The sequence below is a fragment of the Schistocerca nitens genome, chromosome 4 (assembly GCF_023898315.1).
Source record: "Schistocerca nitens isolate TAMUIC-IGC-003100 chromosome 4, iqSchNite1.1, whole genome shotgun sequence".
Taxonomy (NCBI): Eukaryota; Metazoa; Arthropoda; class Insecta; order Orthoptera; family Acrididae; genus Schistocerca; species Schistocerca nitens.
The window spans coordinates 482,060,042-482,132,130 of record NC_064617.1 but is presented as its reverse complement, the minus strand read 5'-3'; positions in this window follow the sequence as shown (position 1 = coordinate 482,132,130).

The following is a 72,089-nucleotide window of genomic DNA, read 5'->3' as shown; positions in this document are numbered from 1 at the left end:
GTGGGTTCAGGAGGGTAATACCGAAGGCCGTGCTGGATCCCAACGGCCTCGTATCACTAGCAGTCGAGATGACAAGCATCTTATCCGCATGGCTGTAACGGATCGTGCAGCCACGTCTCGATCCCTGAGTCAACAGATGGGGACGTTTGTAAGACAACAACCATCTGCAAGAACAGTTCGAAGTCGTTTGCAGCAGCATGGACGATCAACTCGGAGATCATGGCTGCGGTTACCCTTGACGATGCATCACAGACAGGAGCGTCTGCGATGGTGTGCTCAACGACGAACCTGGGTGCACGAATGGCAAAACGTTATTTTTTCGGATGAATCCAGGTTCTGTTTACAGCATCATGATGGTCGCATCCGTGTTTGGCGACATCGCGGTGAACGCACATTGGAAACGTGTATTCGTCATCGCCATACTGGCGTATCACCCGGCGTGATGGTATGGGGTGCCATTGGTTACACGTCTCGGTCACCTCTTGTTCGCATTGACGGCACTTTGAACAGTGGACGTTACATTTCAGATATGTTACGACCCGTGGCTCTACCCTTCATTCGATCCCTGCGAAACCCTACATTTCAGCAGGATAATGCACGACCGCTTGTTGCAGGACCTTTCTGGATACATAAAATGTTCGACTGCTGCCCTGGCCAGTTCATTCTCCAGATCTCTCACCAATTGAAAACGTCTGGTCAATGGTGGCCGAGCAACTGGCTCGTCACAATACGCCAGTCACTACTCTTGATGAACTGTGGTATCGCGTTGAAGCTGCATGGGCAGCTGTATCTGTACACGACATCCAAGCTCTGTTTGACTCAATACCCAGGCGAATCAAGGCCTTTATTACGGTCGGAGGTGGTTGTTCTGGGTACTGATTTCTCTGTATCTATGCACCCAAATCGCGTGAAAATGTAATCACATGCCAGTTCTAGTATAATATATTTGTCCAATGAATACCCGTTTATCATCTGCATCATCTGCATTTCTTCTTGGTGTAGTAATTTTAATGGCCAGTAGTGTATATACATGGTGAGTCAGTAGAAACGGTACATGATTTGATGGGTTATACTACTGGTGATTCTCAACAAAAACTTCTCATAATCATATGCCCTTTTCTTAACTGTCTCTGGGTAAACCAATGAAAACAGGTAGAAGCGGGAAAAGTGCATGTGACGGTAAGTTACGATTCTGTTATGTTATGGTTTGTGTACGTTTCCTCACATGAGATCTTCAAACAGTCCACCATCAACTTCAATGCATGTTGCTGCTCTTGTAGACAGATGGGTTGTGTTCCCGATCGGAGCTCAGTTTTGCATTCCTTTAACTGGACACAAGCATGTAAAATACGTTCGAGAAGTTCCTCTCTTGTGTCCACTCTGCGCTTGTTAACGTCGCTCTTCAGCCACCCCCACAAACAGTAATCCAGTGGGGTGAGATCGGGTGACCTCGGTGGCCGAGCAATGACTCCACGGCGACCGATCCAACGACCAGGATACGTTGTGTTGAGATACTGTGTCACTGGCCGTACGGAAAGTGTAGGAGCTCCGTCACGCTGAAAGTACATACGAGCTCCTGTTGCCAAAGGGATATCCTCCACGTATTCTGGTAACGCATTTTGAAGAAACTCAAGATACCGTGTCCAAGTAAGACGGTTATCTAACACAACTGGGCCGATGAGTTGGTCATCAATAATAGCGCACCACACGTTGACTGAGGAACGTCGTTGAAAATTCTTTCCACAGTAGCATGCACATTTTCACTTCCCATACAGGAGAGTTGCACGTGTTGTTGATTCCGTTGCGGGTAAATGTTGACTCATCAGTGAATAGAATACGTGGAATTAATCGCTCGTTGGCAGTGATCCATTGCCAGAATTCTTGCCGGGCGTCAGCATCTCCTTCATGCAGATGATGTACACTCTGCTGATGAAAGGGATACAGACCGTGCTCGTGTACTGTGCGTATCACTCGTGTTTGTGGAATAAAAAGTTGGGCAGCAATTCTTTTAGAGCTAGTAGTAGGGTTGCGTTCCAATACTTGAAGAATGTTCTCAACTTCATTAAGAGTTTGTTGTATGGGTCGTTCAGAGACAACATTCACACTAGGAAGCGTACTACGCCCATGCAATCGGTGAAACACCCTGCTGTCTGGCACTCTGCGATTCGGAAAGCGTTGTTGGTATTTTCGCACAGCAGTTCTGGAATTCCCATTGCACAAACCATAGACAAACACCATGCCAGCATACTCTTCATGTGTGATGATCCGTGGCATTTTCACCACACAATACTGCAGTACCGTGCACTGCGACAGGCACTGTCGAACTGAGACTCGAGGTAAACTACTGTACCATGCGCAAGTCTACTGCGTACTGACACGGTTAGTAAGGACGCAGCTACACGTTTCCCGTTCCTAGTTCTTTTCATTGGTTAACGCGGAAACGATTAAGAAAAGGGCATATGTTTATCAGGAGTTTTTTGTTCAGAATCACCACTAGAATCACCCCTCAGAGCATGTGCCTTTCCTCCTGACTCACGCTGTGTCTGTGTGTATGTTTGTGTGTATCACTGTAATGGATTTTTCAGCATTAAGTTAAATTTTTGATCTTAAATAAAATGATAAAATTATTCCTTTGTGTGATCTCTTAGTGGCGCTCAAGCCGAGCGGTGCTAAACGCCGACAACCAGGGCAGGGAACGATCCCGTCCCCCATGGTCATCACTACGGTATGCCATGAGGGCTGCCTTGAGATTTCTAATAAGCCTCTCTGCATAGGAGTAGTTGGAATAATAGGGTGTGGTTACGTGGGGAGTACCCTTGCCAAGGTAGAACTGTCTAAATTGGTGATCAGTGAAGACCGTAGCATTGTCGGTGAGTAGGGCTTGAGGAGACCCAAAGGAAGCAAATGCATCTTGTAACTTCTGTATCACCAACTGCCTAGTCGTTCCTCCACTGGGTAACAACGAGACGGACGTTGTAAAGGCCTACACATATACTAAGATATACATGTTACCTATTCTAGACCTAGGTAGTGAGCCAATGAAATTGATATATATCCTTTAGAAATGTTTATCGACTGGCTTGGGGGACACACAGCCAATTTCCCTATTTTGGTTAGGTTTTCTGATAGCAATGCCTTTCCTATTTCCTTACCCATGCCTGCCCATATGAACTGTTGACGAATTTCTCTCTAGTCATACACTCCCTCCTTCCTTCCAGTCGGTGACTGGTGGAAATATTTAAACAGCAGCAAGGCCAATCCCCTTCACACCGTTCTTTTGGGACTGTTCTGGCCATGGGCCTTGAGCAAAGCACCTTGTCTACCAAGATGTAGGGTGGCTTAAGTGTCTCCCCCTTTTCTCCACCAAATTCCCTGATTAAGCATCCAGGTCACCATGACCTCCCCATCAAAACCTTTTCCCCAGCATTGGCCTCTCCTCTCCCCTTCGTCCTCCCCAAACGTGCGGCTCAGGCCGTCCGCCGCGCCATTTTCGGAACCCAGGATACTATTTATGTCAAATTTGGACGCTAAAATGCACGTCGCCCATTCTGCTATGCAACTGATCTTTCTCGGCCTTTCCGGCACCCAGCTAAATGTGTGGTTGTGTCAGCACCCAGCTAAATGTGTGGTTGTCGGTTTAGAGTGTGAACTTCCTATGCTTCAAGTAGTACCTGAGTTTCTCCTTCCCGAACAGAGCGGCCAAGTCTTCCAAATCATAAACCGAGTACTTTTCTCTAAATCAGTGAAGCTTTTTGAGGCATAGGTGGGCACTCTCTTTCCACCTTCCTGTCCTTGGAGCACAGCAGCCCATGCACCTAACGCCGACGTGTCAATTCGTAGGTTCAATTCAGGTAAGGCCAACACAGACGTCGGTTGAAAGGTCTCCTTTAATGCTCAAAATGATTCTTCTTGGGATGATCCCCAATCAAACGAGCATCCTTTTGTGCCGATTTAGTTACTGGCACTGCCGTTACGGTGCATCCATCAATAAATTATGGAAAAAAATTTCCAATGCGGACAAATCTGGTCACCTCCCTGGCATTTCGTGGGGCCGGAAAGTGGTGAATAGCTTCTATCCTTTCGGAGTCAATGCAGGTCCCTTCTCCCGAGACAACCATGACCCAAAATTTCATGGTTGACTCAGCAAAAACAACCTTACAAGGATTAATAGTAACACCTGCCTTTGGTAATCGTTAGAAAACCTCTCCTAAGCGTTACAGATGTTCGTGTAACTATATACCACCAAATTATCCAGATAATGATAGACATGCTTGAACTTTATATCCAAAAAAACAGTATCCATCAGCTAGGAGAGCACGGCACCGATTGAATTCAAGTCCATTCCGTAGCTAAGGCAGTTAGAGACTTGGAACCTTCTCTAACGGGATAGGATTGTGCGCCCTTCCCAACCCTCCCTAAAACAAATGAAACAAACATGTAAGTCGGGCAGAGGTACCAATCGTAGAAATACACTATTGTTCAGGGTAGTCAACGACTGGGCAACTTCACATTTGGTTCCGGCAACAAAAACCTTGGTGTAGTGTAGGGTTACTTGGATGGCCGTACCAATCCCATTTCTAGCATTCTTGCAACATGTTCTTTCAGCAGCCTAATTCTAGGCGGCGACAATCTGTACGGCGCTTGCTAAATGAACTGGGCGTAGGTACCTTAAGGCAGCTTAATACAGGCAATAAAGCAACGTTCGCAGTTGGAAATATGCATAATCTTTTATTTAAATAGAAGTCGACAACTTATAACGTCAGTAAAATAGCTTTTAAAACAAATAAGGAATTAAACAACTTGTGGAATATTAACGAGGAAATGAGATCAGCGGTTGACGTCAGGAAAAGAGGTTTTAAACAATTAAGAAACTAAGCAATTTGTCAAGTATTATCAGGTACCTGAAGTCAGCCAAAGGGCATATTGATAATCGAAAACCTTAACGTTTACAGAACTTTTCAGCTGACTTTTAAATAATTTTTTAAATGACTGTGATAGATTTGGTAACAATGGTAGTAACATAAGCAATGCGTCATGTCCGTTGGTGACGTAAGTTCAGAACCAGGAGAAGTTATACAGACATAATTCAGCCCTGCGTCATGTGGGATAACCTGACTGACAGAGTGGGTGGTGTGAACTCGCCGCCCATGGGTGTGCTGGTGGATGGGGCAGGTCACGTACAACGTGAACCACGGCAGGGTAAGGACTGACCTTACAAAACCAGTAAAAGTGCGGTGCTATACAAAGGGCAGCACATATTTCATTGTAATACCATGTAATAGCCAAACATAAATAAATAAAAAAATACCTGCTCAATTGGCGAATATGCTGATAAGCAACAAAGTACTTAACAAATGAGTAGCACTCAGCCAGTAAGGCATCTGTGCCCCCAAAATTAATTGCAAACAGTTTCTTGTGCTAATTATGAAGCAGGAACAGTCATTACAATCTGTTTTGAAATGGAAGAAAATTCAAACTCGCTGACTTCTAACGTGTTTTGCAGTAAGACACTAGCCATAAGTAGCGCATCGGGCAGCTCTTACTAACGTAAACCCCACTATTTCAAATAGCTAAACAGCCGAATCTCGTATGTCAGATTTGGCTTACCAGGTTGCCCATAACAACTAAAGTGGAAACGTACGTTCGTATTTTAGCAGAATTCACCATAGAGAACCTCAGGGTGGCTCAACTAACAACCCCTCTGAACTAAAATGATTACAGTGGAAGCGCACTCTGATTAAATTACACTTGCCCCACTAAAATGTTTTACAAACGCTTAACTGAAATGATTACAATGAAAAGGACCTCCGATTAAATTAGATTAACGCCATTAAAATGTCTTGAAAATGCTTAACGAAAGTGATAACAGCGAAAATGCACTCTGATGAAGTTAGACTTCACTGTTTTTAAAAGTAAGAACAATACACAGTTCAGTCTACAACATGGCCCGCTGCAAGCCACTCGAAGTATAACCAGTTTAAACAGGCAGTTCTGGCTAAGGTCACTCCACCAGCTTTGCAACACAGACTACACATCTTCCACACATTTCACAAACAGTTGTGCCTAACGTTTGTAATGAAACAGAGTTGCTTCCAATAAGGTAAACTTCAGTTCTTTTTGAGCGAACCTCCGTAAACCGCAAACACAGCAGACCTTCTGGGAATGAGGAACTAGTCGCAGCACTCTGATTTTAACAAAATAAGGCGCAGAAGCCACAGAAAGAGCATCATCAAAATATTTGATGAATCGGTAGCTAAGTGGAACTCAAAATCTCCACACGCTCGCACAGAGTACTATCGCCACCGCAGCCAATCGAAAACACGGTCTTCGCGGAATGAGGTCTGTGTTCTGCAAAATCCGGTTACTATCGGCTCCAGACAGCGGAGGTAAACCGGCCTCACACTCCTCAATTACTCCTTCCAGTTCGGCCCACAAATTCTGCCAACCTTCGTGCCGGTCAAAGCTCCTAGTTTGGAGAACCAACAAATATTGTGCCCTGCTACCGCGATCTAGTGACCAATTGATCCATGCGAGCCGGTACGGCTCACTTAACCAGTACCTGATTGCTCAGCTCAATGCGATATTCAAATAATCCAGCCTTCCCCTAATTTTTTTGCTTATTGCCTTAACCACGCCTTGAAGAAAATCGTCTAGGGGAGCCAACGAATCGTCTAATGAAGTCAAGTCCCCCTCACCTTCGATTTCAGTAGGAAGTCATAGTGATCTGCCCCCTCAGCCAGTGCCGGCAAAATTCTGACGAAATCCTAGGACTGAACTTGAAATGAAAGCGCTGACCTGCCAAGTCAGGGATGAAGCCTGCAATACCAATAAAATCGGACCCCAGAATACATTCAGTCGCCAAATTTTCAATGATCCTCAGTGTAGCATTCCATGACTAAAATCCATTACTGATCTTAACCTGCAAACTATCATTCTCACCTAGACATGATCTGTCTGCCGTCAAATATTCTCCAATGCCGATTACCAACCTTCCCCATTTACTCACTTACAATCAATGGGTGAGATAGGACTGTCTAAATCAAGTATGGCGCATACAGATTAACTATTCATGGCGACCTTCATTCCTTGAATGCGCTAATTAACTTTCCTTTATCTTGTAGTGTTGCTTGTAGTAATTATAACAAATTCTGCTCACGATTTTCCTTGCTGGTACAATGCTTTTTAACATATCCCTGTTTCACACAGTTCAAACAACTTACCTTCCACAGTCCCAATCCCTTCTGCTGTTGTAATTCATCACTGTCTAGACTTGTTTTTCTAGAAACGCTCCTTGTACCCTCATCTAATTGATTTGTTACACGAGTCCTTACATTAGTGCGTGCCATCTTCTGGGGTCCACCGTCGAACTGGCTTGTACCTGTCTTATAATTTCTTCCAACTGAGCTTAGGTAGTGGGAGACTTACAAATTATTGCCCTCTGTCTAGTATCCACATACAAGTCCCTTAAAATGTGTCTGATCACCTGTTCCTCAGCATGCGTTAGCTCTAAAGCCATCACAATATTCTTAACATGCTTTACATATTCCACTAATTGCTCAAGAGTACCTTGTTCGCAACAGTATTGACGACAAATCGACTCTTGCAAGGCTCTTGGCAGGATCAAACTAGAAATCCTCTCTCTTAGTTATTTCTATGTAGATTTTTCTTCCACAGTCATCACTACTTCTTCCTGCACCTTACCTGTAGCAGTAACGGCTACCAATTTCAGTGCATCCAGACTATTAACTTGCGTAGCTAGTGCTTGACTATGAAATTCCACAGAAAAATTCAAGAACTCAATAATAACATCAAACAAGTTAAGCGTCATACTGTCCTGCAGTTTTATAATTTGGAAAATATGATATCTAGGACTACTCATCCAGCCCTGGCATTAGTATCGATTCGATTACATACACTAGCCACTCCACCGGAATTCTTGGTCTGTTCTTCTACCGTTCCTGAATACTCTTAATATAGGCTCCTAAGAATTTTCTTGCTCCTTGTCCACACCCACCTATCCAGGTAATGGTTAGAGCGAGCTAGCAGCCTCTACACTTGGCTCAGAGTGCAGACATCGGCCCCCTGCACGGCCAACATATCCTCAAACAGACCAGAAACAATAGCAGCGGTCAAACTTATCTCTTTCCGGTCAGGCATGTGATGTACGGGCAGGTGACTCCGTTGGCGAACTTGTTCAAGTAATTTCCACACTGTGCTCTTGGGCTCTGTCTTGCATCTTCAAAATATGTAGACCAGTTCACTTTACCTCCCTGGGTCTGTACAATCATGTAATTAAAAGAGAGAAAGAGAGGGGGAGACAACACATTACATCGAGAAAACTTATAAACTTTTCTTAAAAGCAAATGTGCCAATTGTTATTTTTAACCACAGCAGGACCATGTACACACATCAAAAAAAGTTTTGCATCACACCGATTCCTAGAACTCCTGAAGATAGACGTTGACTGTGGATATTGTAACACACAGAGCCTTTGACTGTTCAGAGATGTCAATACACCCACCCAACGATGTAAACAACCATGCATGAGCATAGCCTTTTAGACGGAGGGGGTCCGACAGCCGATCAGTTCCAGTCATTCCACCAGGAAGGAGGTACACGGCTCCTGTTGTCTGTAGTTCAACCACGCCTACATGGTCAATACCGCGATTCGATCGCGTCTGCATTGTTATTTTGTACCAGGAAGGGCTCTCAACAAGGGAAGTGTCCAAGCGTCTCGGAGTGAACCAAAGCGATGTTGTTCGTGGACATGGAAGAGATACAGAGAGACAGGAACTGTCGAAGACATGCCTCGCTCAGGCCATCTACGGGCTACTACTGGAGTGGATAACCGCTACCTAAAGATTATGGCTTGGAGGAACCCTGACAGCTACGCCACCATGTTGAATAATTCGTGGAACCACAATACGCCGTGTTACGACTGAAACTGTGCGCGATAGGCTGCATGATGCGCCAATTCAGCCCCGACGTCCACGGCGAGGTCAATCTTTGCAGCCACGAAGCGCGGTACAGAAAGGCCCAACAACATGCCGAATGGACCGCCCCGGTTTGGCATCAGGTTCTCTTCACCGATGAGTGTCGCATATGCCTTCAACCAGATTATCTTCGGAGAGGTGTTTGGCGGCAAACTGGTCAGGCTGAACGCCTTAAACACACTGTCCAGCGAGTGCAGCAAGGTGAAGGTTCCCTGATGGTTTGGGGTGGCATTATGTGGGGCCGACGTACGCCGCTGGTGGTCATGGAAGGCCCCGTAACGACTGTACGATACGTGAATGCCATCATCTGACCGATAATGGAACATTATCGGCAACATATTGGCGAGGCATTTGTCTTCATGGACAATTCGCGCCCCCATCATGCACATCTTGTGAATGACTTTCTTCAGGATTACGACACCGCTCGACTAGAGTGGCCAGACATGAACCCTATCGCACATGCCTGGGATAGATTGAAAAGGGCTGTTTATGGACGATGTGACCCATCACCTACTCTGAGGGATCTACGCCGAATCGCCGTTGAGGAGTGGGACAATGTGGACCAACAGTGCCTTGATGAATTTGTGGATAGTATGCCACGACGAATAGAGGCATGCATCAATGCAAGTGAACATGTTACTGGGTATTAGAGGTACCGGTGTGTACAGCAATCTGGACCACCATGTCTGAAAGTCTCGCTGTGTGGTGGTACAACAATCAATGTGTGGTTTTCATGAGCAATAAAAAGGGCTGAAATGAGGTTTATGTTGATCTCTATTCCAGTTTTCTGTACAGGTTCCGGAACTCTAGGAACCGAGGTGAAGCAAAACTTTTTTTATGTGTGTATAATGCAATTAATCGTCATATGCAGTTCTAGACTAACAGCTATTTCGACAATGCTCAAGAGGCAGTATGTAACTGGGAAGACACAATCAATGTCTCAATACATATTATCAAATATCAAAAGCTGTATGAAGCACTTCTTTCCTTCATTTGTCTTACGGTTTAGATGCTTGGCAGTGCGCCTTTACATCGAGACTTTTAGTAATTATCTCAGAGCTCTGTTCAAAATATAGAATATAACAGCATCTGAGATCGCACCTGAAACTAGTCAGTGTTGAGCACGCATTTCCAGCAACAAATAACGAGCTTCGAAACCAAGTCAGTCAGTACAGCACACATCAGTGTCAAAATGCAGCATCATTGTAAGAGAGAGGATACCAAACCTGGGTCATATCAGTCAAACAAGCCCAACTAACACTCGAGCTGAGGCGACAGATCTGGTGTACATCTGCGGTATTTGTATTACATGAAAGCACAAAACAGGTCAATCATCATTCAGCGCCGCACTGTAGGTGAACGAATGACAGAAATCATGGCGATGTAGCCACCCGTAAACATTATATGAATAATAGTGCACAATCTATATGCAATAACGAGGCCGGATTTCCTGTCTGGCGGGTTATTTCACGTGTAATATACACTCCTGGAAATGGAAAAAAGAACACATTGACACCGGTGTGTCAGACCCACCATACTTGCTCCGGACACTGCGAGAGGGCTGTACAAGCAATGATCACACGCACGGCACAGCGGACACACCAGGAGCCGCGGTGTTGGCCGTCGAATGGCGCTAGCTGCGCAGCATTTGTGCACCGCCGCCGTCAGTGTCAGCCACTTTGCCGTGGCATACGGAGCTCCATCGCAGTCTTTAACACTGGTAGCATGCCGCGACAGCGTGGACGTGAACCGTATGTGCAGTTGACGGACTTTGAGCGAGGGCGTATAGTGGGCATGCGGGAGGCCGGGTGGACGTACCGCCGAATTGCTCAACACGTGGGGCGTGAGGTCTCCACAGTACATCGATGTTGTCGCCAGTGGTCGGCGGAAGGTGCACGTGCCCGTCGACCTGGGACCGGACCGCAGCGACGCACGGATGCACGCCAAGACCGTAGGATCCTACGCAGTGCCGTAGGGGACCGCACCGCCACTTCCCAGCAAATTAGGGACATTGTTGCTCCTGGGGTATCGGCGAGGACCATTCGCAACCGTCTCCACGAAGCTGGGCTACGGTCCCGCACACCGTTAGGCCGTCTTCCGCTCACGCCCCAACATCGTGCAGCCCGCCTCCAGTGGTGTCGCGACAGGCGTGAATGGAGGGACGAATGGAGACGTGTCGTCTTCAGCGATGAGAGTCACTTCTGCCTTGGTGCCAATGATGGTCGTATGCGTGTTTGGCGCCGTGCAGGTGAGCGCCACAATCAGGACTGCATACGACCGAGGCACACAGGGCCAACACCCGGCATCATGGTGTGGGGAGCGATCTCCTACACTGGCGTACACCACTGGTGATCGTCGAGGGGACACTGAAATAGTGCACGGTACATCCAAACCGTCATCGAACCCATCGTTCTACCATTCCTAGACCGGCAAGGGAACTTGCTGTTCCAACAGGACAATGCACGTCCGCATGTATCCCGTGCCACCCAACGTGCTCTAGAACGTGTAAGTCAACTACCCTGGCCAGCAAGATCTCCGGATCTGTCCCCCATTGAGCATGTTTGGGACTGGATGAAGCGTCGTCTCACGCGGTTTGCACGTCCAGCACGAACGCTGGTCCAACTGAGGCGCCAGGTGGAAATGGAATGGCAAGCCGTTCCACAGGACTACATCCAGCATCTCTACGATCGTCTCCATGGGAGAATAGCAGCCTGCATTGCTGCGAAAGGTGGATATACACGTACTAGTGCCGACATTGTGCATGCTCTGTTGCCTGTGTCTATGTGCCTGTGGTTCAGTCAGTGTGATCATGTGCTGTATCTGACCCTAGGAATGTGTCAATAAAGTTTCCCCTTCCTGGGACAATGAATTCACGGTGTTCTTATTTCAATTTCCAGGAGTGTATTTTCATCCACAGTCTACTCGTGCTTCAACTATCCACCATGCGGCAGCTAACATTCTCTTCGTACGGGCACTACAGGAAAACTGACTGCCAGTTCGCCACGCCCCTCGTGCTCATTTCACATTCTGAGCCCCATGGATGGCCAGGTAAACTACCGCTAGCCAGAGAGGTCGGAAATACCGTCGGGAGGTAGTATGACCGAGCGGCAGCTAGCTCATAGTGCCTTACGGAGCACGGACCCCTGTCTGCTCAACCTTCAGACCAACACCCACTTCACCTATATTCCATGCTACATTTGGTATCAGAGTGTTGTTGTTTCTTGTGCAGGTGCATTCAAATATAAATAAGAGGTTCTGTCTTGCTTTTGTGTGTGCTGTTTCAGTCATAGCAGTAAGGGACATGCTGGGAATGAATTGACTTAGGAAGAACAAACTTGCATGCAGAGTGATGGTGTGTGGATAGGTTCCAGACAGTACAGCGATGTGCCACTAGATTTGGCAGTTTGTGAGTTAGCCCGTACAGTTCACTACAAGCCAGCCACAACAACGTGAAGAGCGGTATCAGTGGTACTACTTTAGTCCTAGCCTCTCGAAATTTGAAGTAGCGGTGCAGTTCTTGCAGTGTGAATCACCATCGTGGAGCCATGTGCCTAGATTACAGGCTGAAGCTACGCATGATAAGAATAATATTTATCAGGAACTGTTGGAGAGAAGGACAAGAAGGACTGATCGGTGTTGACTGAGACGTACAAGAGCTTGGCCACAGTAGACGCTATAATCATGGATTTATTTTCAGTCAGTTCAAGGCACGGAAGTCGAACTGACTAGAACAGAGAAATGGAAGATAAGGTTACACAAGGTATTGAGGTAGAGCTCTCGGAAGAGAACGCTGTAGCCGGCCGCGGTGGTCTAGCGGTTATAGGCGCTCCAGTCCGGAACCGCGCTGCTGCTACGGTCGTAGGCTCGAATCCTGCCTCGGGCATGGGTGTGTGTGATGTATTTAGATTAGTTAGTTTTAAGTAGTTCTAAGTTCTAGGGGACTGATGACCACAGTGCTCAGAGCCATTTGAACCATTTGATTTTCAGCCAGGGGACTACACAACTCAGGTGCTAATAAATAAACACGAAGGCACAATTACAATGATTTTAAAATGGCGGGGAAAGATGTGGATTGTGAAAGACTAATGTAACAAGGCTGGCTGAATAGTTTAAAAGCGGTAATAAACATATGGTCAGACAGCACGGTGTATAAAACACTTGAAGAACGATTAAAACATTCGAGAAAACACTGGAACGAAACTGAAGAACGCCGACCCGTAAAACACAGCTTTGCACACTTTCACTAAAACTCGTAGGTCTTGCTCTGGGATGATAGGCGAAAGGAAAAGTAGTTACAAAGGGAAAAAGGAGAATGATGAGGATGGGAACTGAGGGCTAGTAAGCAGTGGCTATGGGATAGGGATGGTAGTTGGGGGACAGGGAGGGAGGGGTAACTGGCATTGGGATTTGTGGATTTGAAAGGAAAAGGGAATGGGGAGCGACTGGGAGATAGAGAAGGAGGAGCTATGGAAGGGAGGAGGGGGCCCTTGGAGGGTGGAGAGAGTGGGGTGGATTCAGAGTTGATGGGAGGGGTATATATTGGGACAGAATTTATGATCTTGAAGAGGGAGATGGTTGTAATTTCTTTGGGAAAATGTCGATTTTTCACTTCTGTTATTTCATACGCCTACTACATGTGCACAGGGATGAGCTGGCAGCCACACAGTTTGCTGGCCTTCAGTCAAGAAACTGTATAAAATATCACATGAGAAACGTTAAATACATGAAATACGGGGTAAAATATTAGGTTGACACAAGAGAAGCGGAAACAATAGGGGTTAAAAGAAACAAAAAAGAAGTGGTTTGATGAGCCACATTTACACAAAATCCACATATAGATAAAAAGGCACTCGACGAGGAGTAGCACATAAACACTGGTGGCACGGAGAGCATGATTAAAATGGCGTTCACTGTATGAAAGCCACATGGGATGATGACATTTTTTTAAAAACACACTGCACTTATGTAACAAACATAAATATTTGTGCTTAACGGTATCTTCTACCAGAATAAGAATAAATATTTATTCAAATATATTTTCGTAAATAAAAAAGATGGATCTTTTGAAACTTGTTGCTGAACTCGAGAACATTTTGATCGACATCAGGGAAGCTCAGAGCTTTCAGTGAGGGGACTAGCAACATCTGCGTAAGGAAAAACTGAGTAAATATTTCGTTGTGGTTATTTATGCATTACTATTATCCATAGGACGTTTTAACCGTTGCATGTATCGATATATTTTCAAAAAAATTATGGTCATTTACTCAATTATTTTTATCGATTTTCTGAAAAATTATTGTCATTTTATTTATTACTTTTTTGAGAAAAATTAATGGTTACTTTTAACCATAATTGTGGTTTTTCCCATACCTTCCCATAGATTAATTTTACCTAAAGTGGCAATTCTTAAAAAGTGGGTACGTTAAAATTACTTATTTTTTGACAGCTGAACAATGTAGAACAGAAGGGTGACTATTAATACTGTAGTTATCAAGAATCATTACTGGATCAGTTCTCCAGTCTGTTCATGTGGCTTAATGCGCAGTACTTTAAATTTCAAAACAGGAAAGTAAGCCAGACCCAGATAACATGGGCGTGATCATTGCTCTGATATACCAGCTAGGCTGAGTGTGAATTCAGGCAGGTTTCCACGCTCGTTTAGGCAAATGCTGGGCTGACTCCCACCAGCCGGAGTGGCCGAGCGGTTCCAGGCGCTTCAGTCTGGAACCGCGCGACCGCTACGTTCTCAGGTTCGAATCCTGCCTCCGGCATGGATGTGTGTGACGTCCTCAGGTTAGTTAGGTTTAAGTAGTTCTAAGTTCTAGGGGACTGATGACATCAGATGTTAAGTTCCATAGCGCTCAGAGCCATTTGAACCATTTGGCTGACTCCCTATCTATGCTTCTGACAATATGATACACAAAGTGAGCCTAAAATTACACGATTCACAACTTCCTTCTGCAGACGTCTGTGTGACAGAAAAGGGTTTCTGCCACAAAGTCAAAATATAATTTACAAAACTCGTGGAGACGGCCACCCTCAAATAATGGGATATACAGATTGCTCGCAATTTGCAACATTGCACTCCGTCGATATAGGTCTCGAAACACCCAAAGGTTTCGGTCGTCCGCCCGCCGTGTCATTCACAACGCAAAGGCGTCACCTGTTGCGGATACGGAGGAACGTGAGAGACAGGACATCTCTCTGCCGGATGTTGTCAGTTTTCGTCACAGAGCCGTTACTTCTCATTCAAGTAGCTCCTCAATTGGTCTCACAAAATCTGCATGAACTCCGCTTGCCTACAGCACTTGGCAGACCTGAATGAGCGCCCACCCAAATTATATCCAAACCCAATGGTGCTTAACCCTTTCCATACTGTGTGTCCACACGCCCTCCCATGCCATGTCCCAGGTGTTGTGGACGTATATAGGAGGGAGACTTGGATTTTCCTGCTGTGCTACGGACGTCTGAATGCGAAGTGAGCCGTCGACCTCCACACGCCCTCCCACGCCCTGTCCCAGATATTGTGAACGTGTATACGAGCGCGACTTGGATTTTCCTGCTGTGATACGTGTGCCGCTGACCTCTCACTGCTGCGGACGAGATGTTTCCATATCGCCCGATCTCTAGTCGCACGGTCTAATGCGCTGCTTCCCGAGCATGAAGGCGTGCTGGTCCCCGGCACGAATCCGCCCGGCGGATTAGTGTCGAGGTCCGCTGTGCCGGCTAGCCTGTGGATGGTTTTTAAGGCGGTTTTCCATCTACCTCGGCGAAAGCGGGCTGGTTCCCCTTATTCCGCCTCAGTTACACTATGTCGGCGATTGCTGCGCAAACACTGTCTCCACGTACGCGTACACCATCATTACTCTACCACGCAAACATCTGGGGTCACTAACTCTGGGTTCGGTGCGGGGCGGCGGTGAGGTGAGTGGACTGCTGTGGCCTGTTGTGGGGTTGTGAACACTGAGGGCTACGGTGGGACGAAGCCTCTCCGTCGTTTCTAGGTCCCCAGTTTAATACACAATATACGCAATATTTCTATGTTTCGGGAATAAAAAAGGTTCGGGTATTTATCATACAACAGATGTGCCTAATTGCGTGCTATCAATACAAAAAATGTAATTTCGATATCGTGAATCGTTTACGACATATGAAGCTTTTTATGACTACGTGATTCGCGATGCGCAAGAACGTGAAAGTTCGCATTGCGCACAATCGTCCTTCGGATATAAAACCTCGTAACTCGAGAATGAAATGAGATTTCCTTCTGCTTTCAGTTTTAAATAAAATTTCGGTAGCTTTTGTACATGTCATTCACTGCAATGTATTACCTAAATTCACTGATACGCAAAGTTTACGCAATCGATTTTTATCTCTGCAAAATCTTTAAAATTTCGTCCAATGTTTTACTTAATTTGATGCGGCGCTGTAAGTATGACGGATAACCAAGAGAAATATAGTTATTTTTCGAGTGAAGATGTCAAATTATAAGATGTGTGAAAATCAAATTTGTTTAACCAATAGTTTTCGAAAAATAGGATGAAAAGCATTTCATGTCTCGCCACAGGCACCAGCATTTGGCGAACAATCAGTGATAGCAAAAACCGCCTCAGAACGAATCGAGAAGAGCACGCATGTAGCGCAGATTGCGATAGCTTCGCGGGACATCAACGGGGCAGAACCAATTTTCATCAGAGAACACAACGAACTTTCACCCTGCTCTTCAATGAGCTCTCGCTTGAGACCACTGAACTGGCAGTTTGAGATCAGTGGAATGCACGCCACAGGGTACCTGGCTCCGAATTGTCCTTGAAGTAATTGATTTACAACAGTTCTTGGTGTCAGTACGGTGCCAACTGCTGCTCAAATTGCTGTTGCAGATGCAGTACGATGCGAAACAGCCCCACGCCGAACACGATGGACCTCCCTCTGGGTTGTGCCGAATGGCTATCTGGAGACCGGTCTTTTTGCGACCGTACTTTCTCTTGACCATCGCTGCCAGAAGATCAACATTTCCGGTGTAAACAGCCCAACCTGAGGCATACATAATCCTAAATATGAAGAAGCAGTTGAACGTAAATCGATTACGAAAATGCATAGTGTTTACCATCCTCCATTTGCACCTTCACACGGCCTACAATGACTTTCGTGAGCTAAGTGGAATAAGTGCCGATGTCTTAGCTGAATGAGACTAAAATGAATCACCTTTATAAAGTGTTTGTAATCTCGAGAAAGCACTCCGGAACGAGAGGAAAACCAGTTCCATTTGAGAAGAAACATAGGAATATGCGAGACAATTGGGATCCTTCGACTTACGTTACAAGACAGCTTGAAGAAAGGAAACTCCAATCTAATCGTATACGCAAATTCAGAGAGAGCTATGGAGTGTTGACTGGACTGTACTCTTCGATATTCTGCAGGTTTCAGGCCTAATATACAGTCAATTGGTTGATTTGTGGGAGGGGACCAAACGGCGAAGTAATCGGATTAGGGAAGGACGGGGAAGGAAGTCGGCCGCGCCCTTTCGAAGGAACCATCCCGGGATTTACCTAAAGTCATTTAGGGAAATCATGGAAAACCTTAATCATGGTGGTCGGACGCGGGTTTTAAACCGTCGTCATCCCGAATGCCAGTCCAGTGTGCTAACCAGTGCGCCACCTCGCTCGGTGCTAATATACAGGGCGGGAAAGTTTACTCATACTGAAACCACACTAGAGTTATAAGAATGAAGAATATGAAAGGCAAGCAGTAGTTGAGAAGATTCAAATGTTCAAATGTGTGTGAATTCACAAGGGACCAAACTGCTGAGGTCGTCGGTCCCTAGACTTACACACTACTTAAACTAACTTACACTAAGAACAACACACACAGCCATGCCCGAGGGAGCACTCGAAACTCCGGCGGGAGGGGCCGAGCAATCCGTGACATGGCGCCTCAAACCGCACGGCCACTCTGCGCGGCGTTGAGAATATTTCGAGAAGTGTACTAGCCTGTCACTGATGTTAACCAATCTGTACAGTGCGGAAGCAAATTTGAGAAGGAAATTAACGTTCAGGAAGAAAAAATAAAAAAAAAATAATATTTGACGCAGATATTGTAATCTATATTGCTAACCGACTAACCAGTTTATGGTTTGTTTTTCTTGGCTTGCGATCGCAGTTGAAGGTTGCTCATCTAACAGCATCCAGGGGCAATAAAATTTTTATTTCCATTATTTCATATAATTATTAATTGAATTTAAAAATTTTATATGCTATTGTAATCCATTCATTAAGTGCTATGATTATATGTTAAAGGTTTAACGCAGAAAGACGAGTATTACAAACAGAAAAGGTCTCGTACATACAACGTGAGACAACATAGCTCACGACGCGCAAATTACCACGACTATATTCATCTACATCTACATCATACTCTGCAAACCACCTAATGGTGTGTGGTGGAGGGTACTTTCAGTACCACTATATAATCCCTCCAGACCTGTGCCACTCGCGAATAGCGCGTGGGAAGAATGATTGTCGGTAAGCCTCCGTATTGGCTCTAATTTCTCGAAATTTCTCTTCATGGTCAATACGCGAATTGTATGTGGGGAGAAGTAATATGATGTCCGACTCCTCCTGGAAACTGCTGTCCCGAAGTTTCAATAGTAAATCTCTCCGTGATGCACAACGCCTCTCTTGTAACGGCTGCCAGTGGAGCTGTTTAGCATCTCCTAACGCTCTCTCGCCAGCTAAACGATCCCGTGACGAAACGGGCAGCTCTTCGTTGGATCTTCTCTATCTACTCTATCAGCCCTACCTGACAGGGATCACAGATAGATGAACAATACCCAAGAATCGGGCGAACAAGCGCCTTATAAACCACTTCATTGGTGAATGAGTTATACGAGTACTTCCTTAAGATTCTTCTGATGAATCTGAGTCTGGTGTCTGCTTTTCCCACTATCTGTTTTATGTGGTCATTCCACTTAGGGTCGCTCTGGATAGTTACGCCTAGATATTTTACGGTAGACTCTGTCCCCAGCTGTTTGTCATCAATAGTGTAGCTGCACATTAGTGGATTTCTTTTCCTATCTATGCGCAGCATTTATTCCTCGTTTGAGAATGAGAGCACTTAGCGACTTCCAACAAACTTAAAACATGATTTCAAACCTTTATCAATCTTTTTCTCCCTAAAGTCCCCACAAAGTATTAACAGGAAAGAAGATTGTAGCTTGCCACATTTTCACCGCTCTTGCAGTAGAACGTAAGCACCAGGCACTACTAACTTCATTAGTAACACTTTTTGAAACGGTATCCACATATGCCACTGAATGTACCTGCAAACGTATGACACTGTACGACACGTCGTTCAGGTGATTTAACGTCATAAATGTTGAGATAATTGGAAACCAGAGTTTGCTTAAAATGGAGTGCAAATTACTCAGAATATGCTCATCCAAAGATTTACAACAAATTTTGATCATAATTTCTCCTCTGTTACATGCTTAACGTGAAGTGTTCAACACATTAACTCATTTGTAAAGTAATGTGATATTTAAAGCTGGAAGTGTAAATGAACGAAAAGTATAGTGTCTTAGAGGTAATAAGATGGACATCATCAAAAGTAAAGCTATGGTTATGAAATGTAGTCAACTTAAGTCAGGCGATGCTGAGGCACTTAGATCGAGAAGAGACACTGGAAGTAGTGGACAAGTGTTGCTACTTGCACAGCAAAATAACTGACCACGGCCGAACTAGAGAGAATATAATAGGAAGAAAGTCATTTTTGGAAAAGAGAAATTTGCTAACATCGACAAATATAAGTCTTCGGTAGTGTTTACTGATGATATTTGTCTGTAATGTGGTCATGTACAGTAGTGAAACGTGCATGACTGACAGTTCAGACAAAAAGAGAATAGAAGCTTTCGAAATGTGGTGCTGCAGACGAATGTTGAAGATAAGATGGTTAGATTTTTTAAATAACTGATGAAGAGGTGCTAAATCGAATTGTGTAAAAACTACAATTATGACACAACTTGATTACAAGAAGGAATTGGTTGACAGAAGACATGTTTAGGCATCAAGGAACTGTCAGTTTGATGATGAGGGAAATGTGGGAGTAAAACCAATCTGAAATTACTTGCTATTACATGTGTGCCGTCAGTTCTTTCGGACTTGTCTGAAAGAACAGACACCACACATTCATGATTCCACAATCGTATATATACTTTATAAAAGAGAAGTACAGAAGTCAGGCGCCCGAGACCGTTGAAATAATTCATTGGTGGCAAGTGAGAATTTGTGTCAGATCGGGACTCTAATCCGGATTTCCCGTTTTACGGGAGCATTCGCTTTAACCGCTTCGGCTATCCGAGCACGCTTCCTGTCCAACGCAAATAAGGATGGTGGACAGGGCAACTTGTGAGCAACAAGTTGGCAATTCGCGCTGGACTAGGAGCGTGCGTGGGTAATCGAAGGGGTTAAGGCAATCGCTCGCGTAAAGCGAGAAATTCGGGTTTCATTCTCAGTCAGGCATAAATTTTCATTTGTCGCCACTGAATTATTTCAATACCCTCGTGCCGTTGAAGTCTGCATTTCTCTTTTATAACTTAAAATGTCTTGAATACAGCGATCAGGACAAATGGATGTTGGTCGAGGAAGTTATGCAGAGTGGATGCATAAGATAGAGTAGCGTAGGGAGGTAACCGAAACCAGTCTTCGGCATGAAGAGCACAACAGCGGCAACTCCTCCATGTTTTGCGTCACGAACCTGGCACTGCCTTCAAGGACGTTGACTGTAACTGTTGGGTAGGCCTTTATGCTTCATTTGCACTAGTGCGTGAAGCGCCCAGTCGTCGTGCACCCGTGCTTGCTCCACAAGTAAGTAGATACATGCGTTTAGGTGCGCGCTTCTTTCTCAACTTGTGCGCATGAGTTATCCCATTCACACCAAGAAACAAGCACGCGCACTACTCCAGTGACCAAGCTGCAGCTGCAGCTGTAGCTATAGCAGCTCCAGCTAAGTGCGCTTATGATGTGCACCAGCGAGGCTGTGGTATAGAAGTGACGCTGAAAGGCAAGCTGAAGACAACCTAACGTTATTTGCAAGGCCTACTTTGAGATGCAAAACATTTGCTATACTCTCAATATTTACAATGAACAGTCAAGAAACTGCACGTATATGTATTTTATCTCACAAACGTGTAACCGTTATGTTAAATGTAAATACGAGAAAACTTTATATTAACAAAGAAAAGTAACACTTATCAAATAAATACCGTAGTAAAGCCCTTAGTTTATATTATGAATGCATATTTTTGCTTCACTTGGAGAGCATACAGGTTAGTATTAGAAAGAGTCTGTAAGGTCTGAGCATTTTGTTGTTATTCTGACGAAATCGGCTCGCTGGCCAAGGCGGGTGCGTTGAGAATTGAAAGTTGTGAAGCATAATATGGATTTGCAAGCTACATTAACTGGCTGGCGGCTAATGAAGAAATACAACACTTTAGTTGTCGGATTACCGATTCCAGTTGCACATAAAAAAAGACTTTACGGATGCCCATATCTCCTAGAAACTGGAGACATGTGCTGCTAAAGTTTCTAATTTTTTCAGGAATATATTGTCTAAAGGAAGTAAGATGACCACCCTTCGTAAAACTTTGTTTCCCTGAGCGCAGTTCTAGCATTTTAGATAGCCCCGAGAATTTGCAATGGCGTGTTTCATCGTATCTTTTCCAAGCTTAAAACTAGAACTCTTGGTGAGAGGGAGGGGGGGGGGGTGGTAGGGGGTGCCATTTCCTTGTTCTCTCCCTCTCCCTCTACAACATCGGGCACTGATATTCGAGGAAAATACAAAGTACAGAGACGCTATACCAGTGGCGCAAAGGTTAACTATGACAATTCGAGTTCTTGCTGTTAGAAACAATTCCCCCGGTTTCAAGTTTCAGTTCAAGGTATTTTGTGTAGCAATTTAACATAATCGCAGAAATTCGTCAGAATTTGGTGAAATCCTTAGATGAACAACGTTTATTTGTCTAGAAAACGAAACAGTTTATGCTTAGTGTTTACATTCTGTAGTATCAGACTATGTGTACATGTGTTAATTTCTCAATATGCACATCTGCGTGTGATTGACGGGGGTTTGAGGAGGGCGTTATTTTGTCAAAAACAATAATTAGATTTTATAGTCTATCTTTAGCCTCCAAACTCTTGGAAGGAGTGGTATCGCGAGATTTTGAAGTGAAGTGAAATTTCCGCCACTTTTTGTGGGCTTTGTACGGCAAAAATAAGGCTCTGCAGCGCCCATACAACAGTGGAAGCAGCTATTTCAATTACAAGCACGATTAATTTGCTCTCGTCGAGAAAATTTGTGGCTCAAAGCGGCTCGTAAAGGAACTGGGACGGCATCGTCACATCAAAGGCTTCAGACCAACTCCACTTCTTCAACATGCATTCGTCGGAAGTGCGAACGAAGACTTTTTGTATTGTTCAAGTTTGCCTTTTAGGTTTCCAGACAGCTTTTATCAGTGAGGAGCTATCGACAGTCACTCTTCTTTTACAATCTGCGAAATCAACCTGACAGAAAAAAAGGAAACGCACGATAATAATGTTCAAATTCCATGTCAAGTGCTAACGTGAAGACAAATTTGAATGAGTGTGGAAAGCTGAGTTTTTTTAACAGCGAACATAGTAAAACAGACTACGAAACGGAGAGAAACGCGGGCAGGTGACGACTGTAGCACCTGTCTCTCCGTCTGCGATGAGAAGATCCCTGCGCCTGTGCACGGTCGCCCGTGCGCGCAAATAAGACGGATGGGTGACTTTGCGCCGCTGCATGCGCCTTCTTGCCTCTTAGTGCAACGGCCGCATACGGCCAGTGCGCACGGAAAGTTGCGCAGGTGTAAACGCTCCTTCACGCCACCGAAGCGACAAGTGTTAAGACTTCCACTCCCGGTCGTCTATAGCGTCCCTAGCAGTCCGCGTTCCTCCATCGTCCTACGTCACGGCGTGATATCCTGTCGGTCACGGCTGCCGCTCCGGATGCTGTCAATTCTTCCCGCCAGACGCACTGGCCTGTTCGCGAGAAGGTGAGGGGGGAAGTCGCTTAAGCCGTCCTCACGCGGGACGTCAAAGATGACGTGGACGTGGAGCTGTACGAATTTTGTGACGTCATTTCCGACTTTTTGACGTTAAGGGAGCACTGCCGCACGTGAAACAACTTGCAACGAAACTTTTAAGCAATGAGGGACGAGGATGCTATTCGGCCACAAGAGGAACTCGGGAGACACCATACCGGATTTCGTGTTTTCTGTTGAAACATATATTTGGTGGGTTTTATATTATAACTTACTATAGTGTTTCTTATACGGGTTTAATGGAATTTATATCTTTTGAAAATATTAGTATGAATTTGAACTAAAAAGCGTTCACACATGAATTTAAACTGGTTGAACGTGTAACACCATAATTTAATGTAATGCTTCGCTGGAGGCTCTACTTCTGCAGAATAAAACATGAAACACACAAATTTTCGTAATTGTTTTACTCGCCAAATAATGGGGTTAAATAAAACTGTGATAATTTCTGCACGCCAGCTGTATCATTTCATAAGACCAGCGAGACTGTTACACGGTGACATTGTTAGGCGGCTAATCACCGATCTGAAACATTACACCTGTAAATGTAGCCCGGATCGCGAATAGAAAAGATCGGAAAAATGATCTCAGGGACGTATAGATTTGAAATAATGCTCCAAGCGACGAATAAACACTATCAGTGTTCGTTCGTTGCCATCAACCGACGTTTCCGCAACTTCTCTCCAATGCGTCCTGAAACATTACTCTAGAAAACACATAATAAAAATCAAATGGGTGGACTAGAAAGAGGCATCGAAGTAATTACACGTCTACTTAACGTAAATTCACCACAATTATTCTATAAAAGTACAAAGGCATGAGCAACACTTACGAAACACATCTGCTACAACGGCTGAGAAGAGAGAGAATGTCTAACATTCAATTTTTACTCAACACAAGAGAAGGTAGTGCAATCTCTTGTTCCATAGAGAGCAAAAATTAATTACGAGTACATATAATTGCTTTTCAAAGATGAATCTTACATGTAATTAAATCTTTCTGTTGCATAACGTTTCATATCATTTTACACATTTATTTACCCAGAGAAAAAATTATTTGTCATGCTTAAAGAATATCCACTAAAGTTCGGGCTATTTTTATTAATTGTCCATACATGACTAATACTTCATTACATTCTATCAATATAAGCCATTTCAAAGCATGACGTCACTGAGGATTTCTGTAAAACGCACCAACAACTTGCTGTAGTAAAACGTAGGAAAAGACATATTGGTGTTTAAAGAATTTTCGCATTTCGTTACTTTTGTATTATAACATGTTTTGCAGCGCGGGTTAGCCGCACGGTCTAAGGGGGTCTTATTACGGTCCGCGCAGCTTCTTCTGTCGGAGGTTCGAGTCCTCTCTCGGGCATCGGTGTGTGTGTTGTCCTTAGCGTAAGTTAGTTAAGTTAGTGTGTAAGCTTAGGGACCGATGACCTTAGCAGTTTGGTCCTATAAGACCTTACCACACATTTCCATTTAACATGTTACATTAAGTATGCCGTTTCAAGGTAATGCCACATTGAAGACTCGTCAAAAAGCGTGTTGTTTTCATTTCTCTTTCTTATCCTCAAATTTCAGTGCACAAGATGTTACGATAAAATACGTGGTCGTTTGTTGCAGAAGTCCAGCATGGTGTAGTGGATAGAGGCACAGAGTTCAAAAGTATTGCGTAGCTGGTTTTTAAGCAAAACATTTTTATTCACCTAAAAGGTTCTGAGATTTCTTATTAATTTAATAAAAATATGTTGCGTTATGTTTGATGATATGTAAATATAAATGCGCTCTCTTTCAGAGATGAGTTGGTTCAATTTTGAGAACATGCTAAGGAACATGGACCAACGAATTGGAAGACTGCTTTCTACTCGTAGGTCATTGTCTGATTCGATTTCAAGTGGACTTTTATTCATCCACAAACCGCTCTATATTATGGGACCAACAATTCGTTTACAAATATTCTTTAAGACTGCACGCGCTCTCCCCCCCCCCCCCCCCCTCTCCTTCATACCCTCCCTCTCCACACACACACACTTAAATGAAGTTCAGAAAATGTAACAATATTGCAGTAAGTAAATTATCTTCCCATCTACAAGAGAGCTTGCACTACTTCTAGTGGGATATTTTGCTCTTTCTTATTTCAGGTCTTGCATTTCACATGTTCTAAAAATTCTACTAATGAACAGGAACAGTCATGGAATAAGAATGACGTTAGGGTTTTATGAAAAAGTAAGAAAGATGAAGTAACTTTTATCTTATGTGGAAGACTATTTTAAGTTTGTATTTTTCAAAAATTTACGGTGAACTGTTGTTGTATGATCATTTAATAGCCCTAGTGGTGTCACAACGTTAGAGTTGCTTCTTCAGGCACATTTAAATCAAGAAGTATAGCGCACGAGGCATTTATAAATAATTTTAAAAAATTTAGGCATTCCAAGAATCTAGGAAGAAGAAACTATAACGTGATATTCGATACATGTCACTCAGTATGGCGTCAGCTGATATAATTCGCATGGGTATTTATTTTGTAGTGCAGAGACAAAGTTTAATTCAAGGAAAAGAAAACCCAAATGTTGCATCCAAAAATGGATTTCGAATAGGAATAGAATGGGCGTATTCAGCACTCATAAAAACAAAATAACACTTGAAGAAGAAATTGTTGTCCACTTTTAACAAGCCAAACAATAGTAGACTTCTAAATATCAACAGCAGACTCGTCACTCTTTCGAGCTACCAGAATTATGTTGTATTCGTTAATGTAAGTGTTTTAAATGTAGTAACTGAATGCTACTATTAATTCCACCCAAGCACCCATGGTAGCAACAAGCTGTTCCCCTGCTGTGGTTCCTTGATGGTAGCTGATCTGCACACTTGGAAATAAAATCTTGTTCGGTAGGGCAGCACTATAACAAAGACGTGGTGTAAGGTGGGCATATCATTTTGATTTTTGTAAGTTATCGATGTGTACGTCAGAAAGACAGCAAGTTGTTGGACATTCTTTGCCTCTGTGCAGTATGATACATTCTTATTTGAAGTGTGGTAGATGATGGACGTATTCAGTACTGCTTTGTTGACTTCTGATTATATCTGTTAGATGAAGAAACATTTATTGTAAAGGACAGCAAGGATGAATATGATGTATATATTGAAAGGTGGATAAGAATACAAATTTTGAATAATTTTTTTAAGAAATGAATTTGAAATAAGACTCAAGCAGTGCACACTTAGTTTGTCGGTATGATTATTGTCAGCTAGTTAACTGAGGAAGACCAAGCACTTCCCAGAGCTCTGCATTAACATATCAACTGATTAAGCTATTTGGTTTTTATAGAAAATCTTTGCTAACATCGTATCCGTTTTTAAATCATTGTTCACTTTGTTAAGCCTAATACTGTTTAGACCAATGTTATGTGTGAAGGTCACGCAAAGCTTTACTCTGTCATTCTGAATATACACTTCATTTTAAAATCGTTGCCTTAGAATATCATTTCATAGGAATAGTTACTCTTCCCACCCTACTGTTTATAGAAGATTTATCACTACGCATTACCACACTGCACCATGTGGTACCCAAAAGTTTGAATATTGTTTGGAAATTTTATTTAAAAATAGAAATGTAGCTTAGCTGCTCCCTACTTGCTGTCTGCTATTGTGCTTTCGAGAAATCTGCAACAATGTTGTCAAGACTCGAGGTAAGTGGACATTTTGAGTAGTGCCAGATAATGGTTTTACTTTAGTTGTGCATTTAATATACAGACAAGTTGTATTAGGACAAGTTACAGTTCAGTTCAGATTACGTTGCGTTTAGTCAAAGGTTAGCACACGAGTTTGTGCTGGTTAACAGTTTGTGGCTACATAGTTTTGGTACTATGTAGACTTTTTATGAAGTGGGAGGTAAATTTTGGCTAAATTTCACACGGAAACACATTGTAGGAACTTACAATGGCAACAATGAAAGGTGTGTGTATATAATTTCACAGGTAATTTTCTTGTTTTTCGATGCCCTAGGACGCGTATGTAACATTTGTATAGTTTAGATATGCGCGCACAGCCTAGTCAGAGACACTGCACTGCCCTGAGACTAGTTAGGTCATCTTCGCACAGGCGTTAAGTGTTGAGCTGGAGGGGAGGAGATTGGGAATTGTAGTGCGGTGCCGTGGCAGTCAGCTTTTACAGGAATGATGCTGAACACGGTGCTCTTGGGATTTATTTTACTGATCTGATTAAAGATATTATTACCACGAAAGGAATATTATCACAATGCACAGAATGCCATTGATTTAATAAGAGAGATACTAGTTTGAAAAGACTGGGATTTGAGGTAATGAATGAACGTATTTTATAGTGCCAGCATTTAGTTAGCATTCTTGGTTCAAAACATACATCTAAATCAGAAATTTCTTGTTGTTTTTATACAGTTTTGTCAGAGTCAATATTAATGTATTTGAAAAGACAAAAATAATTTAATCATCAGTATGAGGACTTTTGTGTTAAAAGAAATATTTATGTATATACATTTTTGTATTTCTTCAGTATTGATTTTGTATAATTGTAATTTAAAATACGAGGGCACTTCGAAAAGTAAATACACAATGGCTCGCAGTCGTTAAATAGAAAATTTATTTAGAAAACGTCAGTTACATCTTATTAACTGGATTATTTGTTATTTTTCGACATAATCACCCCTGTTATCCAAACATTTGTTATGTCGGTGCACAAGCTTTTGTGTCCCACAGTCATAGAAGGTTGCCACCTGTTGTCGGAACCACATTTCAACTTCATCTTTGATCTCTTCATCGTGGTGGAATGATTGTCCACCAACACGTGACTTCAGATAACGGAAGACATGGAAGTCGGTGGGCGCAAAGTCCGGGCTGTATGGCGGATGGTCCAATACGTCCCATTTGAATTGTTTGAGTAGTGCTTTGGTTTCGAGCGCTGTGTGAGGCCGAGCATTATCATGAAGCAAGCGGACTCCACTTGTCAGCATTCCCCTGCGTTTGTTTTGAATTGCCCTTCGAAGACGGCATTAATTGTCGTTCCAGGAGGCATAAATTCCAAAAGAATGCCTTGTCTGTCCCAAAAAACAGAAACCATGATTTTCTTCGCTGAAATCGACGTTCTGCATTTCTTGGCTTTTAGTGAATTCGAATGGCGCCATTGCATTGATTGTTGCTTGGATCCAGGTGTATGGTGATAAACCCACGTCTCGTCACCTGTCACAATGTGATCAAGGAGCTCATCGCTTGCTTCAGCATAGCGTGTGAGGAAGTCGAGTGCAAAGCCCATCCTTTTCTTTTTGTGTTCTTCCGTTAACAGTTTTGGAACCCAGCGGGCACACAATTTCCTGTACCCTAACATGACAGTCACAACGTCATAAAGAGTTGTCATTGACACGTCTGGTATGATCTGATGCAATTCTTTCAATGTGAGACGTATATTCCCACGAATTGCTTCCTCCGTTCTCCGAAGAAGGGCATCAAAGATCACAGATGGCCGACCAGTTCTTTGTTCATCATGAACATCGGTCCTACCTTCAGAGAAATTACGACACCATTTCGTTACATTTTGTCGATTCATAATCTTCCCACAAGCAGAAATAATTTCTTTGTGAATATCTACTGGTCGCTGACCTTTTGCATGAAGAAACCGTATGACGGAGAGCACTTCACATTTGGCGGGATTCTGAATCGGCGCAGCCATTTTAAACGCGACCTACTCCAACCAGAAGCAACGTTCAACTGTCGAACGACAGCGAGGAGAAAGCCAACGGTTCAAGGTTAACACCAGTGTTGCCAACTTGCTCGCCAAAACTCTTCTGTTCCTCTGGTGTACGGTGTATCTTTACTTTCCGAAATACCCTTGTATATTCTAATTGTTTGCTAAGCCTTCAGTGGTGAAATTTTGTAAATGGAATGGAGTTAACAAATTTTTGTGATTTTTTTTACAGTTTCTAGAGAAGAATTTTTGTCTGTTTCGTCGATTTATACTACGTTATTATCCAGCTCCCATTACGTGATGAATATTCTTTGTTATGAGAGATAAATTTTATGAGAACCAAGTTTGCATTGCGTGTAGTTAAGACATCGCATTGCACTACGCAAGTACTAGTAGCAGATCAGAAATTGAGACACTACTAGAGCAATTGTACTGTGTTTTCCTTTGTGAAACAGGTAACCTAAATACAAGAGACACCAGTTTTCAGTTTCAAAAGATCAGTTTAGAGTTATGATAGGAAAGGGAGTTAGTTGTTGAGAAAATAGTAAGATATGATTTTAGCCTATCCCTCACGTTATTCAACCAGTAAGTTGAGCAATCAGTTAAGAAAAGCAAGTAGAAATTTGGAAAAAAAAACTGAAGGTTGCCAAAGACTCTGCGATTCTGATTAAGGTAGGTAAAGGACTTAGAAAATCTGTTGAACACAATGAATAGTGTCTTGAAAAGAGGTTATAAGGGGAACGTAAAAAATGTAAAATAAGGGTATGGAGTGTAGTAGAATTGTATTTGGCGATGCTGAAGGAATTATGTGAGGAAGCGAGACACTAAAATTACCGTAGTAGACAAATTTTTGTACTCGAAAAGAAAACAACAACGGTCATGAAAATAAAGAAGATATAAAAAGACCTCTGGCAGCAGCAAGAAAACGGTTGCTGAAGAAGAGAAATATTTTAACATATTATATAAATCGAAGTGTCAGGAAGTCATTTTTCAAAGTATATGTCTTGATTGTGTGTAGACGTGCTGAAAAGTAAAGCATCGGAATTTTCTTTATGCGAAAACTCTTAAAGCTTATTAAATAAAACAAATGTTATTAACATTCTACATCTTTATTCTTCATCTCTACATACCTGCAGCATTCTGCCGCTAGATGTCGCCACATTGTAGCGTTTAACATGGCTTAGTGTTAAGCCAGTGCGTAAGAAACAGCGTGCTGTATACGAGTTTCGAAATCGAAGAGTTCGTCCTCACAAGGAGCTACTCTCCTTCAGCATAACAATGCCAGACTTAACAAGAGTGCTAAGACATCTTCAACAATCCGACGCCTTGGGTTCACTGTCTTCGATCGTCCTCCATACAATTCCGACTTGGCCGCAACAGATTTTCATCTATTTCCAAATTTTAAAGAACGCTTTCGAGGACATCACTTTGATAGTTACGATGCGGTGCAAGCAGAGGTGAGGTTGTGGATACGTCAACAGCGTCAAACATTCTATAGTGACGGTAACTACAAACTAGTCTCTCGTTGGGAGAAATGCGTTCGTCGTCAGAGTGATTACGTTGAGAAACTAACACGTTGACATGAAGAATAAAGATGTAGAATTTTAGATTTCATCTTAAATGAGTCAATAATTTTCACATAAAAAATTCGGGGGCATTACTTTTCAACACGCTCTCGTAATGGAAAAGTGGTTGACAAACGGTACAGAGAAGAAGAAAATAGAAACTTTGGAAATGTGATGTCACAGCAGAACTCCATAGATGGGTAGATCTGATAATTAATGAAGAGATACGGAATGGAATTATGTAGAAAAGAAATGTTTGGTACAAAATGACTAAATGGACTGATCGGTTGATAGGATACTGAAATCTGGTAATTAAGGAAGGCAGAATGGGTTACGATTGTGTACGGGGCCCCAATCAATTACTATTGGTTTGCTTTGCAATTTCACTCATTTATTTTAATAAATAAGTTTTGAAAACAAGCCAATGAGGTCGCAATCAGAATTTTAAAGCAAGTAACCACAATCACGGTTGAAGGCCTTGAACGCCAAAATGGCAATTATAAATTTTTTATCAATATACTGTCAAACGGCGAATGGTATGGTAAAAGTTAATTAAAAAACAAACAATAGATCACCAAACAGGTGAGACAAATGATGGTAACTTAATAATACAATAATAAAATAAAACACAAGGGTCAGTGACAGGTGGTGCTCCAGGAATCGCCTCTGACTAGGTCACACCAAAAACTTTTTCGCAAGCGAAGAGAAAGGCCGCCAAGAGTTGGACACGTCCATCCGGCAGTCCATACACGCCGCCAGCGGTCGTGTCGTGTTGTCGCTCTGCGCGGACCTCGCTGCTCCTGCGTCCCCACCGAACTCCGCACTCACACTACACGGAAGAAGCACGAGCTCCCCCAAAAATAGGCCAGTAGACGCTGCCACTAGAGGACAGGCAACGCTTACGAAAGCGAGTGGTGCCAGTGAACCCGAGAAGAAGACAAACAACGCAACCATGCCAACTAAACGATACGGTCTGGCAGAAACCTACACACGGCACCAACACGAGCCGCAGCAAGGCTCAGATATGTCCTGAAGCATCAGATAATATTTAGTTTTGGAAAGAAGAGAGTGTGCGTGGAGGACTAAAACTTCCAGATGGAGACCAGCGCTTTGGCTTGACTGTAGTAAGAAGCTAAAGATGATGTGGGTTCAAATGGCTCTTAGCACTAAGGTACTTAACTTCTGAGGTCACCAGCCTCCTAGAACTTAGAACTACTTAAACCTAACTAACCTAAGGACATCACACACATCCATGCCCGAGGCAGGATTCGAACCTGCGACCGTAGCGGTCGCGCGGTTCCAGACTGTAGCGCCTAGAATCGATCGGCCACAAAGATGATGTGGGTTACAACAGTCAGGCAAAGATGAAATGCATCAAACCAGTTGTCAAGACATTTCCTAATGGTTAGCTTTCAACGTTTGTGATTCCCAATTTGCACAAAACGTTTTCATACTTACTGCGGATATTTTAATTCCTTGTAGTTCGTTCCTGCCATTCTAGTATACCTTTGGCGTCAAATATTTCATAACCATTCCATCATTTACCGTCCAACAAGATGTTTTCAGCTGTCTCTATGTTTTCCTCTGTGTCTGCATTCTGGGGAATTCTTCACGGGGATCTTCTTTGGGAGACGTCAGTAGTGGAAATGAACAGGCTAGGCTATTAAACTTGTAACTTTTAATATATTTCAAACCCCAATCGGTGCAGTGTGACAGCAGCTAGGTACTTGCTTTTTTGCAAATATGATTTGAATACTATAAAGGTTAAAAAAATCTCAATGATGAGGAAAGTACGGTTCTAACAGATCATCCTGATGTCACGATGGCTATGGGGTAAGTATTGTAATTCTGCTGAAGTTGTCGATATCGGAGTTACTGTAGTCCTACTAAAGGTGTTCTTCTGTAGCTCAGTGACCAGTTCCGGATAACACGTTTCATCTGATGGCCTTATTTGGAGGTGATAATTCCTATGGGACGAAACTACTGAGGTCATCAGTTCCTAGGCTTGCACGCTTCTTAATCTGTCTTGAGGGCAGCACACACCCTTGCTCGAGGGAGGACTCGAACGTCCGACGGGGGGAGCCGCGCGAACCGTGGCAAGGCGCCCAAGACCACGCGGCTAATGGGATTATGAGACGAAAATTGGTGAGGTGAGGTGTTGGTGGAGACCTCATTTTGAGATGTCGATTAATGGAGAGAAATTTCAAGGGAAGAATGAGAGGTGGTTTAGAGGGTGCGATTAGATGTGAATTACACAGTATGATCAGAAGCACTCTGCAAAGCTTGCAACGGTATTGCAAGGTAGGCTGTGTTGAGAAATAATTGTTAAGCAAAAATACGATACGTAGCACCGTTTTCGAGTTAACTAGCATTGAAGTCAGCCAATCTGGCCGTCGCACTCGTAGATTCAAGCGACCCGTCAGAGACGGAGTCGCCAAGCTTGTTCTTCGTGTGGTTTCCTAGAATCAAACAAGAGAGCGATACCGAAATTGGACATGGGACGGTAGTAAGGACCGAACCCGAGCCAAAGGCCAAACAGTCTCCTGCGATATCGTCTACGCTATGAAAACAACTCTTATTATATCTGGCGAACCGCAAGAACTTACGCACGCATCAGCCTGATGGGCTAACTTCAATGCTAATTAAAGCGGGAATGGCGCAACGTATCGATTTTTTTTCTTGAGGATTATCTCTCGACACAACCTACCGTGCAACAACCTTAAAAGCTTTTCAGGCTGTATAAGAGAAAGACAGATGCGAGTAATTCTGGGAAAATGGGGTGGTGGCGCTAAGATGAAACAGGAACGAAAAGCGTATGAAATTTGATGAAGGAGATGGGGATCACGCGAAAGGAAAGTTTTGAGGGTAGGTTACAGAAAAACCAGTTATGATTATGTCGGTGGGAATAGGGCGTAGGAAGTTGTTTGGATGGGGCGCTGCAACAGTAGGGTCGTATCGGTTAATTCAGGTCCGGTGGGAGGAGGTTTGCTTTACTCTCATAGGAGTATGTGGCAGAGTGTGGTATGGAATGATAGCAGTTGTTAGTGTGGGAGTAAAAATGTAAGGTTGGCGCACTGTTTCAGATCGTGAATGGCTGTGCATGAACACAAGTGGGAGGATTTCTATAATAATGAGGTGGTCGTTGCATATTATTCTTTTCTCACAAAGATACGTGTGGGTTCTCTGTGGTGTCTTTGGCGGTAGATGGAGGCACCATTGGTAAAGAGCAGATCTGCAGTTAGAGGCAATTCTGAAAATGTTTAGGCTAGGAACATGGATCATGATGTAGAAGGCGTAGCAAATATGAATACTGACCTATTCACGACACCACTCCAAACGTAGCCATTTGTGTTGTGATGTTAACGGCAGCATAAGCATAGCATGGTAATTCCTTAGTTCAGCTGCAGCTAGTCTCTGACCAGTGGTGCGGGATGCCGCAGAATGTAGCAAGGATTTCATTACTTGCTCTCGGATGGCAAGCGGAGATCTGGAGGACTTACCTGTGCTTGGTGCACAATACGACGATGCTCCCTTGTAATGGTCAGACCCGGCCTACAGGATCATTAACGATGAGTATGCCTGCCCTCACGATCCCATGCAGTCCCACATCGGGCCTCTGTCACATTTGGATGCCCCACAAACCTGCATTCTTGGCGATTCGAAGAGCTGGTTAAATGGAGACCCACAATGAGCCTCCCTTCAAACTCTGAGGTACTGATAACGCTGTCTCATACGAGTACGCAGCATTCCGTGTCCTTCACTGCGACTGCTCAGTATCTGACGCCGTCCTCGCCTGTTAGATACCCTATCAGACTTGGTAACACCCCCCCCCCCCCCCCCGCACTCTGGTAGCCGTCCTGCCTGTCACAGAGAATTGCAGCTGTAATGAGTTGCATACCCGTCGATGGTGTGTACGTGTATGAAGTTACATTGATATCTATTTATTATGTGTGTTTCACATATTTTATCAAGCTGTGTATATCACTAGATAGAAATTCTGCGATATTGTAAACAACACAGGGAAATACCAACTTTGTGACTGATTCGCAGCTTTTGTTTCAAAGAACTCAAATGCAAGGCTAGCAAAGGAGCTATGAGAAAAAATGTTCTGTCGGTAAGATTTGTTTTTAGAGATACAAGGTAAGCAAGCCATCATGCGTGAACGAGAAGACAATTTTATTTTAACAAAATATGAAGCTTTATTATTAAAACAGTCAGGGACGTGTTTAGACTAAACGTGGATTCATACACGTTAGAGTGTGAATAAATCTAGAAAAAGAGGTAGTTTGCAAGCAGTAATATTTATAAAAGTGTCGGTGTAACTTGCGCTCCTCCTTAAGGTGTTGATTTATTTTTAAATATAAGGTAAAATGTTGGTAAAGAAAGGACGCATCAAGTTACTAGCAAGAAAAAGAATGCATGTAATTATAAAATTTAGACACGATGCATCGAACTTCAAACAGTTTTCTTATAAAATTAATTCTTTACTCGTATGAGTCAAATTAAAGGCCCAGAAGCTGTCGTCAGTAAGCGGCGAATTTGGTTACACAAGACCATGTTGTTGTTAACTGTCAATGCAAGGAAATAGTTTGCATAGTAATAGTAATTACAATCGGACTTTATTTAAAAGAACATAGACTGCTTATTCACCTTACAAATGTTGAAACTTCGAACACGAGAGTGCGTTTATGTTTTCAGAATGCTAACTGTTGTGTACCAGACAAGAGATACGCAACAAATCCTGCGAGAGGGGGCACCACACAGGCGCAACCTTTCGTTTGGCATCTCTCAAGTGCACGCAACATACTCCAGATAGTGCTTACAAACACGGACCTCTTCCTGCTTCACCACCACTTCCTCCGGCGTTTCGTGTGTGTCCACGGATAGCACAGGCACCCAATAGAGAAATGGTTCAAATGGCTCTGAGCACTATGGGACTTAACATCTATGGTCATCAGTCGCCTAGAACTTAGAACTACTTAAACCTAACTAACCTAAGGACAGCACACAACACCCAGCCATCACGAGGCAGAGAAAATCCCTGACCCCGCCGGGAATCGAACCCGGGAACCCGGGCGTGGGAAGCGAGAACGCTACCGCACGACGACGAGATGCGGGCGCACCCAATAGAGAATGCTGTCAACTGTGGACTACTTTACTTCTATCTTGAACTGGTGGACACGCATATCATGCTGCCGACCGGCTCAAAACATGACGCGCCGCACCAGCTATAAGAGAGTTACGAACCAGCAATTAGACATTAGCGTTCAGTGTCTACAGTCAACTCAATACTGTACTCTGAAAACTGCATTCCGACTTATAAATCACTACTTAGGAATTAATTTTACTATCAAGAGTGTCTGCATAATTACAGTCCATTACAGGGACGATATCATAGACTCCCAAGAGCCAGAAAAGTTATCTAGATATCTTTGTATTAGGCTTAGGACATCAAGTGACACTGATTATATTGTACCAATGTCGAATCCCATTTTGTAACATAATCTTAATAAATGTTACTTTTTTATTTGTTATTGTGTTGAAAGATATCTTAATTAATAAGAATGATAAAGAAGATTACGTGAATGTGTGGATTGTCTCATCCTGAATATATAATCTGTTTATGAATATAAGCTGTTGCTTACCAAAAAATCCATTCATAGAAAAGAAATATGTGCGTAAGCTAACCACATATTTACTGTTAAGAACTAAAGCTGTCTGCGAGAATGTGAAGCAAATCCAATTGGGAGACTGTAAGTGAAATATACCCTGTCTGATCCAACAATTTCTGATAAAATAAAAAAAAATAACTCTGAACTTTAATAGACTACATGTAAATGCAGGAAGACAAGTGTAGCTGAAGCACGATCTATTGGTACATGCAACATTCGATTGTGTTCTATGGCAAAAGTTGTGGCAGGTTCTTGCAGAGCTTGGTGTCCCACCACACTTGACAGCACTGATCAGAAGTCTATAATCACCTCGCAGCTATGAAGACAAGTTCTGTCAAGTCTGATCTCTTCAGTGCTTCAAAAGGTGTCGGATAGCGTTGCATTCTTCCCCCAGACTGCAGAACATTGCATTAGGACCGCTCTTGGTGGTTGGATTAAAGACATCTGAACTGGTGTTAGAACTTTTAACAACGTCCGGTGTACTGACAACACTGTGCTTTTAGCTAGTAGCAAAGATGAACGTCGTGAACTTCTAACAAAAGTTAAGAACATTAGTCTATCATGTGGATGGGACTTCAGTCTCAGCAATTCCAGACTCACGGTAATTGGTCGAGGAGCACAGATTCAACTTACAGGTCAACTGAAAGTGATGTATTCTTTCGTCTGTCTTGGGCCAACCATATTCGACACGGGAAGCTGTGAAGATGAGAAAAGAAACGGATAACGCTAGGGCGAGTGGCTATGAAGAAGTCCACCTGAACCCGGCAGAACAGAGCAGTAAGGAACATCACAACTATTTTGTGATTTTAAACATGGACACTTAAGGTCAGCGACAAGCAGCTTTGATGCTGGTGCAGGATTCTGCACGTAAAATGGACTGAAAGAAGAACAAATGTGTCAATTTTTGAGCAACTCAGTATCTCCAGCACCTTTCTTCTTCTGTGAACCAAACAATTTTCCAGTTATTTGGCCATATTCTACGAAGAGATGAGGAAAACATGTAAAAATAATCGTGGAAGGGAAAATCGAGGACAAGAGCAGCGAGCACGTGAACAGATCAGCAGGCTCTAACAGAAGCTGGTCCGGGATGGAGGACTGGTTCATGGAGTCACAGCGCTCAGCAAAGAGCACGACGACTAGTGATTATCTCAATCTCCTGTTGCTTTTTTTTCTTTGAGTCAGCAGTCATGTAAATGGTTTGAAGCGGCCCGCCACGAATTCCTCTCCCGTGCCAACCTCTTGATTTTAGAGTACCACTTGCAACCTACGTCCTCAATTATTTTCTGGATGTATTCCAATCTCTGTCTTCCTGTATAGTTTTTGCCCTCTACAGCTCCCTTTCGTACCATGGAAGTTATTCCCTAATGTCTTAAGAGATGCCTTATTATTCTGTCCCTTCTTCTTGTCAGCGTTTTCCCCATATTCCCTTCCTCTCCGATTCTGCACAGAACCTCCTCATTTCCAGAATGAAATTTTCACTCTGCAGCGGAGTGTGCGCTGATATGAAACTTCCTGGCAGTTTTAATCAGCGCACACTCCGTTGCAGAGTGAAAATTTCCTACTGGAAATATCCTCCAGGCTGTGACAAGCCATGTCTCCGTAATATCCTTTCTTCCAGGAGTGCTAGTTCTGCAGCATCGCAAAAGAGTTTCTGTGAAGTTTGGAAGTTAAGAGACGAGGTATCGACGGAGGTAAAACTGTGAGCATGGGACGAGAGTCGTGGTTGGGTAGCTCAGATGGTAGAGCACATTTCTGTGAAAGGCAAAGGTCCCGAGTTCGAGTCTCGATCCGGCACACAGTTTTAATCTGCCAGAAAGTTTAACCTCCTCTTTCCTTACCTTATCAGTTCACCTAATTTTCGACATTCGTCTCTATTATCACATCCCAAATGCTTCGGCCTACATTTGATACTAGTAGACTTCTCTTACCAGGAATGTCCTTCTTACCTGTGCTAGTCTGCTTTTCATATCCTCATAGCTCCATCCATCAGTAGATCGATAAAGATAAATTCTGCCGAAATTTTTACAAAGGTACAGACGGTGTTTAGAAAGGATAGATTGCATGCAACCGGTGGTGGAGTGTTCGTCGCTGTTAGTAGTAGTTTGTCCTGTAGTGAAGTAGAAGTGGATAGTTCCTGGGAATTATTATGGGTGGAGGTTACACTCAACAACCGAGCTAGGTTAATAATTGGCTCCTTTTACCGACCTTCCGACTCAGCAGCATTAGTGGCAGAACAACTGAGAGAAAATTTGGAATACATTTCACATAAATTTTCTCAGCATGTTATAGCCTTAGGTGGAGATTTCAATTTACCAGATATAGACTGGGACACTCAGATGTTTAGGACGTGTGGTAGGGACAGAGCATCGAGTGACATTATACTGAGTGCACTATCCGAAAATTACCTCGAGCAATTAAACAGAGAACCGACTCGTGGAGATAACATCTTGGACCTACTGATAACAAACAGACACGAACTTTTCGACTCTGTAACCACAGAACAGGGAATCAGTGATCATAAGGCCATTGCAGCATCCCTGAATATGGAAGTCAATAGGAATATAAAAAAAGGGAGGAAGGTTTATCTGTTTAGCAAGAGTAATAGAAGGCAGATTTCAGACTACCTAACAGATCAAAACGAAAATTTCTGTCCCGACACTGACAATGTTGAGTGTTTATGGAAAAAGTTCAAGGCAATCATAAAATGCGTTTTAGACAGGTACGTGCCGAGTAAAACTGTGAGGGACGGGAAAAACCCACCGTGGTTCAACAACAAAGATAGGAAGCTACTGTGAAAGCAAAGAGAGCTTCACTGCAAGTTTAAACGCAGCCAAAACCTCTCAGACAAACAGAAGCTAAACGATGTCAAAGTTAGCGTAAGGAGGGCTGTGCGTGAAGCGTTCAGTGAATTCGAAAGTAAAATTCTATGTACCGACTTGACAGAAAATCCTAGGAAGTTCTGGTCTTACGTTAAATCAGTAAGTCGCTTGAAACAGCATATCCAGACACTCCGGGATGATGATGGCATTGAAACAGAGGATGACACGCGTAAAGCTGAAATACTAAACACCTTTTTCCAAAGCTGTTTCACAGAGGAAGACCGCACTGCAGTTCCTTCTCTAAATCCTCGCACAAACGAAAAAATGGCTGAAATCGAAATAAGTGTGCAAGGAATAGAAAAGCAACTGGAATCACTCAACAGAGGAAAGTCCACTGGACCTGACGGGATACCAATTCGATTCTACACAGAGTACGCGAAAGAACTTGCCCCCCTTCTAACAGCCGTGTACCGCAAGTCTCTAGAGGAACGGAAGGTTCAAAATGATTGGAAAAGAGCACAGGTAGTCCCAGTCTTCAAGAAGGGTCGTCCAGCACATGCCCAAAACTATAGACCTATATCTCTGACGTCGATCTGTTGTAGAATTTTAGAATATGTTTTTTGCTCGAGTATCATGTCGTTTTTGGAAACCCAGAATCTACTATGTAGGAATCAACATGGATTCCGGAAACAGCGATCGTGTGAGACCCAACTCGCTTTATTTGTTCATGAGACCCAGAAAATATTAGATACAGGCTTCCAGGTAGGTGCTATTTTTCTTGACTTCCGGAAGGCGTTCGATACAGTTCCGCACTGTCACCTGATAAACAAAGTAAGAGCCTACGGAATATCAGACCAGCTGTGTGGCTGGATTGAAGAGATTTTAGCAAACAGAACACAGCATGTTGTTATCAATGGAGAGACGCCTACAGACTTTAAAGTAACCTCTGGCGTGCCACAGGGGAGTGTTATTGGACCATTGCTTTTCACAATATATATAAATGACCTAGTAGATAGTGTCGGAAGTGCCATGCGGCTTTTCGCGGATGATGCTGTAGTATACAGAGAAGTTGCAGCATTAGAAAATTGTAGCGAAATGCAGGAAGATCTGCAGCGGATAGGCACTTGGTGCAGGGAGTGGCAACTGTCCCTTAACATAGACAAATGTAATGTATTGCGAATACATAGAAAGAAGGATCCTTTATTGTATGATTATATGATAGCGGAACAAACATTGGTAGCAGTTACTTCTGTAAAATATCTGGGAGTATGCGTGCGGAACGATTTGAAGTGAAATGATCATATAAAATTAATTGTTGGTAAGGCGGGTACCAGGTTGAGATTCATTGGGAGAGTGCTTAGAAAATGTAGTCCATCAACAAAGGAGGTGGCTTACAAAACACTCGTTCGACCTATACTTGAGTATTGCTCATCAGTGTGGCATCCGTACCAGATCGGGTTGACGGAGGAGATAGAGAATATCCAAAGAAGAGCGGCGCGTTTCGTCACAGGGTTATTTGGTAACCGCGATAGCGTTACGGAGATGTTTATAAACTCAAGTGGCAGACTCTGCAAGAGAGGCGCTCTGCATCGCGGTGTAGCTTGCTCGCCAGGTTTCGAGAGGGTGCGTTTCTGGATGAGGTATCGAATATATTGCTTCCCCCTACTTATACCTCCCGAGGAGATCACGAATGTAAAATTAGATTAGAGCGCGCACGGAGGCTTTCAGACAGTCGTTCTTCCCGCGAACCATACGCGACTGGAACAGGAAAGGGAGGTAATGACAGTGGCACGTAAAGTGCCCTCCGCCACACACCGTTGGGTGGCTTGCGGAGTATAAATGTAGATGTAGATGTAGATGTAGTTATTTTCCTGCCTAAGCAGCTGAATTCCTTAACTTCTATTTCTTCGTGACCTTTTTAACCTTGATGTTAAGTTTCTCTCTGTTCTCATTTCTGTTACTTCTCATTACTTCCGTCTTTCTTCGATTTACTCTCAATCCATATTCTGTACTCTTTAGATTGTTCATTCCATTTAGTAGACCCTGTAATTCCTCTTCACTTTCACTGAGGATAGCAATCTGATCAACGAATCGTATTACTGACATCCTTTCAGCTTGAATTTTAATTCCACTCTTGAACCTTTATTTTATCACCATCATTGCTTCTTCGAAGTGTGGATTGAACAGTGGGAGCGAAATAAAAAACTTGCCTTCTACATGTCCATTATCTGGGTTTTTCATCCTGTACCGGATGCTGTGGTTTAATGTGCTTGATAATATTCCGTGTGAGTACGACCCTGATTTTTAATTATCGATAAAACACTAGTTCACGCAACGGATAGCAGGACACGCACACAAAACCAACGCACTCAGTAACGGGGGGCGGTAACCGCTAGCATTTTTTTCAGGCCTACTCCCATATTCCTACTGCATTATCAAAAGGGTAGAATGCTGTTTGATTTAGTATTATTTACTAAGTTAATGAGGGGTTTCTTGACCGAGCGAGGTGGCGCAGTGGTTAGACACTGGACTCGCATTCGGGAGGACGACGGTTCAATCCCGCGTCCGGCCATCCTGATTTAGGTTTTCCGTGATTTCCCTCAATCACTCCAGGCAAATGCCGGGATGGTTCCTCTGAAAGGGCACGGCCGACATTCTTCCCATCCTTCCCTAATCCGATGAGACCGATGACCACGCTGTCTGGTCTCCTTCCCCAAAAACCAACCAAGTAACCAACCCAAAAAAAAAAAAAAAAAAAAAAAAAAAAAAACAGGGGGTTCTTGCTCTTACAGTTATGGATTTGAGCTTTGGGAGACGAGAGGCAATTATCTGAAAAGTCCAACTCGGTCTTTTTTTTAATAGACTGAAATTTTATTACAAATTAAGATGTTAAAATTGAGCATAATCTGGAGTACTCGTCCATACTACTATCGATGTTGGCAAGTGTTGAAATACCTAATTGGTCTGGTATTATCAGCCGATCAATGGTCACACTACAGGGAGGCTGAAGGGAATTCACCATCACACACCAGGGCACAACCCTTCCATACGTCGCAACGCTGAAGCACACCGCGAAGCACTACGCGAAATGCCGGTACTACATAAACTAATGCACAAGCGCTACTGCACGGAGCTGGGAAGCTACCCACAGAGATGCTTGAGTACATAATTTTCAAGTACGCTCGTGAGACGGGGCAAAGAGGGGAATTTGGTTCGTGTACTGCGTCTACTAAGATACGCTGCATTTCAAATCTTACCACATTCCAGACGGAGCGTCTCCACACTGCGTCCTCTCCTTAGCACGTCCCGGCTTCCCGTCTCTCCGCCACGCTACCGACCGGCCACCCCTGCAGTTGTTCCTACTGCCACGTTCCTATTGGCTAAAGGCCAACATCCGACCTCGACACTCCTCAGAACCGGAGTGCATCAAGCTGTCCCTGTGTTAAGCTTTCATAGTTTCTCCTTTGAGAAGCCTGCCGCATCTACTGACACTCTTTTAAACAGCCTTCGTGTTTCTAAGCCCAACACATTCACACAACATGCCCTCACACATACTGGAAAAGTACAGGGAGGACGGAAAAGTGTGACACATTGAAAAAGTAATCGAAATAAAAAACTTGCCGTCTACATGCCCATTAGCTGGGTTTTTCATGAAGCGTACTCACAGTACCGCTTCAGCTTCTTAAACTACTTCTGTTTCTTCTTCTAGCACATCAGACAAACCTTCCTCCTCTTAGAGGTCTTCGATGTACTGTTTCCACCTATCCCCTCTCTCTTCTGTATTTAATAGTGGAATTCCCGTTGCACTCTTAATGTTACCACCGTTGCTTTTAATTTCACTGCATTTTGTTTTGACTTTCTCATATGCTGAGTCAGTCCTTCCGACAAGCATTTCTTTTTCAATTTCTTCACATTTTTCATGCAGCTATTTCGTCTTAACTTCGCTGCATTTCCCATTTCTTTCTTTCTTCAGCGGCTTGTATTTCTGTATTCCTGATTATCCCTGAACATTTTTGCACTTCCTTCTTTCATCGCTCAAATAAGTATTTCTTCCCAGTTACCTTGTTTACCTTGTTTGTACTTATGTTTTTCTTTCCAACTACTGTGATTGCTCTTTTTAGAGATGTCCATTTCTCTTCAACTCTACCACCTACTGAGCTATTCCTTATTGTAGAGTTTATAGCCTTAGAGAACTTCAAGCGTATCTCTTCATTCCGTAGTATCTCACTTCTTCGCGTATAGATTCTTCGTAACTAATATTTCAAAATGCAGCCTATTCTTCATCACTACTACATTGTGATCTGAGTCTAGATCTGCTACTGGGTACGCCTTACTATCCAGCATCTGATTTCGTAATCTCTGACCATGATGCAATCCAAGTAGAATCTTCCCGTACCGCCCGGCCTTTTCCAAGTATACCTCCTCTTCTTGTGATTTTTGAACAAATTATTCGATATTACTACCTGAAATTTGTTAACGAAATCAGTTAGGTTTTCTCCTCTCTCATTCCTGGTAACAAGCCCATATTTTCTGTAACCATTTCTTCTACTCCTTCCCCTACAACCTCATTCCAGTCCCTCATGACTATTAGATCTTCGTTTTGCTTTACATACTGCATTACCCATTCAATACCCTCACATATTTTCTCTATCTCTTCGTCTTCAGCTTGGACGCAGGCATGTATACCTGAAATATCGTTGTCGGTGTTGTTTGGTGTCGATTCTGATGAGAACAACTCTGTCACTGAAATGTTCACAGTAACACATTCTCTGCGCAACTTTCCTATCCATACGAATCAAACTCCCATTGTACCATACCGTGTACTCCGGTTATATCATACCTTATTCTCATCTGACCAGAAATCCTTGTCTTCTTTGCATTTCGCTTCCCTGACCTCCACTATATCGAGATTGAGCGTTTGCATTGACCTTTTCAGATTTTCCAGTTTCCCAACCAAGTTCAAGCTTCCGTCATTCCGCGCCCTTACTTGTAGAACATTATCCCAGTGGTTTCCATTGCCTTCTGCATCCTCATGCCGTTGATCATAACTGATCCTTCCGCCTAAAGGGGCAGTTTCTCATTCGAAGGGCAAGAGGGTGCCCAGAACCTATGTCCGCCACCCCGAGCTCTTTGACAAGGCCGTTGGCAAAATGAGGGTGACCTCTTATGCCGAAAGTCTTCGGTTGACAATGCTGCTTAATATTCAAAAATTAAGTGGTGGGAGATTCGAAACCGGGACCGAGGACGTTTTGATTACTGATCTAAGACGCTACCCCATTTTTATTTATTGATTTACTTTTGTTAATTTTATGATTATTATTAGTAAATACGCACAAATGAAAACGCTGTAAAATATAATGTTACAACAGAAATACACACATCAAAAAAGATTTGCATCGCTCCGGCTCCCAGAACTCCTGAAGATAGACGTTGATTGTGGATATTGTATCACAGAAACAGTCCATCGACTGTTCAGAGATGTCACTAAACCCGTCCAGAGATGTAAACAACCATTCATGAGCAGCGCCTATTAGACCGAAGTAGTCCGACAACCGATCAGTTCCAGTCATTCCACCAGGAAGAAGGTACACGGCTCGTGTTGCGTAGGTCAACACCGCAGTTCGATCGCGTTCGCATTGTTACTTTGTGCCAGGAAGGGTTCTCGACGAGGAAAGTGTACAGGCGTCTCGGAGTGAAACAAAGCCAAGTTGTTCGGACATGGAGGACATACAGAGAGAAAGGATCTGTCGATGACATGCCTCACTCAGGCCGCCCAAGGTCTACTACTGGAGTGGATGATCGCTACCTACGGATTATGGCTCGGAGGAACCCTGATTGCAAAGCCACGATGTTGAATAATGCTTTTCGTGCAGCCACACGACGTCGCGTTATGACTCAAACTGTGCGCATTAGGCTGCATGATTCGCAACTTAACTCCCGACGTCCATGGCGAGGTCCATCTTTGCAACCACGACACTATGGACCGCGGTACAGAAGGGCCCAAAAACATGACGAATGGACCGCTCAAGATTGACATTCTCTTCATAGATGAGTGTCACTTTTTTTTTTTTTTTTTGTCATCAGTCTACTGACTGGTTTGATGCAGCCCGCCACAAATTCCTTTCCTGTGCTAATCTCTTCATCTCAGAGTAGCACTTGCAACCTAAGTCCTCAATTATTTGCTTGACGTATTCCAATCTCTGTCTTCCTCTACAGTTTTTGCCCTCTACAGCTCCCTCTAGTACCATGGAAGTCATTCCCTCATGTCGTAGCAGATGTCCTATCATCCTGTCCCTTCTCCTTATCAGTGTTTTCCACATATTCCTTTCCTCTCCGATTCTGCGTAGAACCTCCTCATTCCTTACCTTATCAGTCCACCTAATTTTCAACATTCGTCTATAGCACCACATCTCAAATGCTTCGATTCTCTTCTGTTCCGGTTTTCCCACAGTCCATGTTTCACTACCATACAATGCTGTACTCCAGACGTACATCCTCAGAAATTTCTTCCTCAAATTAAGGTCGGTATTTGATATTAGTAGACTTATCTTGGCCAGAAATGCCTTTTTTGCCATAGCGAGTCTGCTTTTGATGTCCTCCTTGCTCCGTCCGTCATTAGTTATTTTACTGCCTAGGTAGCAGAATTCCTTAACTTCATTGACTTCGTGACCATCAATCCTGATGTTAAGTTTCTCGCTGTTCTCATTTCTACTACTTCTCATTACCTTCGTCTTTCTCCGATTTACTCTCAAACCATACTGTGTACCCATTAGACTGTTCATTCCGTTCAGCAGATCATTTAATTCTTCTTCACTTTCACTCAGGATAGCAATGTCATCAGCGAATCGTATCATTGATATCCTTTCACCTTGTATTTTAATTCCACTCCTGAACCTTTCTTTTATTTCCTTCATTGCTTCCTCGATGTACAGATTGAAGAGTAGGGGCGAAAGGCTACAGCCTTGTCTTACACCCTTCTTAATACGAGCACTTCGTTCTTGATCGTCCACTCTTATTATTCCCTCTTGGTTGTTGTACATATTGTATATGACCCGTCTCTCCCTATAGCTTACCCCTACTTTTTTCATAATCTCGAACAGCTTACACCATTTTATATTGTCGAACGCTTTTTCCAGGTCGACAAATCCTATGAAAGTGTCTTGATTTTTCTTTAGCCTTGCTTCCATTATTAGCCGTAACGTCAGAATGGCCTCTCTCGTCCCTTTACTTTTCCTAAAGCCAAACTGATCGTCACCTAGCGCATTCTCAATTTTCTTTTCCATTCTTCTGTATATTATTCTTGTTAGCAGCTTCGATGCATGAGCTGTTAAGCTGATTGTGTGGTGTCACCGCTAGACACCACACTTGCTAGGTGGTAACTTAAATCGGCCGCGGTCCTGTAGTACATGTCGGACCCGCGTGTCGCCACTGTGTATTCGCAAACCTAGCGCCACCACATGGCAGGTCACAAGACACGGACTTGACCTCGCCCCAGTTGTACGGACGACATAGCTTGCGACAAGACGTATCACGTCTTCCTCTCATTTGCCGAGAGACAGATTAAATAGCCTTCAGCTAGTCCATCGCTACTACCTAGCAAGGCGCCATGTGTATCATTGCTAATTGCTTACTACTATGCAAGAGATGTATTTCAACAAGAACAAGACTACATTAAAGTTAAGTATATTAAAATCTCTCTTCTTTTCTTTATAGTTTTCATCCAGTCTCCTGTTTCAGAATTTACGCCCGTCTGCGTTAGTTTCGCGTGCACCTAGCCACTCATTGTGTCGAGACCTTAGGGAATCGACACAACAGATTGTGCGATAATTCTCGCACTTGTCAGCTCTTGCCGTCTTCGGAATTGTGTGGATAATGCTTTTCCGAAAGTCAGATGGTATATCGCCAGACTCATATATTCTACACACCAACGTGAATAGTCGTTTTGTTGCCACTTCCCCCAATGATTTTAGAAATTCTGATGGAATGTTATCTATCCCTTCTGCCTTATTTGACCGTAAGTCCTCCAAAGCTCTTTTTAATTCCGATTCTAATACTGGATCCCCTATCTCTTCTAAATCGACTCCTTTTTCTTCTTCTATCACATCAGACAACTCTTCACCCTCGTAGAGGCTTTCAATGTATTCTTTCCACCTATCTGCTCTCTCCTCTGCATTTAGCAGTGGAATTCCCGTTGCACTCTTAATGTTACCACCGTTCCTTTTAATGTCACCAAAGGTTGTTTTGACTTTCCTGTATGCTGAGTCTGTCCTTCCGACAATCATATCTTTTTCGATGTCTTCACATTTTTCCTGCAGCCATTTCGTCTTAGCTTCCCTGCACTTCCTATTTATTTCATTCCTCAGCGACCTGTATTTCTGTATTCCTGATTTTCCCGGAACATGTTTGTACTTCCTCCTTTCATCAATCAACTGAAGTATTTCTTCTGTTACCCATGATTTCTTCGCAGCTACCTTCTTTGCACCTATGTTTTCCTTCCCAACTTCTGTGATGGTCCTTTTTAGAGATGTCCATTCCTCTTCAACTGTACTGCCTACTGCGCTATTCCTTATTGCTGTATCTATAGCGTTAGAGAACTTCAAACGTATCTCGTCATTCCTTAGTACTTCCGTATCCCACTTCTTTGCGTATTGATTCTTCCTGACTAATGTCTTGAACTTCAGCCTACTCTTCATCACTACTATATTGTGATCTGAGTCTATATCTGCTCCTGGGTACGCCTTACAATCCAGTATCTGATTTCGGAATCTCTGTCTGACCATGATGTAATCTAATTGAAATCTTCCCGTATCTCCCGGCCTTTTCCAAGTATACCTCCTCCTCTTGTGATTCTTGAACAGGGTATTCGCTATTACTAGCCGAAACTTGTTACAGAACTCAATTAGTCTTTCTCCTCTTTCATTCCTTGTCCCAAGCCCATATTCTCCTGTAACCTTTTCTTCTACTCCTTCCCCTACAACTGCATTCCAGTCGCCCATGACTATTAGATTTTCGTCCCCCTTTACATACTGCATTACCCTTTCAATATCCTCATACACTTTCTCTATCTGTTCATCTTCAGCTTGCGACGTCGGCATGTATACCTGAACTATCGTTGTCGGTGTTGGTCTGCTGTCGATTCTGATTAGAACAACCCGGTCACTGAACTGTTCACAGTAACACACCCTCTGCCCTACCTTCCTATTCATAACGAATCCTACACCTGTTATACCATTTTCTGCTGCTGTTGATATTACCCGATACTCATCTGACCAGAAATCCTTGTCTTCCTTCCACTTCACTTCACTGACCCCTACTATATCTAGGTTGAGCCTTTGCATTTCCCTTTTCAGATTTTCTAGTTTCCCTACCACGTTCAAGCTTCTGACATTCCACGCCCCGACTCGTAGAACGTTATCCTTTCGTTGATTATTCAATCTTTTTCTCATGGTAACCTCCCCCTTGGCAGTCCCCTCCCGGAGATCCGAATGGGGGACTATTCCGGAATCTTTTGCCAATGGAGAGATCATCATGACACTTACTTCAATTACAGGCCACATGTCCTGTGGATACACGTTACGTGTCTTTAATGCAGTGGTTTCCATTGCCTTCTGCATCCTCATGTCGTTGATCATTGCTGATTCTTCCGCCTTTAGGGGCAATTTCCCACCCCTAGGACAAGAGAGTGTCCTGAACCTCTATCCGCTCGTCCGCCCTCTTTGACAAGGCCGTTGGCAGAATGAGGCTGACTTCTTATGCCGGAAGTCTTCGGCCGCCAATGCTGATTATTTATCAAAATTTAGGCAGTGGCGGGGATCGAACCCGGGACCGGAGACGTTTTGATTATGAATCAAAGACGCTACCCCTACACCACGGTGTCACATTTGCATTCAACCAGACAATCGTCGGAGACGTGTTTCGAGGCAACCCGGTCAGGCTGCACGCCTTAGACACACTGTCCAGCGAGTGCAGCAAGGTGAAGGCTCCCTGCTGTTTTGGGGTGTCACTATGTGGGACCGACGAACGCCCCTGGTGGTCATGGAAAGCGTCGAACGGCTGTACGATAAGCGAATGCCACTCTCCGACCGATAGTGCAACCATATCGGCAGCATATTGACGAGCCATAAGTCTTCATGGACGACAATTCGCGCCCCCATTGTGCACATCTTGTGAATGACTTCCTTCAGCATAACCACATCGCTCGACTAGAGTGAGCAGCATTTTCTCCAGACATGAATCATATCTAACATGCCTCGGATGGATTGAAAAGAGCTGTTTATGGACAACGTGACCCACCAACCACTCTGAGGGATCTACGCCGAATCGCCGTTGAGAAGTGGGACAATCTGGACCAACAGTGCCTTAACGAACTTGTGGATAGTATGCCACGACGAATACAGACATGCCTCAATGCAAGAGGACGTGCTACTGGGTATTAGAAGTACCGGTGTTTACAGCAACCTGGACCACCACCTCTAAAGGTCTCGCTGTATGGTGGTACAACATGCAATGTGTGGCTTTCATGATCAATAAAAAGGGCGGAAATGATGTTTATGTTGATCTCTATTCCATTGTTCTGTAGAGGTTCCGGAACTCTCGGAACCGAAATGATGCAAAACTTTTTTTAATGCGTGTATAATTCAAGGCATAAACGAAAATGTCTTTGTATATAGCTTGCGCTACTTCAGCTAAAAAATCTGTCTTCAAGAAATGCTGTCACTGGCGTTTTGTCTTTCCAATAATGCCGTCTGAGTTATCGACAACAGACTCATGCTGCGTCGTTAATGCCTCAGTGAATGCAGCATTCCTTCAATCAGCGAACTGCTTACCTTTCGCACTGCTTGCAATCTGGGTAATTCTGCCTACGATGTGATGCAGCACGGTACGTTACTCTGAACTCCCCAGCTAGCATCGGAGTGTTTTGCAAGTAGTACCAGTGATGAAGATCCACTTCCTGCCCTTCGCCGAAGATGTAGTCGGTTGTCATTCCCTTCAATTATGTAAGCGCATGGTATTTGACAAGGAGAAAGTAATAGTCAACCGGACACCGAAGGGGCAAAGGGGCAATCACGTCAGGTGAGACACTGATGTAACAAGCTTAGATCTTCTATGTCAGTCACCAAACACCGGACGACGACACGCACGGTGTTAGGAGGCAATAGTCGGGGCAAAGTGGGGAGCATGTTAATTTGATAGCGTGGAGCCGGTGACTCATGGCATATTTTTTGTTGGTGATCTGACATGACGCCGCGTGCACAGTGGTCGGCGAAAGTGGTGGTGTATCGTTTTCCACACTCGTGACCAATTGCCAGTTTTGTACTGGGTTTCTACCACATTACGCAGATCTGTCCGTAGAATGGTAGTGTAAAAGCCATTCGTCTTCAGCGGGCATGCTTCGGGGAGATCCGAGGCAACATAGTTATATTCCAGAATGAATGTCGATACACGGGAGAGTTTTGTCGTGACTGCGCCACCGACACCGGCAGGACGTGAGAAACTGGCAATAGACCTCCAATTATACGACCCGTGAGGTAGGCACGTTTACTGAACCATCGTTTCCACATATTTCTCACATAAAGGGCAGCTGCCTGTGCTTTGACGTTAATCAGTCCCTGTCCTACATCGCGTAGGGATGGATGCGATGGGAGTGGAGGTGGTGGTGGTGGTGGTGGTGGTGGAGTGACACAATATGCTTTAAAAATCATAACGTTCATGAAAAACGTGCCTGTGGCTACGAAATAACCGAAGGCCGCCTGAAATCCGCGACCCATCACAGCTGTAAAGGGAAGAACCTACATGAGGTGCTGGAGTTTTAATGCCACCTACAGGTTCAGGTACTCGACACGCTGCAGCTGGTCAAATCTCGGAGAGCAGTTTCTGGCGCACCAACAAGCGTATAATCTCCATCGCGGCCATTCCGCGCACATCCTTCGTAAACGTGACGCCCAAACCTTTTGAGTTCAGTAACTGGCGGAGCGGCGGTGGGGGGGGGGGGGGGGGCAGATATCCAGCGCCGCCGCCATGTTGACGTTAAGAAGAGAGTCCACAGCCTGTCCGTATCGCTCGGTCCAGTGTAGTACGCTGCGGATTTCATTGGTGGAAGGAACCGGTAGCAGTAGGTCGTCGCTGTATAGAGGAAGGTGAAGTCCCCCAGGGTGATGCCAAATAACCTGTGGTTGAAACCCCCGACAAATGGCTCGAGTGCGATTGCCTACACGTATGTGAAAAAGGTGGAAACGTTGTCGTAGGGACCTCTTGATGGGCATTGGATCTGCAGTCCGTCCGTTGACCTGGACCTGAGAGTTGGCTGCTGCTCGAAGACGTCGCAGGGTGTCGATGATCCTGGGAGGAAATCCCATATGGTGGGAGGAAATTATGGTGCACTCTGTCAAAGGCCCGATTGAAATCGACGGAAACGATCGCCCCTCGCAGGTGGCACACCGAGGAGATTGCCATTAAGTCCCTGATAATCGCCAGTGTCCATGTATAAGGTGGCGTCTTCTCCTTGTTATCCTTGCAACGTCTGTTCTGGCGCGATAATCATTCGCGAGATCTCGTTAACGTGGGATGCCAAAAGCCTGGTGGAAATCTTGTACTTGGCGTTTAACACTATAGTAGTTGACCGATTGATCTTATGCTGGCTTGCGTACTGATAATGAGAATCCCTTTGACGAAGGAAGGCGATATTCCGCAGTTTACGGAATGTCCAGTAAAACTCGACTGGTAATCCATCGGTCGCTGGAAACTTATGAACTGAATCTTTGTCCAAGGTATCTCCCACCTCCTCGAAAGAGATTTCCTCCATTAATGCCGTCGTCGTTAATAAGTTTCACTTAAATTGTGTTACTTATGATCGACAAATGGATGCCGACGATGTCGGCAGCCAAGATCTTGGCCTCTTCCAAAAGCGCTCGCCATGGAGTACTTTTAGTTTAGCACAGTCGTTTCTAAAAGCGAATCTTAGTGTTGATTTTCGGTACTTATTCGCCAATATCTTTTCGCGTCCGGCGTCATGTTAGTGTCGGCCGAAGGCAATAAATAAGGCGAGCGTGCCCGCGCTGCTTGCTAGCTGAAACACAGCACGTTAACTCTGCTCGACCGCCAAAGTAGTGCTTCGTCACAATAAGATCGGTTCACTTGCATTCGCCTCCACGTCCGAAAATATTGCGCTGAAAAACTCTTTGAGCCCAGTGTAGATGTTATGGGTGTAGGAGTCGAGTGTTTTGCAGACTTTCCGGAATCGAATTTCACAGAGGAAGTGTGTTTCCGGAAGAAACATAGGATGAAATGTATTGACCAACAGAGCAGTAGATTGAAAAATAAGTGTATCTTTTGTCTCGTAGAAAAGGGCCTCAAATTCCAATTCTGAAATCGGTACTAGCGCTACAGCGAAAGCTGCGGTCAAACTAGCACCGATGCCGGGGGATTCCGCCGACGACCGACACTGGCCGAAGACGGCCGATGTTTTCATATCAGTACGCCATTACGTGAACAGTCTCACTGTAGTCGATCCCATCTCCCGAACATACGGAATTATGGACTGAAAGCGCAATTAAATTGGAAACGACAAATAGGCAACATCCTTATCGGCAATTTTGAGCGTAAATTATAACTTAAAAGAATAATTTGTCCAAGGAAGAAGGGTAGCGTATTTTATTCTCATAATTGCTGTAGTGGATCTTTTTTGGGTTGTGGTAAGTTGGCATCAGCTGTCTACTAATTATTATTTACTCCTTACTGGCGTTTTAACGCCGGTAGGCTGGTGATACTCTTATATGAAGTGGTTTGAAATGTGTGCGGTATGTATTTCCACTTTTGAGTGCTTTAGGTGTTCAGAGTATCTTATGCCAAACCTTCTGCTCGTGTTTCAAACGTATGATGAATGACATTCATTGAAGGTTAACTGACGCACGTCCGCACTTAAATAAACACAGCGAAACTATTTGTAACTTTCTTTCGAGGCCACCACGAGTCATGTAGAGTATGTAAAAAAACGTTTCTCTCCTAATCTCATATATTCATAAAACTTGTCTGGTTATTCCGATAACTAAGGACAGAGTGTAAAATAATCGCCTGCTACACTACTGGCCATTAAAATTGCTACACGACCAAGATGACGTGCTACAGACTCGAAATTTAACCGACAGGAAGAATATGCTGTGATATGCAAATGATTAGCTTTTCAGAGCATTCACACAAGGTTGGCGCCGGTTGCGACACCTACAACGTGCTGACATGAGGAAAGTTTCCAACCAATTTCTCATACACAAACAGCAGTTGACCGGCGTTGCCTGGTGAAACGTTGTTGTGATGCCTCGTGTAAGGAGGAGAAATGCGTAACATCACGTTTCCGACTTTGATATAGGTCGGATTGTAGCCTACCGCGATTGCGGTTTATCGTATCGCTACATTTCTGCTCGTGTTGGTCGAGATCCAATGACTGTTCGCTGAATATGGAATCAGTGGGTTCAGGAGTGTAATACGGAACGCCGTGCTGGATCCCAACGGCCTCCTATCACGAGCAGTTGAGATGACAGGCATCTTATCCGCATTGCTGTAACGGATCGTGCAGCCACGTCTCGATCCCTGAATCAACAGATGGGAACGTTTGCAAGACAACAACCATCTGCACTAACAGTTCGACGACGTTTCCAGCAGCGTGGACTGTCATCTCGGAGACCATGGCTGCGGTTACCCTTGACGCTGCATCACAGACAGGAGCGCCTGCGATGGTGTACTCAACGACGAACCTGGGTGCACGAATGGCAAAACGTTATTTTTTCGGATGAATCCAGGTTCTGTTTACAGCATCATGATGGTCGCATCCGTGTTTGGCGACATCGCAGTGAACGCACATTGGAAACGTGTATTCGTCATTGCCATACTGGCGTATCAACTGGCGTGATGGTATGGGGTGCCATTGGTTGCACGTCTCGGTCACCTCTTGTTCGCATTGACGGCACTTTGAACAGTGGACGTTACATTTCAGATGTGTTACGACTCGTGGCTCTCCCCTTCATTCGATCCCTGCGAAACCCTACATATCAGCAGGATAATGCACGACCGCATGTTGCAGGTCCTGTATGGGTCTTTCTGGATACAGAAAATGTTCGACTGTTGCCCTGGCCAGCGCATTCTCCAGATCTCTCACCAATTGAAAACGTCTGGTCCATGGTGGGCGAGCAACTGGCTCGTCCCAATACGCCAGTCACTACTCTTGATGAACTGTGGTATCGTGTTAAAGCTGTACCTGTACACGCCATCCAAGCTCTGTTTGACTCAATGCTCAGGCGTATCAAGGCCGTTATTACGGCCAGAGGTGGTTGTTCTGGGTACTGATTACTCAGGATCTATGCACCCAAATTGCGTGAAAATGTAATCACATGTCACTTGTAGTATAATACATTTGTCCAATGAATACCCGTTTATTTTCTGCATTTCTTCTTGGTGTAGCAATTTTAATGGCCAGTAGTGTATTTACAAGACAGATACAGCTTATTGACATGCATTCGACCCCTTTTTAACAGCAAAAGCTGTCTCCAGGGACAGAGGCGTCTTGGTATGCATCTCACCCTAAGAGGTGAGATGCATACCAAAGACTGCCGAAGGAGATCGTTGTGTGCCCATGTTATCGGGCGACCTGTGGCGACTGCGTCTGACGGCCGCTGTCGGTGCGACTGTGAACGCGGTCTAAGGCGACGTGGCGTACGTCAGGAAACGAAGCGGCCCCGGCAATAGCCAAGAACGTTGTGCAACAACGTCTTCGCAACAGAGGCTTGTCATCCCGGAAACGGGAGCGCATTTAAGCAGACTAAGAGGTGCTGCCGCCGACAGTCGCGCCAGCCGACTTTAGGGTGTTGCCCACATGCCCGAGACAGGAGTGAGACGGTTCCCTGTCCGGCGGCTGCTGCGGCGACTCCCGACGCCCAGACTCACTCCCGCCGCGCTGGTGGCCGTCGCTGCGTGGTTGGCGCTGGCGCCGGCGTTCGCCGCACCCGCAGCAGAGCCGGGCCTGCGACAGCGGCTGTCCGCCGCCCCCGACGTGAGTGGGCTGGAAGACTGGAAGAGCATCCGCACCTCCAGCCTGTGCCCCACGGAGGTCGTCTTCAGCCCCGCGCTGCGAGTGCACCAGGTCTGGTGCGCGGCCGGAGTAGAGGGCGAGATGCTGGAGGTCCGCTGCTCTCAGTACGTGTGCTCCACGCTGCGCTACTCCGTGCCCGTAAGCGACTCCGACGTGGACATCGCCGGCGGCTGCGTCGCTCTCATACCACAGGTCACTAAAGTCGACGCCAGAAACCTACCAGAAGACTGACGTAGCGTGAGGGCACATAGACACTGAAGTGTGACAATTAGTTTCAGTGGTCAATATAACCAGCCTCAGATCAAGCTGGTATTGTCTGAAGATGGCTGATCGACAACAAACTAGTCATCATATTTTAATTTCTATATTTGTCCGCGACCTAGGCAGTTATAATATTTTCGAAAAAAGATTCAAATGTTAAGAAATTACGGAAGATCTCTTTCTCCTTCCTTGAAAATGTAAGGCATTGCTAATTACTGTGATTATTTATTTATTTATTTGTTCAGCTACTAATTAATATGGCCGCGCGGGATTAGCCGAGCGGTCTTAGGCGCTGCAGTCATAGACTGTGCGGCTGGTCACGGCGGAGGTTCAAGTCCTCCCTCGGGCATGTTCAAAAAATGTTCAAATGTGTGTGAAATCTTATGGGACTTAACTGCTAAGGTCATCAGTCCCTAAGATTACACACTACTTAACCTAAACTATCCTAAGGACAAACACACACACCCATGCCCGAGGGAGGACTCGAACCTCCGCCGGGATCAGCCGCACAGTCCATGACTCGGCTCCCTAGACCACTCGGCTAATCCCGCGCGGCTACCTCGGGCAAGGGTGTGTGTGTTTGTCCTTAGGATAATTTAGGTTAAGTAGTGTGTAAGCTTAGGGACTGATGACCTTAGCAGTTAAGCCCCATAATATTTCACACACATTTGATTTTACCAATTTATATGCTTACGACCTTGGCAAAATGTTTTCGAGTACCCCATCAATTTATTGGCCGTTGTTACCGTCACTTAAATCAGGGAACTTGAGGATGCTTTTTAATGAGACGTTCGATAGGGAGGCTATGCTGTGATACTATTTAAAGTGATGTTTGATTCATTCCGCTTTAGGCTATATGAAATCATAGTTTCTTAGCTTTTACAACTCCCTTGCACCTGTGGTCTAGGTTATTTTTCTTGTGTACTACTCTGTACACAATGTTAAGGAGACGAGGGCTATCTTCGTAGGGAAGCTGGACACGAGCAGAAATGATTAGCTTAATAGGAAAATAAACAGAAGTTTTCCTTCTAGCTTTCTCCAAGCGTTGCGAAGAAACTTTACGAAAGAACGAACAGCAATAAAGTCCAGCTATTACAATAAACAGAAATAGAGTCGTGGAATGTGAGGCTCCCGCTACTAATGCATGAGCGAGCTGTCGAAGGCTGACTACGACTAAAGACGCCCGCCCGGTTAGCCGTGCGGTCTAACGCACGGCTTTCCGTGCGCGAAAGAGCGCCTGGTCCCCGACACGAATCCGCCCGGCGGACTTGTGTCGAGGTACGGTGAGCCGGTCAGTCTGTGGATGGTTTTTAGGCGGTTTTCTATCTACCACGGCGAATGCGGGCTGGTTCCCCTTATTCCGCCTCAGCTACACTACGTCGGCGATTGCTGCGCAAACAAGTTCTCCACATACGCGGCTGGCCGGTGTGGCCGTGCGGTTCTAGGCGCTTCAGTCTGGAACCACGTGACCGCTATTATCGCAGGTTCGAATCCTGCCTCGGGCATGGATGTGTGTGATGTCCTTAGGTTATTTAGGTTTAAGTAGTTCTAAGTTCTAGGGGACTGATGACCACAGATGTTAAGTCCCATAGTGCTCAGAGCCATTTGAACCATGTACGCGTACACCACCATTACTCTACCACGGAAACATAGGGGTTACACTCGTCTGACGTGAGACGTTGTCTGGGGGGGGTCCACCAGGGGCCGAACCGCAGAATAACCCTGGGTTCGGTGTTGGGCGGCGGAGGGGTGAAGTGGACTGCGGTAGTCGTCGTGGGGTTGTGGACCACTGCGGCTGCGGCGGGGCTGGAGCCTCTCAGTCGTTTCTAGGCCCCCGCTTAACATACAATACAATACAATACAATACAATACAAGACTAAAGACTACGATTGAGACTGGCCGTGTAGCTGCCGCCAGCCATCCTATATCGCGGCGGCAGAGTGCTCTCGCAGTCGGAGCCGCTGAAGGCGCAACGTTGACTCCTTTCGGCGTCTGTCGGATACGTGTCAATTGTAATATGCCGGTAAGGATGATATCCATCTATGATATTACAATTTTCGTACGCTGTGGCCATAGATCGTTGACCGAAGTAGCTGATCCTAAGTGGTACTGGGATATTACTTTAGGTAAGCCCATGGTGCTGTTCACTTCTGTATTATTTCACTTTCTTGTTGGTAAAACCCTGTTATTACTCGATAAAGTTCGCTGTAGACCCAACCGCAGTGAGATCTATTATGGTGACGTGACGATGATGATGTTATGTTTGTGAGGCGCTCAACTGCATGGGCATCAGCGCCCGTACAAATCCCCATTTTTTAAACAGTCCAATGCAGCCACTGTCACGAATGATGATGTTGATGATGAAATGATGACGACAACCCCAAGTCCCCGGGCAGAGGAAATCCCCGACCCGGCCGGGAATCGAACCCGGGACACCGTGATCCAGAGGCAGCAACGCTAGCCAGTAGATCTCGAGCTGCGGACATTATGGTGACGTGATTAGGTGCAGCCGAGCTCCAGTTCATAGCAGGGGGCGTTGTTACCTCACAGTGCGAGTTCGAAGAGCGCTACCGGAAATGCCTCGGTGGCAATCACGGCGACTCACAGTCAGAGTTATTATGTTTAACGACTGTGAGAGAAAAAAAAGTGACAGTGCTTACCGGAAAGTGTTACAGTTGAAAAAGTAGGTTGTGTGCAAACCACGTTGCTGAGTGAAGCAAAAACTCTCACCTGAAGGAAGAAGAAGATAAATTAACACTTGACTATATAGTTAAATGTCTTAATTTGACAGCAAATTCTGCCATATTATGAACAATAAAAACAAATACCAAGTTTGCAAACGGTTCACAGAGTTTGCTACAAAGAATTCTACTTCAAAGCCAGCAAACAAACACAAAGAAAAATTGTTCTCCTTATTATGATTTTAGAAGGCGTCAAAATAAACGAGTGATGTGCGAACCAGACGAGACAATTTCAGAAACAGCTTAATGCATTAGAATGATACTAAAAAGTGAAGCATCTGATTTAGCGTAGCTATTAGTTTATTCTGAACACGAGTTGGTGCATGCTCAGCTCACGGCAAATACATCTTGTCGAAGTGATAGGCCAAACAAAAGTTGCTGTCAATTTTTAATTCTTAGTATATGCGGGGCATTGGCTGCACAGACGTGTATGTTTCACAGCGTTGCACTCGTGGAGATACAGAAGTGTACGCTCTTACTGTTAGCCCTCCCTGCTTCTCCGTGTAAACCACGACAGTGCTGTCATCCTGCCCAGTGTTTCAGTCCACTTTACGGGTAATAGGTAACTCTAGAAGTTTAATAAGCAGTTCATTCAGCACACATCCATAAATCATAACTTCATAAACCGTGAAGTAAACAGACTCACATCACATCAGTTGATGTGCTGTTACTTCCTCAGGCTTCGAACCACGTAAGCTCGCCGCAAAGGCAGAGAGTTTGGATGAGTGCCATCCTCGTCTTCAGATACACGATATGAATTTGGACGTCTCTGATTCTATTTAATGTGACTGTCGCACTTACAATTTATTAACGAAGAAAAGAAACTCCTTACTTGGCTACGTCTAAATAACAAAATATATGTATTATTCCTCATACCCATTACGCATCATACCGTCTTTTGATATATGCTTTGAAGTAAACCATATGGAGCTCACAGTGCCTAAGTACTCTTTTGACTTTGAACTCTACTTGAGTTGCAGCAGAATATGGCGTGACCAGAATTATGTAGTATTAGTTTATTATGTATACAGAAAATACTTTTAAAGGCACTTAACATCACTTGAAAGCACAGTTCTTTAGCGTTCACAGTTTATTTTACTTGATGTCTCAGTGCGACCTTCCTAAACTGAAGCGCCACGCGTGTGATAGTGTTAGAGATATCTATTGTGTAAATGTAGTTTTAAATGCGATCCAAATTTCGAAATATAAATGAATTACTTCTCTTGTAACATTTAAGGTAATTTGTACGTTGTTGCAGAAGTTCCATCGAGCTGTTAATCAAAATGCTAGGAAACTTTTAAAATTTTTACTCATTTCTTTCAATGCTAATATTTGCTGCACTATTAATTCTTTTATGGTTAGAAGCCGAGGACTTGATTGGCACTCTCATTATTATCATTTGCTTCAACGCCCCTAAGATTACTCTAGTAAGCAGCATAAACGGAACATGAAGGATAACACTTGTACTGCCAGCATTTGCAGGGCGCCTTGTCTCAGTGTTTCTTTATTCACTTGTGTTTCTAATGATTATCTTAATGCCTAAAAAGTTGGGTTATAAATTTAAGGGTAATATGTATCAGTGATATGGGACTTTTGACAATATTTGTATGTTTTATAATGCAAAGATATGTTATAGAGTATACAACAGAAAGTTCCTATATTACAGTTCCATGAAGTTAATATTGTAGCTTAATTTTACTTGCTACTGAAGAAAACGTTTGTACATAAATTGTAATGTTATTTAAAAATAAACGCCTTAATAATCTCATTATTTATATCTATTATTATTTGTATAATATTTATCTATTTTGTTTGGCACAATGAGACGTAAAATTAAAACAATTGTAGCCGTCGGTCGCTAAAACGAAGTCTTTTTGATCTAGGTTTCGACCACTTCTAAGAACACCTTCATCAGAAATAAAACATTTAATCCAGTTGTATGGTGGTGTAGTGCATTTCTAATTTTGTGCATAATTGGTAGGTCAATCTCGTTGCTAACTTATTCCAAAAAATCAAAAGTTGGTCATAGGAAACACCATGGAGCTATATGTTAATTTTTCATCCTAAGCATACAAAAAGGACTCATCTGGCACATGAGGTAACAACATACCTCATATGACACATGTTTTAATATTTCTACTGAAACGTAGGAGAGAGTAAGAGACCTTGAATTAAATAACTGAAATACGTATGGAGCTACATTCATATCTGTTTACTGAACAAGAACAGGCTTATAAAATACAAAAATTTGTTAGGAAATATACATGAAGGGGCAAGGGGTTACAGCGCCATCTCTGACAAAGACGATAGTTTTCCAGTGAGTGTAAATGGTCATTATACGTAAGTAGTTCCAAGTTTCAGAAGACGGCTGCGGAAAGATCTGTGAGGCATACAGAAAAACGACACATCAGTGGGTAGGGCAAGTTTAGATTCGCATTACACGCCGTGGCTTAGTTCCAGAACGCACCAATAAGGGGTAGACGTGTCAAAACAAGTTTACATATCATCCACTCGTATTGTCCCATAGACTTAGTTCGTACCTGCAGACAGGCAACATAATGAACAGTATTCCAAAGCAGGCAAAGCAGGCGTCGTCCACCAGCCAGTTAGGATTAAGGAGGTACTGCGATACAACAGGAGGCAGATCGTTGATAGGTCCCCAATTAAATTCAAAAAAGTCCAATGCAGTCATTTATTTCTGAAATTAATGTACACAAGCACCATAAGGATCACGTCCAGAAAATGTATAATAATATCTTACATCAATTAGAAAATTTACATATTTACTCATATATACATCATATTGTGTAGATTCAGGTTCAAGGTCATCCATCAACACACCAAGGTAATAATTAGCACCGTTATTACTATACAATTGATTTTCAGGAGCAACACCACACTTCTCCACTATCTGACCAGGTGTCCATTTACCAGCAACAGCGAAGAATATGCATGCACATCGGATGCACATGTTGAAATTCTGCAGTAGCACAAGCGATGCCTATGGTGAGCGCCTGCGATGTAGGTTAAAAACTTGGAGATGCTGTATGCACTAGTATGTATATTTTCCGTATGTCCTACAGAGTTCGCACAGTTGTCTTCGAAAACCCCAGAGACACTTACAAATAACTCTATACTTCAGAGGTATTTAGCTTTAACCTCTGTCCACAACATGTCTGAATGTATACGCCAAAAATCAACTGCCGGAGTGTATGTGCCCTCCTCATAGTTACATTCATTAATCCTGCAAAAGATAAAAAGTATCTTAAGCATCCTTTGTGATTTTTGTTACTTTCATGCCCATTACTATGTGATTTAGGCCACGTATCTGTGGCTGAAGCCTCGGCCTCCAGTGCTGAAAATGTCAGGGACTGTAACGACCCAGACAGTAGTTTCAAACTTAAACAGGTACACGTAACAAACATCACAGAAGATGCAAATACTTGTAGTGAATGTGTGCAATGCATTGGGATTATCATTGTTATTCTATCCTGCTGTGCGTTCAGGGTAGAAAAAGAGTAACACACGAATATTCTGCAGAAAAATAAGACAGTAATTGAAAAAAATACTGACCCACCTCACGGGAGTCAATGTTTCCAAAAACGAGAATGTACAATACAACAGACTTTACAAATCCGTCAGAAAGACATTATCATTGATAAAAAATTTGAATTTCATCAAAGATTATTGAACGATCAAAACTAAATTCACAATAGCAGAAAACAAATTACTATTAGTAAAAATGAATTTTTTTCACTGAGGGTGTTTAGTGATCTAGCTACGGCTATGGTTTAATTAACGATGATAACCACATTCAAAAGTGTCTCAGTACTTATATGCATAGCTGAAAGCAGTAAAAATTTCGTTCTGTGTTTTTAAAAAATAAGAGGCAGTCTGATTTTGAAGCAATAAAACGTGGTATTTCTCAGGGTTGTGTCTTAGATTCTTTATTATTAGTAAAAGAAGGAAACATCGTGGGGCTAGGGCGTTCCATTGGGTAGACCAGTTGCCTGGTGCAAGCTCTTTCAGTTGACGCCACTTCGACGACTTGCGTGTCGATGGGGATGGTATGATGATAAAGACAACACAACACAGTCCGTGGAGAATATTTCCTACCCAGCCGGGAGTCGAACCCGGGCCCCTTGTAGGCCTATAGTATTCTGCGGCGCTGACCACTCAGCTATGGAGGCGGACTATTGTTACTAATATACACTAAAATGTTCAATCGCAGTGTCACAATATTCATTTTTGCCCACTTCACAAATGATAAAAATGTTCAAATAAAAGTAGCATCAACCCTCCGAACGAAATTAAAGATAATATTACATTTTTACAGTTGAAGTCACCCACATTTTGGACTTACCGAATAAACGTCATCAAAAATAATACTCATCAAAGAAATATAAAAGTTCTGAAGTAGATACCAAACCAAACGAGTAACGACACAAAAAAGCAAACACTCATGACTGACATCATTACATTAACATAGGCCAGGCCAGATAGGATGGAATGGGTAACAGCACAAGATTACAAACCATGTCAACGGTGTTGCTGCAGTGCTCACACCGGTTCCCGTCAGATCACCGACGTTAAGCGCTGTCGGGTCACCGTCCAGGTCTGCCGAGTGCTGCTGGTAAGTGGTGTGCACTCAGCCCTTGTGAGGCCAGTTGAGGAGCTACTCGATTGAGATGCAGTGGCTCTGGCTGACATCGGCTTGGAGAGCTGACCATATGCCCCTTTGTATCCGCATGTGGTGACGGCCACGGGCTACGGGCGACACAGTGGCCGGTCGCTACCATTGAATCTTCATGACCTATTCGGACAGTTTTTTTATAGTGTTCAAAGTTCCACCTAGCTGGGTATGATTTCCACAAAATAAAAGTGCCGGAGCTCTCAATTACACCACATCCCCTGCGATTATATGACGCGAGGCGCGCATTATTCATATATTGAGGCCTCCAGTGACTTCACTGTTGTTACGTCAGCAGTGTGATCTGCGCGAATGGGCTTAAACGCACAAAAAAGAAAAAAAGAATAAGGTAATGCATGTACTTAACTCTATGTGCTTAAGTTCTTGTAACAAACCCTGACTTTATAACATGCAAGCTAACTTTAGCATACTAAATCTCCTTTCATGCGCTACCTTACAAAACAATTGACCGGGTTCTGCTCCTGTTACAGCCTTGTAAACTTCAGCGTGAAGCTTACTAGACCATTATGAATGGGTGGCTCTGACCATCTGCTAGCATCATACAACTTTACACGTCAGCTGACAATATAGCAAAAGGTTGGTACGTTACATTACAATAAAGCGTAAACAAATTAATAACATGAGGTAAATGCCATTAATGGACTCATATGAGCTGCATTGTAACACTGCACAAAGGAGGTCTGAGGCCCACTACAATCTGTCGGTAAACTTACGTGAGAGTGGCGAGGCCCCACTCTGACTACCCAGCTACGTCGTAAAAAAAAAAAAAAAAAATGGTTCAAATGGCTCTGAGCACTATGGGAGTTAACATCTGTGGTCATCAGTCCCCTAGAACTTAGAACTACTTAAACCTAACTAACCTAAGGACATCACACACACCCATGCCCGAGGCAGGATTCGAACCTGCGACCGTAGCAGTCGCGCGGTTCCGGACTGAGCGCCTAGAACCGCTAGACCACCGCGGCCGGCGCTACGTCGTAAGGTGCTTCTACAAGTTGTTTAACAACGTTGTATCGGGGCGTCACGCAATTAAATTCAGTGGCGATGCAGTGTGCAGATACGTCCAGGCAGCTTGTTTTTATCTGAACTCCTTAATACCACACGGAATACAGGAAACGTTCGCCTTCTTCCGAAACGCATTACTAAGCAAATTGCGTTAACGGAGAAATGGAATTCGTAAGTCAGGATTCATATAACTACTGCAAATGCCCGCATCTCGTGGTCGTGCGGTAGCGTTCTCGCTCCCCACGCCCGGGTTCCCGGGTTCGATTCCCGGCGGGGTCAGGAATTTTCTCTGCCTCGTGATGACTGGGTGTTGTGTGATGTACTTAGGTTAGTTAGGTTTAAGTAGTTCTAAGTTCTAGGGGACTGATGACCATAGATGTTAAGTCCCATAGTGCTCAGAGCCATTTGAACCATTTTGAACCAACTACTGCAAATATAGAACAGAATGGCTGTTCGTCTGTTTGCATGTTCGTCTACTATCTCCCTCTAAACTGATGGATACATACCGATAGCATTTTCAACACAATACAGTTTAGTTATTCTGTAAAATGCAAAGCTTAATTTTACGTTGTGTCTCCGCTGATTACAAGGCAACAACGTAAATTTGATACTCGCACGTGAGTGTAATACAAACAATCAGTCTCTGTACAAAAATTTTATGAATCGCTGCCACTCCAAAATTTTATAGTTGCTCAGACCACACGTTCTCAGCCAATGCAAACAGGGATACACCCGGCAGAGTAACAATATATCCGCAGTGGTGAAGCTGGTGCCAATTATGACAGCCACAGTCCATCACGGCTGCTTAACGTTCTAAACAGCACATCTACATACTCCGCAAGCCACCATACGGTGCGTGGCGGAGGGTACTTCTACTACAACTAGTAACTTTTCCTGTTCCACTTGCAAATAGAGCTACGGACTGTCTATATGTCTCCGTGCGAGGCCTGATTTATCTGGCGCGGAATGTACGTTGGCTGCAGTAGAATTGTTCTCCAAATGCCGGTTCTCTAATTTTTCTCAATTGCACTCCACGAAAACAATGTTGTCTTCCCTCCAGTGATTCCTGTTTGAGTTCACGAATCATCTCGGTAACACTCGCGTAATGATAGACCTTACCGCTAACAAATCTAGCAGCCAGTCTCCGAATTGTCTTTGTGTCTCCCTTTAATCCGACATGGAACAGGAGCCAAACACTGGTGCAGTACTTAAGGATGGGTCGCACTAGCGTTGTATACGCCGTCCCCTTTATACACCGAAGTGCCAAAGAACCTCGTACAGGCATGCGTATTCACATATAGAGATATGTGAACAGGCAGAATACGTCGCTGCGGTCGGCAACGCTTATATAAAACAAGTGTCTGGCGCAGTGCATCCTTGATGACTGCACGACACTAAGCTTTATGCCTCGCCTTGGACTGTTGATGACTGGAGGGAATCATGTTGCCTGGTGGGACGAGTCTGATTTCAAATTGTATCGAGCGGATGGAAGTGTACAGGTACGGAGACAACCTCATGAATCCATGGACCCTGCATCTCAGCAGAAGACTGTTCAAGATGGTGGAGGCTCTGTAATGGTGTGAGGCGTTTGCAGCTCGAGTCATATTGGACGCCCGATACGTCTAGATACGACTCTGACAGGTGAAAGGTAAGTAAGCATCCTGCCTGATCACCTGCATCCTTTCGTGTCCATTGTGCATTCTGACGCACTTAGGCAATTCCGGAAGGACAATGCGGCACCCCAGATGTCAACAATTGCTACAGAGTGGCAAGAACACTCGTTTGACGTTAAACACTTCCGCTGGCCACCAAGCTCCCTAGACATGAACATTATCGAGCATATCTGGGATGCCTTGCAACGTGCTGTTCAGAAGAGATCTCGACTCCTCTTAGTCTTACGGATTTATGGACAGCCCTGCAGGGTTCATGCTGTAATCCCTCCAGCACTACTTCAGACATTAGTCGAGTCCATACCACGTGGCCCTTCAGCGTGCTCGAGGGGACGATAAACGATATTAGGCAGGTGTACAAGTTTCTTTGGGTCTTCAGTGTTTATTGATGATGATTATGATGATGAGAGAAGGGAGAGGATGAAACCCGGTGCCGGCACATAGCCGCGAATAGAAACAAGGAGGGCACCAAGCTTAACTTCTCCATCCGACGGGCGGATCATTTCAACAGTGTCAGATGTCCCCCCTTCATTCCACACTGCGGAGAGGTTTGGTATTTAAACCAGGGCGTTGGCGCAAAGTCTAGTGATCAAGAACTTTACGCCACCATCTCCACTCCCCTTGCCGACCAAATACCGGCAGCGAAAATTTTTTCCACGATCAGGATTCGAACTGTTTTACCCCCGGGTTCACCACCACACAAGCATGCGTTAGCGACATTTCTTCGTTTTGTTCCTTATCGTTCGGAGTCAGGTTGTAAGTAGGCTGTTCACGGTTTTATGTTGGTAAGGCCACGTAGTGCTCTGTATGCAAATCACTGACTGTGCTATGTGCAGTCTGTGGCTTGTTGGACTCATTCTTGGAATATTCGCTTGTGTAGTGTTGGGCAGTTGGCTGTGAACAGCGCGTAGCGTTGGGCAGTTGGAGGTGAGCCGCCAGCAGTGGTGGATGTGGAGAGAGAGATGCCAGAGTTTTGAGAGGTTACTATAAGTGAACAATCTGAACGTGAGTCCGCCAGAAAAAGGAAATTTGTAAAGGCGGATGTCATGAATTGATATATATATATATATATATATATATATATATATATATATATATATATATATATATATATGATGACTTTTGAACATTATTAAGGTAAATACATTGTTTGTTCTCCATCAAAATCTTTCATTTGCTAACTATGCCTATCCGTAGTTAGTGCCTTCAGTAGTTAAAATCTTTTACTTAGCTGGCTTGTATTGGCGCTCGCTGTATTGCAGTAGTTCGAGTAACGAAGATTTTTGTGAGGTAAGTGATTCATGAAAGGTATAGGTTATTGTTAGTCAGGGCCATTCTTTTGTAGGGATTGTTGAAAGCCAGATTGCGTTGCGTTAAAAATATTGTGTGTCACTTAAGTGGTGATCAGAATAAATAAAGATAAAACTATCTGAGTACGTTGAGTTTTGCTCAGCTGTTTGAAAATCGAATAATGTAAGAGTTTTTCCAGCACAGTCATTCATAATTTTTCAAAGGGGACGTTACAAGGTTTGACAAAGTCTATGTCACCTGCTGGAGGGTGCTGCTGATACGATGTTTTTAACTCCTCTCAAGATGTGTACTCTGATTGACAGCCGGTAACCTTAGTCGTCCATGTCACACGACTCCGAGGGGCGACCTGGCTTAGCTCTTTTTCCTTTCACTGGGTGCCAGCCGGCCAAATTATCTCCCTAGCCGGCACGATGTTATTGTCTATGTGCTCAGTATCTGTTGTCTGCAGGGATTAGCACGCAGGTGCAGTCAGCGGCAGAAGTCAGGCAAGGGATACACAGTGAGATTCTTAAGGATTCCAGCACTGAACGATGAGCAAGTTCCTATCACAGGGAGCTGAAAATGAAGACGTCACAGTGTGACGATATACATAGTAATGAATGCAGAGATCCGTCTCTGTGAAAGCTGAGCTGACAATAGGTTGACAGTACTTCAGAAGGCCAATTCAGAACACTTTGTGTGAAGCAGCGTGCAAATCACATTTTCGCAGGCACCTATGGGAACCCCTCTCACTGATCGATCATTGTCCACACTCATTGACGGTCGCATCACCTGTCTGCTCCTTCTCGGCAGTGTTGTTCATCCCCCCCCCCCCTCCCACTCTGTTCTTCAGGCCGATGAATTTCCCATGGTATTGTCGATACCATTGGTGGGGAGTCAATTTTCAATCTCAATCAATGAACTATTGACAGGGCGTAATCACAACTACCAGTCTACGGGCGGAGTACCAAAATTTCCGATCTTTGCGCGGAAAAGGTCGTAGGAAGCGTCTGGTGTGCGACATGGAAGCTCCTCCACTGCTCCCAAGTGTCTTTCGTTGTGGCACTTCCCGGCACTCACTCTTATCCAGATATTCTCATGTACACCTATAATAATTCCTTTGTTTATCCGCAATCCTGAATTATCAAGAAGGCTGCAATCCCAAAACAAACCCGCTTGTTTCTAATGTGTATGCCTGTAACCCCTCGCTCAAATACCCCCAAGGCATATGTACGAAGGTAAGTTAAATATTATACGCAAAGTAGTTATAAAATATTATTGTAATCAAATAGGAAACTTACAAGAACATCATTTTTCGGCAAAGTCTCCTTGAGTTTCAACGCACTTGGTCCGTCGTTGTACAAGCTTCCTGATTCCCTCATTAAAGGAGGTTCTCAGTTGAGCTGCGAGCCAGGAATGCGCCTCTTCTTTCACTGCTTCGTCCGAGGCAAATCGAGGGCCCCTTAATGCCTATTTGAGTGGACCAAACAAGTGATAATCAGAAGGTGGAAGATCGGGACTACATGCAGGATGATTCAGTACTTCAAATTTGAGTTTCTGAAGCGTTTCAGCAGTGTGGGCAGCAGTATGCGGACGGGCATTGCCGTGCAACAACACAAAACCTTTTGACAGCAATCCTCGGCGTCTGCTTCGAATTGCAGACTTTAGTCTGGCAGTAAGCATCTCACTGTAAAGTACACTGTTTATTGTTGTGCCCCTTTCCCCATAATGTTGTAGTACTGGACCTTATACTTCGCAAAAAACCGTAAGCATCAGTTTTCCTACGAACGGTTGGATCTTGAATTTTTTCTTGCACGGCGAATTTGGATGTTTCCATTCCATACTCTGCCGTTTACTCGCCGGTTCGTAATGATGGATCCATGTTTCGTCACCAGTAATGATCCTGTTTAAGAAGTTTTCCCTTCGTTACCATAGCGATCCAAATGTTTTTGGCATATCTCCAAGCGCGTTTGTATATGCAACTGCATGAGTTGTTTTGGGACCCATCTTGCACAAACTTTATGAAACCTAAGTGTGCTGTGGATGATTTAGTGGGCGAACCGTGACTAATTTGTAGACGATGTGCCACTTCGTCAATAGTTAATCGTCTGTCTAAGAGTATCATTTCATGTGAACGCTCAATGGTTTCTTCCTTTTTGGAGGTAAACGGTCGTCCAGCTCCTTCATCGTGCATAACACTTGTGCGACCATTTCGGAATTTTTCAATCCACCCGTAGAAACTCCGTTGTTGAAAAACACTTTTCCGTACTGTACCGAAAGTCTTCGATGAATTTCGGCCCCTTATCGCCTTCCGACCACAAAAAACGGATCACTGAACGTTGCTCTTCTTTGTTGCAAATAGACAGCGGAGCAGCCATGATTAACAGCACGGCAGCGATAACGAAACTAACCAAACAGCTTGAAAATTGCAAAGATATAACAACAAATAAACAGATCATACGTCATCAACGTAAAATAACAGTACTACCAAAATAAAAAAGATATAACTAAATTGCGGATAATAATTGACTTACAGTCTCAGCTCTGTGGTGACCTTCTACTGCCATAATACGTTATGAGTAATGCTCAGAAATAATGTACGCAAACAATCAATTTAAAAACTGCAAAAGAGTAGTATAGTAGAGAAAAGAGTCAGAAACTTGGATGCAAATGTATTCAACAACGTGGCAGAGCCGATCTGGTTGACAAGTTGGAAACTATTCTCAAATTATTCTTCAAGCCAGTGTATTGGTTATAATACTCTTCATGTTAGAGTTCTAAAGCTGCAGATTTCGTAACTTCAGCTCAGTTGCATTACACTTAAATAAAACGCCTGTGTTTTACCTGTTTTTACATCACAGACACTCTCCTACCTGGGAACTATGGAATATAATTCCTGTAATCTAATATAAAAACACAGGAAAGGAGTAATTTTAAAGAAGATCATCTTATTCAGATTTAAAATTTACTTCAGAAATCTGTTGCCAAAAGTCGCCACGGTCGTTCCTTGTTTAGGCCTCACTACTCCATTGAAAAAGGCTCTATCTTAGGCTCCATCTGAGTTACATGTGAAGAATCGTTAATAATGAGGTCAGTGTTGAACAACCGAAGTTAAAAGTAGGACCAGCTGTATTGCATACTGAGTACAGAATTTAACAGGAAGTCTGTCGCAGAGACATGTGTCTTCTTTTCATCCATAGAAGGTCAACAAGCAACAGAAATGTCACTTTTAGCACGTTAACCGATTTTAGGACCAAGACCCTTGGGCAGTGTACTAAAATATTAGTATAATTTTGCTAGCCAATTTCTCACGCACCCCTATCTTACTGTCTCGTGCTGTTCACTTTATGTCCTTGTGTCTTTGAAATCTATGAGCTGTTCATATCCTGTTGTCATTTATCTCTGTTGCCTTGACATTTTCCAAATCTTTTTAGTCACACACACTCAAAAGTTTCTAATTCCGTTACTGAACAAAAGAAGGTATTGCTTGTGGCTAGCCAACTGTTCCAGTTACGTCATCTCACACTGAAGTTCTCTTAAGATCCTTGTGAAGAAAATCATATCTATAATTCATTAAATCAATTAGGATAGCTTTTGATGCATTTCCTCGAGAATAGGTGTTTCCTAGTTTTCTTAATAATTTTTTAACTGGGGTGATTCCCATCCTACTACACCTTTACTGTCAACTGTTTTCGCATGTCTCTCAACAGTACAATAAAACGCTTTTCAACTGAATATAACTGTAACCTGAATTAATGGTTTAGCATTGGCTGATAAAGACTTTCGAGACCACGCAATAAAATACTTTGGCTCAAATCTCTGTCGAGATGTCTCATGGTAAGTTGGCGACGTTCACAGTAAAAATCGGAGAAATTATAATTAATTATCGTATGATAAGCAAAATTTACGCTAACAATTCTCACAACTTCTATATTCCGAATCTGTGTTGCTCTTATCTGAATTAAATCATAATTTCATAATGTTAGAAAATCACTTGTTATACAGTCTCGTTACCACTACTTTATGTAAATGGATTGCTACATGTGCTTAATATTTGAAGAAATCGTTTTATAGCCATCAGTTGTACACATTCAGCTTTATGCTTTACCGGTTTCGCTTATTATAATCATCATCGCTGGAAGAAAAGAAGTACATCTGGTGGATCGAAAATGCGTATAACTCATAAATGACTCAACAGCATACCAAATACAACGATGTTCTACAGTGGTACGTAAAATACATACAATTTGGCAAATGTCATAAATGAGACAAGTAGGTTAAACAGAGGTATGTAACAGGTTGCGTAAAGACTGCTGACGACAGTCATATGTCAACCGTCTATATGTCTCCCTACGGGTCCTAACTTCTGTTATCTTCGTGGTCCTTACGAGAAATGTACATCGGTAGAGATAGAATCGTTGTGCAGTCAGCGTCAAATACCGGTTCTCCAAATGCTCTCAGTAGTGTTCCGCGGAAAGAACGTCGTCTTCCCTCCAGAGATTCTCACTTAAGTTCACGAAGCATCCCGATAATACTAGCGTGTTGATAGAACCTATCGCTAAGAAATCTACCAGTCCTGTTCTGAATTGCTTCAATGTCTTTCTTTAAAGCGACCTAATGGGGATCCCACACGAGCAGCACTCAAGAATGGTCTCGTGTACTCCAGAACGCATGAACCACACTTTTCAGAAATCATCCCTATAAACCGAAGTCGACCATTCACCTTGACTACTACAGTCCTTACGTGCTAGTTCCACTTCATTTCGCATTGCAAAGTTACGCCTAGATACTGAAATCAAAAATCATCGTGAGGCCTTGACAGCCGGGATTCCGCACCTGGGTACATTCGGCCGCTGAGTTGCAAGTAGTTTCAGTTGACGCCACATTAGATATGTAATCGACGTGAATGTGTAAAGCAATACACTACTAATGCTACATTCGAACATTACAGGATTGTTTTCCCTAGTCATCTGAATTAAGTTACGTTTATCCGTATTTAGAGCTATCTGCCATTCATCTTAGCTACCGTCACTCAGCGACGACACCTCCCAGCATCCCACAGTTTATAAGCTTGATAAAGGCCTCAATTGGACTTAAAACAATACCTATTCTAAGAAGCAAAACAAAACTCACTTTCGAAAGATGAGTAGTAATTAATAATTTATTTAGCGTAAACAATATTGTACAAGTAGCTAAGAAAAATGAATCCCACTTAAAAAAAATAGGTAAACTGCAATAGCTGGCCTTAGATTACGATGGAGATGTCTCCTATTAAATAAGGTTTAGACTACTGAGTAATGTGTGTGTATGTTTCATCATCTTTACTCGAGAAGCATTCCTGAACGGATGACGCGTCTTGTTGCGGTAGGTGCCTGTACCTTGCGCAAGACTGAGGAAGTACGGAATCTCGCTGCGGTGAACGGCTTCGCTGTGGCCAGATGCCAGGCTCGATCC